The following is a 60,948-nucleotide window of genomic DNA, read 5'->3' as shown; positions in this document are numbered from 1 at the left end:
AAAAGCTGTTGAATATGTTGTGGAAATGCATATGCAATGGCTATTCAGCTTCTTATAAGTATTCAATGTGCACTGAAAGTAGCAGCTGGGTCTTCTCTCCGTTCAGTTTTCCGTTATCTGCCAAGTACAGTTTGAGTTTTTCTGCATGATTTTGGTTTATTTTAGAGATGTTAAGTCATTGGTTGTTTCCTCCGATGTCAGAGATTGATCCAGTTGAACACAGGAATGAACTGCTGTCCAGGGGATACTCGGCCATCTTCACCTGCAACGTATCCGAGACAGATGTAACACAAATCACATGGACGGAAGGCAGATTTATTTTTGGGGGTTTTAATCTTTAAGAATCAGACTGTTTAAAATGACACCTTTTACAGATTGAGGACAGACAGCAGGCTGTCACATGTTCAAATTCACACCTACAGGCAATTTAAGAGTCATCAGTAATCTGACTTAAGGTGCTTTAAAAAAAATGTATATAGGTTTCTAATTTTCTTTTACTATCTTGACAAACATATAACTGTGTGTGTGTGTATATATATATATGTATGTATATTAGTACTAAACATGAAGGACACAGATTACTCAGAGCTAAACAAACAAAAAAAATTATGTTTCAGCTGTCTCCTTTTTAAATGTAAGATCCGTTTAGTTGAAAAACTGATCATTTCTGGCACAAAGCAAAACATTTTATTGTGTATATGAATTTTTTTTGCACTTATGATTTCATGTTTTATACTCTTCATTATTTATTTGTTTTAATATTTTTCATGTTATTTATGTGGTTAAAAGTAAAAAAAAAAAAATGATGTGCATGTTTTATTTAAATTTCTGAATGTTTGGAGAACGTGTCATCAAGTGTAAAATCAATTGATGGAATGTTTTGAGTTGTTTTTCTCTCTCTCCAAATCTTCCTCCGTTTATTATGTTTTCATTCAAATAGGAAACATATTCTTGATATAAAAATGTACCACACATCCCCTCCAGAAGTTGAGTTTGACCCACCATTTAATGCAATGTTTAAGAGATTTCTCCTGACGTCTGAGAAAAGACTATTTTATCTGAAGATCAGATGTTCCTGTTGTTTTGTCCACTCATCTGGAAGTGCAACCAGGGGCGTTTGTTGGATTAAAAAAAGGGGGGGGCTAAGCCCCAATGTACTTCTGACCATGTTTGCGAAATAAAATGTGGGGGGCCCCATATATGCATTGTTTGAGAGAATTTCAGGGTCATAGTGATATTTTATGCTCATTTGTACTCTATCACTGAGATAAAGATGAACTAGTTCAGTGGTAAATATACACTGCAGCCCCCCTAAAATAGGCCTAACGACGCCCCAGAGGTCAACCAGTAACGAGAGCAGCCTGCCGCTCTCGTTCCTGGCCTTGATGACGCCATAACCACTGCGGACACCTTCTTGCACCGCCCCGGCGGTCAATCCCGGCGAGAAGAGATAGATGCTTTACCAGAGGAGGAACGCCGAGCCCCGTGTTGAATCAAGCTGGTAACCTGGACATTTATTTGGGGTCTGCTTATAATCTCTGGTCTGTGAGACCGTGATGTCACTCAGCAGAGTCAATAACTTCTGGTCCGGTACTTTCTGGCCAGAGATTGTGAGAACAAATTTGACTTTGCAAAATCAAACAATATGGCCGCCTGTTAACATCGGCATAAAAACAATTATAAAGTACATCAAAAAATACAACTCACCATTAAGGTGAATCATCGCCATTTTATGCAATAAGAGAATCACCTGTAGCGGTGAGACCAAATTTTAAGTAGGACTCCTGATATATATATGTGTATATATATAAATATATATACACATATATATGTAAAACTAAAGAATAGATTAAGAGGCAGTGAGTGGTTTTTTTTCAATGAAAGAAGTTGCTGTATGTATATATATATATATATATATATATATATATATATATATATACACACACATTCACAACCTGAAACTCTCAAGCAGATTCATTTGATCATTTATTTATCCAACAATGGCATGCAAAAATGTCTCCTGTGATTTATTTAGTTTTCACACCCATACCACACTATGTGTTGTTTTACATCACAGCAGTTGAGTATTGCGTGTGTGCTTCTTATATTCTGTTTATGCCATGAAATGTTATTCCTAATGCAATTAACTTTATCAGAGTTTATTTTAAGAAAGGAGTGAGTTTCAATTCTCAATATTCCAACTGTCTGATTCTCATGTGACTGTTTGTGTCGTTGCTCCTCTAACTCACGACACACAGCTGAGTTCTGAGCTAACTAACCAGGAACTCACCACTTCCTTCCCCTGCGCCTCCTCAGACACGCCAGCGGCCATGTTGAAGTTTCACTCAGTCTTTCTCTGTCTGATGGTCATCATGTTCAACCGAGACCAGGCCGCTCTCCTCTCCCTTCTACTGATCAATATGTGCCACGGCTCTGAAGGTACAGTGGACATTTGTGTGTGTTATGCTAATTCTGTGAATTGAATTATAGATTATAGATTACATAACTTGATTGGTTGTTTCCTCCAATGTTAGTGATTGAACACAGGGATAAGCTGGTGTCCAGAGGAGACTCCGTCATCTTAACCTGCAACAGATCTGAGACGCAAATAACGCAAATCACATGGACCAAAGGCACATTTGTGCATTCGTTTTTGTTCTCAGGGAATCAGACTTTTTCAAATTTCACATCTGACAGACTGAGAATAGACAACAACTCACCTTCAACGATGAATATTTCTAATGTTCAGCATGACGATGCAGGGACCTACAGATGTTGTATATTTGACAAGAGAGGTACATGGACCATTAAGTGGAATTTAAATGTGTCTGGAGAAGCTGAAGGTAGGTAGAGCACAACACAGATATTCATCTCTACACTTCAAAGCTGAAACTGTACTTAATTAATTCACATCTGCAGAAACCAGTCCACTGAGCAACCTTCCCTACATACTCACAGCCGTAATTGGATTTCTTCTAGTCACAGCTGTCGGCCTCTATAGGTGAGTTATACCTTTTCAGTTTACAATTAAGAACACATTTATTTTTTCTTCTCTCCTCTGGTGCAAAGGACTCGCCTGTACTGGGAACTATGGTTGATTGAAATTCCAGACTCACAATTATGATCTTGCCGTGCACTTAACCCTTGAGTTGCCTTCGGGTCATTTTGACCCGATTCAATATTTAACCCTCCTGTCGCCTTCGGGTCAATTTGACCCGATTCAATGTTTAATGTCGGTGTTCTTTCGGGAGTCAACAAACAAACATAAAGTACCTCACACTTAAACTTGGAAAACAATATTAATTCTAATAATTTTCTGGAGATTTTAATAGCTGGGGTCATATTGACCTCAAGGGTAAAATATGTTAGTAAATATAAAGGTAACAGGAGGGTTAAACATTGAATCGGGTCATATTGACCCGAAGGCGACAGGAGGGTGAAACATTGAATCGGGTCAAATTGACCCGAAGGCAACACAAGGGTTAAACCTGGTTCGCTATAAAAAGGTGTTATAATATTCTGCACCATCCAAATGAAAGCAAAAGTAAATGATAATTAATTTCTGGTGCGTTGTTTCCTTCTTGACCTTGGATTACGCAGTTAAAATTGCAGTAGTAGTCGTATTAATTATCATGCAAAAGTTTAAAAAATGTATATGTGCCTTATACCTTATGTGGTATTGTGTAGCTATAGTTTTATGGATATGTTTACTTCACTAAAAGTACCAATCTTAGTATCAAATCTCATATAATAATGTTTCTGAAACAACTTGAAGCTGCACTGGGATCTGATCACTGGTCTCATTTTTATTTTCGGCTTCTAAAAGCTCGACTAAGTTCCCAAACCAGCTCCAGGAACGCGAGACCCTGAGTTATGTCCAGTTTCGTGTTTACTCGGGAGAAGAGGTCAGAATCACTTTCCCATTACTCAAAAAGCATTTCCCTGCAATCGCTCCTTATTTCTTCTCTATTCGCTCGTTTGTTTCTTGGAGTTATAATGTGTTTATTTCCCTGATCCGTCCCTACAGGTGCATGCTCCCCTCCAACCCCACAGTTGTGCAGAATACAGGACGAATCACAAGCATGTCGGTACTTCACGAGGCTCAATTCAATATGTGGCCTTATGAGCATGAAGGTCAGTGCAAAGACGAAAAGGAAACAAAGGCAAAATGTCGATTGTATAAAAAAAATTACTGAAATGTAAACATACTGCTGCTGCAGCTCAGTGGGGAGAGAAGTCGTCCTGCAACCACAAGGTAGACGTGTCCATGAGCAACTCACTGAACCCCTGGGTGCTTCACTGCAGCCCACTGCTCCTCAATAACTAAGAATGGGTCAAATGCAGAGAATACAGTTCATATATGTATTTAACTATATGTAATATGACAATAAAAGTCTTTCTTTTCTTTTCTTTCTATTAATTCAAATTCCTCCAGTCCATCCCATGAGAAGCTTTTCACTAACTTGGTCATTTGATGAGTAATGTTTAACCATGTAAAATAAAATAAAAACATGAGGAAAGAGCTTTGAATGTCTAACCGACACAAATGATTAATAAACCTTGTGGAAAAAAAGAAGAAATGCAAAACGATAAATGAAGCAAAAGGAGACATCTGAGCTTTAAAGCGCTGATGAGTCAGTTCCCCTCAAGCAAAGCAAGCAGAGACAGACTTCCCCTCAAGAACACCGTCCTCTCTGGACAGTGTGTCGATTCACATAATCTGAACAATAAAGGAATGTTCTCCTTGTTCGGCATATGGAGGGCAGTTGGGGTCAGTCCCTTTTCAGGCTCTGTTTTATTCGTTCTCAAAGAAATCTGTGAACGGGTTGTAAATAGAAGGTGATCCAAATGTAGACATTTTCAATTAAAATGATCTTTTTGTCCCCAGAATGGTGTCACTACTGTACCCGGAGAGGCAGAATTATGGGGGAAATAAACTTATTGTACATTGAATTTGAATTGTGCTTTTTACTTTTGGGTTTGGGCGCCTAAGATCTTGATGAATCGTGAGCAGACGCCTGAATCTTTTCAGTGAACAAATTATTTTCATGACTATATATGGTAATTTGATGTTGATACAAAAGTGTCCCAACCGGTCACTGGCGTCAGGGAAGTTGCGAGTATGTGAATAAATTGTGAGCACTATCGAAGAAATTGGACTCTTCATATGATGAAGGGGTCACTTGTCTGAGAAGAAACCTGTAGCACTTTTTTAAAATCACTTTTGTCTTTTGCCTATGATTTATTAAAAAAAATTATAATTTGACTTTTATTAATAATGAACAAAAGACTTTTGCCTATGATTTATTGAAGAAATATATTATTTGACTTTTGTTAATAATGAACAAAAGACTTTTGCCAATGATTTATTTAAAATTGATTGACAATATATAATATATGTTCAAGATTCAAGATTCAAGATGTTTTATTTGTCACATACACACACAGGGTGTGCAGTGAAATGAAAGTGGCAATGCTCAGCAGGAATGTGCAAGGGCAACAAGTACACACTATTTACAAATAAAAAACAACACAATATTTACAGTAAGTGTGTGTGTGTGTGTGTGTGTGTGTGTGTGTGCCTAAGAGGGGCAGTTGTGTGGGTCTATGTGGGGGTCCTGGTGAGGTCGGAGTTCACAATCCTGATGGCCTGAGGAAAGAAACTCCGTCTCAGTCTCTCTGTTCTTGCAGCGTGACTACGGAGGCGCCTGCCTGACCGCAGCAGCTGAAACAGTCTGTTGTTGGGGTGGTGAGGATCCTTCATGATCCTGCCGGCTCTGGTTCTGCACCTCCTGGTGTACAAGTCCTGCAGGGTGGGGAGTGTAGTTCCAATAGTGCGCTCAGCCGAACGCACTACTCTCTGCAGAGCCTTCCTGTCCTGAGCGGAGCAGTTGCCAAACCAGGCTGTGATGCTTCCTGTCAGGACGCTCTCTACAGCTCCAGAGTAGAAGGACTGAAGGATCCTCTGGGAAACTTTAAATTTCCTCAGCTGCCTGAGGTGGTAGAGGCTGCCTTGCCTTTCTCACCAGAGTGTCTGTGTTTGTTGACCATGTCAGATCCTCGGTGATGTGGACTCCCAGGTATTTATACCCGCTCACCCTCTCCACAGTAGTCCCGTTAATCCCCAGTGGTGAGTACGTCCTCTGTTGTTGTACCTTCCTAAAGTCCACAATCAGCTCCTTAGTTTTGGTGACATTCATGATGAGGCTGTTGTCCTGGCACCAGAGTGACAGATCAGCAACTTCCTCCAGGTAGGCCTTCTGTCGTTGTCGGAGATCAGGCCCACCACCACTGTGTCATCCGCAAACTTGATGATGGTATTGAGTTGAACCTGGCCACACAGTCATGTGTGTACAGGAGTACAGTAGGGGCTGAGGACGCAACCCTGGGGATCCTGTGTTCAGGGTGAGGGATTTGAGGTGTGTCTGCCCACCCTGACCACCTGTGGCCTGGCGGTCAGGAAGTCCAGGATCCAAGCACACAGGGGTGTTCAGTCCCAGCTCAATCAGCTTGCCGGCCAGTCTGGAGGGACTATGGTGTTGAAAGCTGAACTATAATCAATGAACAGCAGTCTCACATAGCCCCCTCTGGCTGTCCAGATGAGAGAGTGTGGTGTGCAGTACCTGGGAGACAGCATCATCCGTGGATCTGTTTGGGCGATAAGCAAACTGCAGCGGGTCCATGGAGGAAGGAGGAAGGCGCAGATGTAGTCCTTTATCAGCCTCTCAGCATTTCATGACCACCGAGGTGAGGGCCACCGGTCGGTAGTCATTCATACATGCTGGAGAAGCATTCTTGGGCACAGGGACAATAGTGGATCTCTTGAAGCAGGCGGGGACCACGGACTCAGCCAGGAGAGGTTGAATATTGTGGTGAACACTGGAGCTAGCTGGTTAGCACAGGTCTTCAGTACTCGCCCAGATATGCCATCTGGACCTGCAGCTTTCCTGGTGTTCACCCTCAACAGAGCCCTCCTCACACTGTGCTCGGTCACAGAGAGTGTGTGTTCATCCCCAGCGGTAGAACTCACCTCGGCTACGCTAACGGTGTTGTTGTTAGCCGGCGAGCTAGCGCTGTTGTTGCTAGCCTCAAACCGTGCATAAAATGAGTTCAGGTCGTCCGCTAGGGATGCGTCGGCACTCACCATTGCGCGGGGTCTGCTCTGGTAGTTTGTAATAGTCCGTAGCCCCTGCCATAGGCGCCTGGTGTTATTAACACAACTAGTGTTTCAGTTCAAATGATACACATTACACACATTATCAGTGTGCCAATGTGAAATATTATCAATTCAATTCATTTTATTTCGTCTAGCCCATTATCACAAATTACAAATTTGCCTCAGAGGGCTTTACAATATGTACACATAGACGTCCCTGACCTTTGACCTCACATCAGATCAGGAAAAACTCCCATCAGTGTAATAATGTTTAAAAAACGACTGACTAATCTTAAAAAGTAAAAATCTGAATTGGTATTTTGTCAAAGCTTTTGAATTAATGCCAGAACATATTGAGTCATGTTCTCAATTATAAAAAGCCAGTCCTGCACAGAATCCATCACCTCACAATTCATGCCGGTTAGATTTGTGTCCGACTTGATCCCGACTCGCTCTGACGTGGTGCACACGTGGTCGACGATAACCTGAGCAGATCGAGGCCCAGGGCATGATGGGAAATGCCCGACTGGCTCCAGATCAAAGATCTGATTGGCTCTTTGATTGGACAACAAACACCAGGTTTTGTAGAAAATCTTATTACCTTTGCATTGAAAATGCGGAAGGTTATGTTTTGATCGCCGTGTATATATTTATTTATTTATTTATTTGTATGCGTGTTCCTCGCATCACAAAAAAAGTCTTAAGCCGAATCGCATGAAATTTGGTTGATTGGTTATTATCCTGGGACCATTTGATTAGATTTTGGGATCGATCGGGTCAAAGGTCAAGGTCATGAAAAGGTCAACATCTTCTTTTTACCATAGCGCGGTCAATTTTTATCCAATTGGCATGCAACTAATGCCAAAATGTTCATAATTCAATGCCCAATCTTGTGATATGCGAAGGTATGCGCTCCACCGAGTGCCCATTCTAGTTTCTCTGTGGTTTTGTTTAACGCTTGATGCCTGCTCGTCTCATGTTTCGCAATGAAGGTTAAATCTAGAAACACATCTCGTGTGATTGCTAAAAATAAAGCTTATTTACATAACACGTGAAAACGAGCAACACAGTGTTTCACAGGCAGACATACAAAATAACGAAAGGATATGGCATGCAATCCCAGATACACGCACATCTTTCCTAAATATATATTTACATACACATATAAATAAATCCCTACACGGTCTGCAAACTCAAGTTGCCAACAGATACAAAGATAACAGGATGTTGTGTTTTCTGTGACTTCCTGTATTTCAAGGCTGCTGAAAACTGACTTGACCGCAGTTCTTTTTTCAACGCTCCCTTTTTTCATTTCATGAAACTGTAGGTCAACCTCAATGAGTTTACAGCTGTTTGGGGCGATGGTGGGGTACCCCGAGGTCAATTTTAGTGTTAAAGTAACACTGAACATAGTGTTAACACTTCACAGTTAACGCAACTCTGGTAAGAGTTATCATTTTACTCTACACTACATATATATATTGACACTCTGACTAGTGTTAATCAAAATGAACACTTTTCAGTGTAGAATACACTAAAGATAAGGGACTAATGGTATTAATAGCAATGCAGGAACGGTATTTAAACACTAGTTCAAATAACAGTGGGGGCGCCCCGTGTGGGACTGGAAAGAGTATCATGAAGGAACCATAGGCAGACATCACCATCTTTGTATAGCACAATAAATACATGTTAACAAGTATTAGAATAACTAATATTCATATTTATATTTAATATTTGTTTTTAATATATATATAATTAAATATTAAATAGAAATATTATTTATATTTATAATATTTGTATTATATTATAGTATCTACTTTTTGTGTATATATTTGTTTTGTTTGATTTTTATTTCTTTATTTTAAAGGACCCATATTATGCCCATTTTTCCACAAGTTGATATGGTTCCTTGGGGTCTTAATGAAATGTTTGTAACATATTTTGGTCAAAATACCACAAGAATCATTTCAAACAGCACCCTTTTTACCCTGTCAAAAACACCTCCCCACAGATTAACCTGTTTTGAGTGCCTGTTCCTTTAAATGCTAATGAGCCAGCTCCCCTCCCCCCCCCCTGAGATGCGCTCGCCTAGCTGCTGCCTGCAGATGAAGATAGCGTCGTGCAACCATATCGTTTTGAACCAGAGTCAGACCCTGAACAAGAAGAGGCTCCCGAACAAGTTCGAGAAGTTAGGGCACAACAGGACGTTTCTGAATGTCACTTCTACATTTTTGTTGTTTGTACATTGGCTAAGGTCTCACAGTCTTGTTAGCGGTTTCGAGAGCATAGTGGTGCTAGAGATTCGAGTATGTGAATAGTTTGTGCATGTATGAGTATGTAGCAAATACAGTGTGTTTATGTAAGTTACTGTTTGTGAAAGTGTTTGTGGAAATGCAAGTAACGGGAACGCCATAAAGATATAAATGCTACATGAGTAAAGTTCCATCTGTAAACTAAAGTGTTATCTGACAACAGTAAGTGACCAAGCAGGGGCGGGGGTAACGTTTTTACCTCCATTAATTAGCGTTTAAACCTTGTTTACTTATTAAATCGTTGTATTTGATGACATGACTTATTTGATGACTCATGTCTGTTATATGAACACAACTTTCAAATAAACTTTACCTGCAAAGTTGTGGTGGGGGCGGTCCAAGGCCATGTAGCCAGACCAGGCACGTGCACAGACATTTTGGGGGGCAGGTGCTCAAACCTAAAATAAAGGGCACCCATTGCCAAACACAAAATTCTGACAGAGTTGAAGCATAAGCAGCAATACACTGATGATGCTCTCCTCGACCTGCATCTCCTCTGGGCAGGATTAGACAGCTAGCTTACATTTTCTTTATGAATAAAGTTGAATTATTATATGGCAACAACAGTACAAGTGTTCTGATTGGATAATGGGTCGTCATGCCAGCCACTATCGCCCTCCTCGCTGGTCTGATACAGATCCGTATTGCCCTCTGACCTCATTTTCAAAATGAGCGATATTGATAGACATCAACAGCCAAGAGGAAATTCAGAAGCAGCGAAAATGTGTTCTTGAAAGTGATGAAGAGGAGAAACTATAGAATTGGATCACTTGTGTTGTTACTTTACTGTAAATTAAAACTATTTTAGCTGAACCGTGTTGTCCGTTTTCTACAAGATTAATCGTTGTAAGACTGGAACAGCCCAAACAAAGAGATAACACATAAAACAATGATGCACAAGGATAGCATGACACCGAGAGCTAGCATAGTTAGAATAGTTTAGCTCCTATTTTCTGGCTGTGAATTCTCGTGACATTTATAAACATTCTTTCAAAATTGTCTAAACAGCATTTATACAACACAAAAAAGATTCTCTCTCTCTCTCACACTCAAACATGATGTCAGTAAACAGCTGCAAGGCTTTGAAATCATGGATTTCTGAGTTTGTGGGGTTTTTTTATAGGAAAAGTCGACCAGTTTTCAGCTGCGCTAATGTTGTGGTTGATTTCTCACAAAACAACGTTAGGGGACAAACAGCGTCATGACCTGTGTGTCTGATGCTGCGGGTCAGGGGAGAAGGAGGTGCAGTGTGCACCCGCTTGGTGGCGCGAGGAGACCTGCGCGGAGGAGGAAGTGGAGGAGGAGGAGGGAGGAGCGCCGCGGAGCATGTCGGGGCAAAATTCTCACAAGAACTCAAATAAATGCCCCGTCGGATATCAAATCACATTTGGGAGCAGTTTATGACAGAGAGAGAGAGTAACTTTTATTCTTAAATACTGATGAATGAAAAAAATGTGTCTCCAGCAAAAAGGGCACTTTTCTCATCCAGGGCAAAAGGGCTGGTGCTTGAGCACCACTAGGGCTCTATCTGTGCACGTGCCTGAGCCAGACTCCCTACATGGGCGTGCCTCAAAATCTACGTAGACGTTGGTGGTGATCCCATTTGACGCACTCAAGCATATCGTTTCTGATATAGAGGAACCACAACAAGCCGCGTGAGTTGTTTTTTTCCCCATCGTTTTTGTGTTGGGAGACATGCCAGATACCCAAATTAACGTATAGAAGCACTAAAAAAGTGGAATTTTCATAATATGTCCCCTTTAAATAGTGACGTCCATTTTTGAGTTGGTGGCAGTAATGCACCAAACAGCCTTTTGCCAACCATCAGTAGAACCCAAAGAAGAAGAAGAAGACAAAGCAGAAAAAAAGGAGAAAAAGAAGAAGAATCACACGTCTATGGATGGATCCAGTAAATTCTCCGTCTAACTTGAACACTATGCCATGGAAAAGGTGTTTCATCGGGAGAGCCGCTCTGTGTTTCCTGGTGTCGACCTTCCTGTGCATCGTTGGAGAAGGTAGGCGAAATACTTTCATTTATTTAAAAAAAAACCTAACTTCATCGAACAAGAATAGACACGCCGACAAATGCGACTATGTTTTATGCCGAACTAGTTTCTTCAGAGCGTAATATGATCTTGGTCACCAGGAGTGGTACGGTTCGGCACGTGATCGGTCTACACCAATGAGGTAGCTGCTTTTTGTCAACAGAATGGCAAGATGGCGTCCTCGACTGCGGTCAACTCAGCCGACACTCGGATCTCCTTGGTCAACTCAGCCGACACTTACATTTCTGTGCACCTATAGACTGATGTTGACGGTACACGCATTCGATCGGGAGCGCGCAAGGGTTTTGATAAAGTTAGCGGCAGGATTCACGTGACACAACATCCGGTTTTACAAAGTTAGCGGAAAGAACTACGTGAAACAACATCCGTTTTTCAAAATAAGATGTCGACAAATCATACACTAGCACAGGGATTCCCAAAGTGTGGTTTTTTAATTAGCCCCGAATGTTAATAAAACAAAAACAAAAAGATTTGGCACACAAGTGGTTAACACCTCCAGGTCGCACGTGACGTCATTCACCCAAAACAGCGGAGTCAGACTGGCAGCAGGCGCACGTAACAGCAAGCTTCTGTCTGAGAGTGTTTCTATGTCTACAAATTTCGCTGCTTCACTCCTCTGGGCTAAGCCCAGCGCCGCCGCTCCCATAACGCGCATCGCTCTGCCGTGTTACGCGCTGACACATCCGCGCACACAGGAGAGCACCCACATTAAAACGTTTTACTGTACCAAGGAAGAGTTTATAGAAATAAAACTCAGACTTTTGTATGTTAAAAAATTCCTGTATATAGATTTCCCCAACAGTTTCAGGAAATGAATGATGCAGCTGTGTTCAAGACAGTCCTGACTTCCATTATCCTGGGAATCAGACATATCTACGTTCCCAATTGGGAGATATTTCAGGACCAGGACCCCCACATAGACCCACACAACTGCCCCTCTTAGGCACACACACACACACACACACACTTAGTGTAAATATTGTACTGTAAATATTGTGTTGTTTTTTATTGTAAATAGTGTGTACTTGTTGCCCTTGCACATTCCTGCTGAGCATTGCCACTTTCATTTCACTGCACACCCTGTGTGTGTATGTGACAAATAAAACATCTTGAATCTTGAATCAAAGTAAAAGTCCTAAATGTTTACGAGAAATCGGTCATTTCTTTCATGTTTGAAGTGCTTTATATATGTTTTTCCTCATAATGCCCGGCATTGACTGATGCAGCCGTGTTCAGGACAATCCAGACTTCCATTATCCTGGGAATCAGACATATCTACGGTCCCAATTGGGAGATATTTCAAAGTAAAAGTCCTAAATGTTTAAAGAAATCGGTCATTTCTTTCATGTTTGAAGTGCTTTATATATGTTTTTCCTCATAATGCCCGGCAGTGACTGATGCAGCTGTGTTCAGGACAATCCAGACTTCCATTATCCTGGGAATCAGACATATCTACAGTCCCAATTGAGAGATATTTCAAAGTAAATGTACTAAATGTTTAAAGTAATCGGTCATTTCTTTCATGTTTGAAGTGCTTTATATATGTTTTTCCTCAAAACCCCTGCAGTGCCTGATGCAGCCGTGTTTTTGAAAATTACGATGATAGAACATTAAAGTGACACATTTGAACCGTGAATTATCTAAAGTGCAATTACAGAAAAAATAAAATAAAACTATTTTGCACAAATTAGAATAAATGGAAAATAATAAATGGAAAAAATGTTGCACAGAATTAGGGACACAGACAGCAGTTCCAGTTGGAATGTGATGCTTTCTGAAGTGTTTGTATGTCCATTCCGAGGCACTGGCTGTGGAACCAGCGGGAACAGCTGTCACACTTAGTGCGTTTACATGCATTCGAATAACTGGCTTTGTCGGACTGAAATCGAATTATCCGTTTCATGTAAACACCTTTGTTCGACTATGTGCGGTCCGACTACGATCCGATTAACACCCCTGGATAACTCGATCCGATCCGGTTGATAATTCGACTATCGCGGCATGTAACGGTGAATTGGATTAGGAACTGGAATTTGCGTCTTTGCGCATGCTTGAGATCCCGCCGCCCTCCTCCCCCCTCCCTCCCATGTCGTGACCCGGAAGTCAAAAGAGACGATAAGTTGTCACTGCCGGGAGCCTGGCCGGCAGAAAACAAACAACCAGTTCCGCTGCTAACCATGTTGGTGCCCTAAGCATAACTCCTTCATGATGCCCCTCTGAGATAGGAAAGTGACCCACGGCGATTGTTGTCGACGGGGGGGGCTCATCTGTGTGCGCGGATGTGTCGGCGCGCATTACGGCAGAGCGATGCGACCCGAGAAGTGTTAATGTGGGGGGGGGGGGGGGGGTGCTGAGCGATTAAATATATCTCTTGTTCTGCCTGTTTTGTGATATACATGCCTAAAAGGCGCCTAATATTTCTAGACTGAAATAATATCGGCATTATAATTATTGTAACTATGAGGATTTTTTTAGTTGCCTATTTTGTGGAGCCCCCTCAGGACTTGGTGCCCTACGCGCAGCGCGTAGTGCACGTTATGAGAGCGGCGCTGCAAACAACGCTATGGAGAACACAAGAGCCACCACACATTTCTGGACTGAAGAGCAGACAGAATTTATGCTTAATGTATTGAAGGAGTTGAACATACTAAAGTTCATGGTTCTTTCTCGAAATGTTGATGTTGTTGTTGTTGTTGGTGGTGGTGAAGAGGTCAAGCGGAAATGGCTGTATCACCACGAGTTGTAATGAAAACAGCGCCACCTATCGTATCGGATATGACATGCTTTCGGCCAATGATTCGAATTACTCACTGCCATGTATATTGGGATAATAGCAGATCCCCCAAAAGATAGCATAGTCCGACTAAAGCAAGATTCGAATTATACCATCATGTAAACGCACTGACTGAATCTAAAAAAAAGAGGGGAAATTAATCACCTTTAACTTGACCACGGTTACATGCTGTTTTGTTATTTAAAATGTAACAGTTTGGAGCTTAATATAATAATGTTTTACAATTAAAACATTTTTTTTTTTATTACACCATGTGCTACATTTATTACAATGTTCAACAGTTTGGGGGCCAAAATAATAATGTATACATTTTATTTTAAAATGATCTTACCTTCAAAATAATAGCCTTTTTTTAAAACTTTTTTTTCTTCTCATTTGATCATTTATCAGCACACCATCACATGATGTCAACAATCTTAAAATAATAAACACTATCATGCAGTCAGAAGACTAAAACGGATGATGAACTGGTAGGACTCCGGCCAGAGCTCTTTGTTGCATGTCATTCTCCATGACTTGTTGAACGTAAATCCCTCTTATCTTTCACATAATATGTTCAAATTGCCCAAACAAACAATGATGCGAGTCAAATAATTACTTACCCAGTCAGTGAAAGCAGGCCCTGGACCGGGTGGTTTTTTGGCCGAGCACATCGAACATTTGTACTCCGATTCAAACACTAAGATAAAAATACACTTATTAGATCTTGAGTACGACACAACAAAAATATGGGTAGGTAGCAAAAGTTCTCACTCATCGGATGCTTTCAATATTTTCAGAGCGAACTGTATCCACTGATCTTCCATTTCTTTTATTGTCGTGCCAAATACCATGTTTGGCATGATTGGGAAGGCCTCCATGACTCCGTTTGCCATCTAAACAATGGCACAATATGTGATGTACATGTGAGCGATTGCAGATGCTTTTAAACCAACTAAAATCAAAAATACAGAATTGATAAATATTAATTTGGGAAAAGCTTGGTCTTAGAGAAATATTAATCTCACCATGATTACCACCAACCCACAGCTGTTGCCATCTTGCTGCACTGGATGTTGCAGAACCGCTCCCTTCCATTTGATATCCACCCAGTCAGACTTGCTGTGGCAGATCCTTCGCATTTTGAAGTACTCACTGTGTGAGAATATTTCATGAAAATGTCAGTGTGAATTATATGTACAATACACATGAAATTTGTATGTAATATGCGAAAACGACGTCAATGTCTCTGTAAGTTGTTGGGCTCCCACATTTTGACAACATCTTTCTGGAAGCCTCTGTAACTCGTCAAAGCCTTACATCCAGAAATATTGGACATAACTAAAAGTGCGTGATATAATCTGTGTCTCTGTCTGTCTGTCAGACTGTGCGTTGCAACGCTCTCCAAGGTGCTGTTCCTGCTCCCGGGAACAGCAAGGGAGCTATCCAGCAGTTTGTAAGCTTCATGAACCAACCCAATAACATCCTTGTCTAATCTTTGACTTCAACTGTTTCTTAACATTCAGACTATATAGGCTCTGTTATATAATGTTTTCTGTGCTTAATCAAATATCGATTCACTCATTCGTACCATACAGAGAAAGGCTTCTCTTTTCAACTTCTAATCTGTCTTAGTTTTTTTTATTTCTGCACAGCACATTAGAGGTCACCAACTAACTAAGTTAGACATACTGTTTGGCTGTCGTGCAAAGAGAATTAAACTAATTGAATGCTGCTTCAGTCTCCTGTCTAATTGCACGTGGGTTCTCACTGCATTCTTACAAAGTCCCAGCCACATGCTAAACTTTAACTTTGGGTGACACGATGTAAATGGGTTTAGAACCTCTGTAACAAGATATTCCCTGATTCAGGGAATATGATTCAGGCCTTGGTTTAAGGGGTTATGCAATTCGAACTATACCTGCTTCTGATAGTTGCCTCTATACTTACATTTCTTTTATCACCTGTACCATAATTATTACAATACATGATAGATATAAGGGAATGAAATACATGTATTTAGGTCCCAAAAAAATAAAATTAGAAAAGTACCGGAATCTTTTGGCAGCATTGTTGGAGTCTGCCAGCTCTGTGGATGTGTGGAATGGGGCCATCAAATAAATGCTGCCTTGGGCAGCACTGATGTACTAAAAACACAAGAATGACATGAAATATCAGTCAAAGATTATTCACAAGATCCATAAAACAATAAAAGACCATAATGATGAATATAAATGTAGTTCCTACTAACCAGAAACTTCCAGTGAGTGTTGTGTAGATTCACAAAAGACACGATTCCTTCGTAGTCCTCAAAGTTGATCTATCTCCCAATTGGGACAGTAAATATGCCTTATTCCCAGGATAATGGAAGTCAGGATTGTCTTGAACACGGCTGCATCAGTCACTGCCGGGGGTTTTGAGGAAAAACATATATAAAGCACCTCAAACATGAAAGAAATGACCGATTACTCGTAAACATTTAGGACTTTTACTTTGAAAAATGTCCTAATTGATTGATTGCCAGTGTAGGGGATTTCAGATATGTATGGAACACATCTGAATCATTCATTTCCTGGAACTCTTGGGGAAATCTATATACAGGACTTTTTTAACATACAAAAGTCTGACTTATTTTTATAAACTCTTAAATAAATAAATAATTGTTTTTATGTTAGCATAATTTAAGCTAAATCTCAGAAACGATCTATAGAGATTCAAAGTCAGTTAATTGTTTACTTGTATATGCTAGTGTATGATTTGTTGTCATCTTATTTTGAAAAACGGATGTTGTGTCACGTGAATCCTTACGCTAACTTTATCAAAAACCTCGCGCGCTCCCGATCAAATGCGTTTACCGTCAACATCAGTCTATAGGTGCACAGAAATGTAAGTGTCGGCTGAGTTGACCAAGGAGATCCGAGTGTCGGCTGAGTTGACCGCAGTAGTCTCGGGACGTGGCTGAGAACTTCAAACACTGTGTTGATGTGGAGTTTGACAATATTCCCGAGGATCCTGGCTTCCATCACACGTGCTACCGTAGATTTACGGACAAAAAATCCATGGCAAAGGTGGAAAGACGTCTCGCACGTGAGACAAGAAACGATGGAAGACCACGAGGCCATTCCATCAACTTCTAGCGGCACGAGTCCAACAAAGAAACTGCGATCCAGGTCAGGGCTGCCAATCGCAGGCTCTGGCCCCGTTCTTCCTGCCCTGTGCATAATTTGCCAAAAAAAGGAGAAGTTCGTCAACCGAGCAGGCAAACGACAAAGGGATACTCTGTCAAAGGCTGAAACATTAACAGCAGGTAAACACACACACACTGTGGTTGAGTGACTGAAAGGTACAATTATGTGTGAGATATGTCAACAAACTCATTGAGCTATCCTTTTTGTTTTGTTAAGGCCAATTGCAGAAAGCTGCCGAGTTGAAGGAGGACCAAAGTATTCTTTTGCATATAAAAGACAAAGACTGTGTGGCTCTGGAGGTGCAGTACCACAAAGGCTGTTATAATCAGTACACCAGGTTTTTGATGAGGCCTGAAAAACAACAAGGAGAAGTGTGTGTGCGTGATGTTGTGCCTTTTTTGGTCATCTTTGGTGTTAAATGTGCTGTATGGCATATAGGTTCTAGCCTGTAATGTCTTGTACCACCTGCACCACTCTCTGCTTTTCATGATACTCCTGTGACTCTTAATTGTCACTGTGTTGTTGTGTTGCAGACAGGATATGTTGAGGAAGAGGCTGGCTCATGATTTCCCCCAGCTGGTGTTTCACATCCCCACCAAGCGCAACATCTGCGAGCTGGTTTTTGCAGAGACCCTGTCAACCGGTACACTCGTGGACATGCTACCTTACCCATCAGGTGCAGAAACCACACAGTCTAGTGAGTTGAGCCAGACAGACAGCGAGACTGAAAAAGGGACAACAGAGTGCCAAACAACACAAGAGGATGCAAGGACACTATATACAGCAGCGTTGTTCTTAAAAAGACATCTTAGTGACACTCCTGGCATGTCATGCCCATGGCCTCCAACCTCTGAAAATTTGAATGTCACTGAAGCACAAACTGTTGTTCCCCTTGCGCCAATCTAGTAAACTGGATTATAGGCGCCTCTGAGGAGCCAACACTGGATCATTTTGTCGACATTGCTGATGACTTGCACTTGAAAGTGTTGTCTGTTTGTCAAGACATTGTGTACCTTGCTTCCAAGGGCCGTAAGCAGACACCTAAGTCCTTGACTTTAGGTTTGACTGTTCGACATTTAACAGGATCATCACGCATTGTGTCACTGCTTAACAAACTGGGACATTGTGCATCATGGGACACAGTTTTGAGTTTAGACACTAGCCTTGCCCAACTGACAATAGAAGAAGGCGGAGATCGGAATTCACACATTCTCTGGGTGTGACTCCACACGTGCCTTTTATGGCAAAGGGAAAAAAAAGACATTTTCTGTTGCATGTGAGAAAGGTGAGTACCTAAAGGCTTTTAAAAGTTTAGGTACTCACTTTAACTTGGAGCAGTCAACATTTGCACTTCTTTGCCAGTATGTGTGCCACTTATATGATCAGCCAGCTGCCGATAATGTAAATGAAGCTAGGTACAAGGCTTTCTGTATGGCATCATCAGCCTTGCCAGAAATATCCATTCCCCCAACTACTGATGCCCTCCAACAGCACTGCAAACGGGCAAACTACCAGGCTGCAATAATGAGGTCCTGTCGCAAACAAAAAATAAGTGCTCCATCACCTGCTGGATATGGTTGGCAAATAGAGGATGGGACCTTGCACATCACCTGGATGACCAGAAATCCGGCCCCTGACAGTGTTTTGCATGTCATACACTGCGGCTGCAAAGGTGCCTGTGAGACAGGAAGATGTTCCTGTTTTTCTGCAGGATTGTGTTGCACAGACTTCTGTCGTTGCTGTAATTGTGCCAACACCAAAGACACCGAGCAACTGGAAGACAACTGTCCTGACACTGACAGTGAGGACTGAGCGTCCTTAATATGTTATTTCTTTTGTAGTTTTGTACAGTTTTATATATCAGTCATATTTTTCATAAAGATTGTTTCTATTGTTCATCAGTGTTGTTTTCATTTGTGGAAGAATGAATGAACGAACGAACAAATGGTCATTGGTATAAGTACAATTACTGCCTTTTACTGCCAAAAGACTACATCCTACTTTTACTGCCAAAGACTGTACTTCCTACTGAGGTAGGAAGTACAGTCTTTGCCTTGATTTCTTCAGTGTGTGCTGGGTGTTCACAGTCCATGTTAGATCGTCAGTAAGGTGTATTCCCAGGTATGTCAAACTTGATCTAAATGACTTAACATAAGCATAACATGATCGTATATTTGCCTCATTGTTCTTATTGGACGCGGCTATGTATACAGCACTATTTAGAATCCATTTAGCCCACTTTTAAGGGTGTTTTCCTCTTTATCGGCAACGTTGAATCCAACCACGGGAGCCGCCATCTTGCCATTCTGTTGACAAAAAGCAGCTACCTCATTGGTGTAGACCGATCACGTGTCGAACCGTGCCACCCCTCGTGACCAAGATCCTATTACGCTCTGAAGAAACTAGTTCGGCATAAAACATAGTCGCATCGAGAATCGACGGCAAATTCAGCGACGGACTTTTTTTTGGTAGGTTAGCACAACTCGTTCTTTTTTATGAGCTAACGATTGTGTAGATGCGCGACTGTGGAGCGGGTTGAAACGAAAACAGTGTTCACCTTACGGCCTAAGATTACGTTTGTATTTGACGTATTATAATTACAAATACGTCTCTGATCAACGTATCTTTGCCGTTTGTTGTCTCTCTTTTCTACAATGCTGTTATGAATTGTAAAAAGCGTCCTCTAGTCTTATTTATGTTTATGTTATATGTTGTTTCGCCTGCGTATTCTGACAGCAATAAGCGTTGTAACGGATCATATGAATTGGCGTGAAGACTTACTGCTGGTGACTGTCCTTTATTTTCTTTCTTTAGGTGACAATACATTAATTAAAACTCATACACTATCACCACCTTAACAGAGTTAGTCCCATACGGGTCAAATCAACAATTAAACTTGTTATAAAATGCGCATCTGTCCGTAATCTATATCATAAAGTTTGCATTTTAACCTTAAAAAAAAAGTGCGCTTCCTTTTAACCTTTCAAAATATAAGTCAGATTTGTCTGTTAAGCGGAAGTAGTATAAAACGTCTATTTATTCAAACAAGACAATATAAAAGGCATACATCTAAATCAATAAGGAAAATGCTAAACAGTCAAACAACTCAAAACAATAAACCCTTCATGGGGTTATTTACAGGGCGTGTTTACTTCTCATCAAACAAAAAGGGCAGGTATCTGGAAAAATCTGGGAAATAATTTGGGAATTGTTAATAAAACATGATTTACCCTTCAACTTCCACTGATATGCATGCAAACTAATACATCGCTTCACACACACACACACACACACACACACACACACACACACACACACACACACACAATGACAGAAACACAGACACTCGCATACGTACACACACACAGGCAGAGACACACACATACTCACACACACAGACACACACTCTCATACGCACACACTCTTACACACGCACACACACACACAGAATGACAGACACAGACACACACTCACACACACCGACAGAAATACGTTTCAGTCAAACGTAATTTGGAGAGAAATACGTTTCAGTCAAACTTAACTGCAAATTGCATTTTAGGTCTGGGGGAATGTAATTCTTGTGATACAGGGTTGTGCAGAGAGATGAAGACAGACATGTTTACCAAATGCGCTGCACAGGCAGAAGAATAATTGCATGACTAGTTTTGTGTTGTGGAAAACGCAAAAGATCAAAATAAGACTTTGTTGCTATTCGACTCTATTAAATACGAGGTATGGAAACGCTGCATCCGCTGTTGTTATCCTGCTTTATAACAGTGTCCATGACCATTTATATATTCACTATTCACGCAATTCAAAACATACCCCAAGACAATTTCGTATTGACATGAAAAATTACACTTTTATTTATTTTATTTGCAAAATGAATAGAAAATATAGTCAAGACATTGACAAGGTTAGAAATAATTATTTGTATTTAAAATATTAATTTTGTTCTTCAAACCTCAAACTCAAAGGAAGGCCAGTTGTATAGCTTCTCTCACCAGCATAACTGGGTTCAGCTGTGTAAAGAGGGTTTTCAAGGGTTTCCTACTCCTCCGTTAGTCTTCTCAGGCGATAACACAAAGTACCATGAGAACACTGGAGATGGGTCTCTAGACACCTATGGAGACGTTTCCACCTACAATAGTCATTTACCACATTAACAATGTATAGAGTGTATTTCTGATTCATTTAATGTTATCTTCATTGAAAAAAACAGTGTTATTATATATATATATATATAATCAGAATCAGAATCAGAATCAGAAACAGGTTTATTGCCAAAGAATGAATGTTTTCACAAACAAACGAGGAATTTTTTTTGGTGGAAGGTGCAACATTTGGACATGACAAACAACAATCAACGCAAGGAGGGAGGAGGAGGGAGGAAGAGGGAGGAGGAGGAAGAGGAAGGAGCGGGAAGAAGGAGGAGAGAGGAAGGTGGAAGAAGAGGTGGTAGTCCTGGGGGTGACAGTCAGTCAGTCCCGGGGTCCATTGATGAGCCCGACCGCCGTCGGAAAAGCTATTGGTGTGGCGGGAGGTCGTGGTCATGATGGACGCAGCCTCCTCCCGAGGGAGGGACTCGAACAGGAGTGTCCAGGGTGGGAGGGTCGGCGACAATCTTTCTGGCCCGCTTCAGTGACCTGGAAGTGAACAGGACCTGGAGGAAGGCAGATTGCAACCGATAACCCTCTCGGCCGAGCGGATGATGCTCTGCAGCCTGCGCTTGTCTTTGGCTGTGGCTGCAGGGTGCCAGACGGTGATGGAGGAGCAGATGATGGACTCAACGATGGCCGTGTAGAACTGTACCATCATCTTCCCTGGCAGGTTGAATTTCCTCAGCTGCCTCAGGAAGAACATCCTCTGCTGGGCCTTCTTGGAGATGGAGCCGATGTTCAGCTCCCACTTGAGGTCCTGGGAGATGATGGAGCCCAGGAAGCGGTAGGACTCCACAGCGTCGACGGGGGAGTCACACAGGATGAGAGGGCGGGTGGGGCTGCATTCCTCCTGAAATCCACAACCATCTCCACTGTCTTCAGAGCGTTGAGCTCCAGGTTGTTCTGGCTGCACCAGGTCACCAGGTGGTCAGTCTCCCACCTGTAGGCGGTCTCGTCCCGCCAGAGATGAGTCCAATGAGGGTGGTGTCATCCGCGAACTTTAGGAGCTTGACGGACTGGTGACTGGAGGTGCAGCTGTTGGTGTACAGGGAGAACAGCAGAGGGGAGAGAACACAGCCTTGGGTGGAACCCGTGCTGGTGGTCCGGGAGCCTGAGACGTGTTTCCCCAGCCTCACGTGCTGCTTCCTGTCGGTCAGGAAGTCTGTGATCCACCTGCAGGTGGAGTCGGGCACGTGCAGCTGGGAGAGCTTGTCCTGCAGCAGGGACGGATGATGGAATTGAAGGCAGAGCTGAAGTCCACAAACAGGATCCTGGCGTAGGTTCCTCGGGAGTCCAGATGCTGGAGGATGTAGTGAAGGGCCATGTTGACTGCATCGTCTGCAGACCTGTTGGCTCTGTAGGCGAACTGCAGGGGGTCCAGGAGTGGGTCGGTGATGGTCTTGAGGTGTGACAGGACCAAGCGTTCAAAGGACTTCATGACCACAGAGGTCAGGGCGACGGGCCTGTAGTCATTGAGTCCTGTGATCTTGGGTTTTTGGGGACGGGATGATGGTGGAGGCCTTGAAGCAGGCTGGAACGTGGCATGTCTCCAGGAGGTGTTGAAGATGTCGGTGAACACCGGAGACAGCTGGTCAGCACAGTGCTTCAGGGTGGAGGGGAGACGGAGTCCGGGCCCGCTGCTTTGGGGTTCTGCTTTTAAACAGCCTGTTGACGCTCTCTCCAGGATGACGAGGGCCGTCGCTGAGTTGATGGACGGTGCTCCAGAGGTGTGAGCCCCTGATGGGTTGTGTGTGGGTGTGCTGATGGTCTGTGGCATGTTAGTGGGGGTGTGCGGTATTGTCTCAGGACTGCTCCATTGTCTTTCAAAGCGGCAGTAGAACTCATTTAGCTCATCTGCCAGAAGCACATTGTTCATGGAGTGGGGTGATTTGGGCTTGTAGTTGGTGATCTGCCTGAGCCCTCTCCAGACAGAAGCAGAGTCGTTTGCTGAGAGCTGCTGTTGCAGTTTCTCAGAGTACAGTCGTTTAGCATCTCTCACCGCCTTGCTAAACCTGTATTTGGACTCTGTGTACAGGTCCTTGTCCCCACTCCTGAATGCCTGGTCCTTCTGCAGTCTTAGCTTCCTGAGCTCCGCTGTGAACCAGGGTTTGTCGTTGTTATAACTCACCCTGGAGCTGGATGGAATACAGCTGTCCTCACAGAAGCTGATGTAGGAAGTTACAGCCTCTGTGTACTCATCCAGGCTGTTGGTAGCAGTCCTGAAGACATCCCAGTCAGTACAGTCAAAGCACGCCCGTAGATCCTCCAGAGCCTCACTGGTCCACTTCTTGAACTTCCTCACCACAGGTTTGCAGAGCTTTAGTCTCTGCCTGTATGAGGGAATCAGATGAACCATGACGTGGTCAGAGTTTCCCAGTGCAGCTCGAGGAACGGCGTGATAGGCCCTGCTGATTGTTGTGTAGCAGTGGTCCAGAATGCTCTTCTCTCTGGTAGGGCACTTAATTAACTGTCTATATTTAGGGAGTTCGTGGCTGAGGTATCCTTTGTTAAAATCGCCGCGTACAATAACTAAAGAGTCCGGGATGGTCCGCTCCACACACCGTATCTGTTCGGCGAGGGTCCGCTGTGCCTCGTTCACGTTCCCCTGCGGCGGCATGTAAACTCCGGCCAGGATGAATGAAGCGAACTCACGTGGGGAGTAGAAGGGTTTGCAGTGGATGATAAAAGATTCCAGGTCCGGCGAACAGTGCTGTAGAATCACCGTTACGTCGTTGCACCAGCCGTTGTTGAGGTAAAAGCAGATTCCTCCACCCTTTTTTTTACCGGAGAGCTCCGTGGCCCGGTCCGCTCGGAACAGCTGGAAGCCAGCGAGCTGGAGCGCAGAGTCTGGTATCGAGCCACTAAGCCATGATTCCGTGAAACACAGAACGGAGGATGAGGAGAAGTCTCTGTCTCTCCCCACCAGCAGCTGGAGTTCGTCCAGTTTGTTGCACAGTGAGCGGACGTTGGAGAGAAATATGCCCGGCAGCGCTGTACGAGATCCCCGTTTCCGTAGCCGCACAAGCGCTCGAACGTTTCCCTCTCCGCCGGCGTTTCACCACGTGGGCGAAGGTGAGCACACCTTTTACAAAAATGTCCAGTAACTCCACAGAAGTTAAAAACGTTGGAAGTAAATCCGCTGGAGTTGTTCCCCTGATGTTCAAGAGTTCTTCTCTGGTGAAAGAGCTCTGGGAATCCCAGCAGAAAACAGTATTTAAAACGAAAACAATAAAAAACATCGCGCACCAACACACCGAGGCGACCTTTCGCGGCGCCATCAGGAAAATGTCCATCCCTCTCGCTCTACAGTAATGCCGGTCTATTCTCAAAACCTGTGGGAACAACAAGAATAACACAGTGAAAAACAGCCCAAACCACTTCTGTTTATTGTAGCCTAAACCCTGAACTATGATATAACATATATATTTATATAATGCTATTTGTATTTGCTGTCTTCAGACAGTTCTTTCCGTCGTCACTAGGCCGACGAGGAATCCTTTGCCTATACGTATCTAACTTTTTCGTTGTGTTTTGTGAAATGACATTGAGTTTAGGCCCTTGTGACCCTTTTGTCCCCACAATCACAAAGTCAGGAGTACAGCTGACAAGTTATTACACTAATGTTTGCTCACATTCATTTATTGGACCGTGAAGTCAGTTGACAGATGGTGTGGCATTATGAGCTTTAAAACCTGCTGTGCAAGCCGAGTTCTGTCCTTGAGTTGCATGTGAACATTACACTGTTTACCGAGGACGCCCAAACGACGCTGACATTCCCAAAACATTTTGTGAAAGCTTCAAATTCCCCATCTGCTCTAAACTCACAGCCAAGTTTTGCCAGTTGAAGTTTGTCAGATGCTCTGCTCAGTGAACACTACCATCCAATGTGTGTTGCAACTGGTTTGTGCATCCTGACTTGGGATCTTTCTGATGAATTTTATGCACCTTACAGCTCTGCCGGGGATTGGAGAAAACATTACCCTGGTACAAGGAGGGACGGCCATCTTACCGTGCAAACTCATTGGACGACGTCATCCGGATATCGTCAGCCAGATATCGTGGCGGAAGGAACCTCGGAATGTAAATTTCCTCACAATCTTGCGTAAGACTGAACCAAAATTCATCGACGGACGTGACGAACGATTTGAATTCATTGGGAACTTTAGTGCCGACAATGGAACTCTAAAGTTATCCAACATCACGTTGAAAGACGAAGGCACCTACACGTGCATCATCACGTTGTTCCCAAGCGGGAATGTCAAGACGTCGATCCTTCTCAACGTGCTCGGTATAATGTGTTGTATGACAAAAATATGAGAGGGAGAGAACCTCAATCTTAATGCTTGCATGTTGACTTCTCCTTTTTTTTCACTCTTACTCTTCTAGTCCCTCCGGTCACAAGCCTGAAGGACGATTGTCCCACTGTGGGGGATGAAGAGGTTTCCCTCGTCACCTGCATGGCTGCTGGTGCCAAGCCCCCTGCAGAGGTGCAATGGCTCACTGACACTTTGGGAGAAAAAGCGCGTCAATCAATCAGCGTCAGCGAGCACGCCGACGGTACGACGACCACAGTCAGCTCGCTGTTTGGAGTACCGACCAGAGAAATCGACCGCCGCTCGGTCGAGTGTGTCGTGACCAGTGCAGCCATGTCGAAAGAAGAAAGCCTGCCCTTCACCATACAGATCTACTGTGAGTGCTTCGTAGGAGGAGACGCAGTATAATTATCTCGCTAGTTCTCTCACTGGCTAGCTTGTGAACCAACTAACGCCAGAAGCAGACGTTCCCACGGGGTTGGCTTCACTCCTGGAATGTTTGGCTTGTGGTTCTTTTGTCTGGAACCAAGTTAATTAATCATGAGTTAAGATGTGTTTCTTCAGTCAGTGGAGCGAAGCACACACTGCACTCAAGGGAGTTTTTCACAAGGAAATTGAGGAATGCCCCTTCCTATCAAGCTTTGCAGTTATCAGTGTCCTAAAGGAAACACTTAACCTACCACCAACTATGCCACGGCCCTGCTGATGCCCCGCCCACTCCTCCTCTCTACCTCCATCTGCCTGATGGATCATGAGGTCTGGATCGTGGTCCATGCCTACTGCCAACTATTCATACACTCTGTCATACTCATTGAATGTGTTGTAACTCTGTAATGATTCCTTCTGGTCACATGACATCTGTCCATCATGGAGAGGGGTCCTCCTCTGTTGCTCTCCGAAAGGTTTCTTCCCTTTTTTCCCCCGTGAACAGGTTTTTTGGGGGTTGTCCCTGATCCGATGTGAGGTCTCATCTTGGACATCCGTGTGTCCGTTATATTTAATAATAGTAATAATTCATGGATGTATTAAGTTAACGCCATCGCTTCACGTAGTCAAAGCGTCAGCCTTTATTCTTAAAGCTAATAAGTGGTTTTGAGTTTAGATTATTTTGTTGCAATTCAATTCTATGAAAATTAACAGTGACCAAACAAGAATAAAGACAGTATTGTAAAAAAGAATAATAAAAAACTACTAGCAGGTATCAAGCTCTTTTATGAACCAGCTTCCACCTTCAGTCCGGGAGGCAGACACAGTCACCTCATGTAGAGTAGACTGAAGACTTTCCTCTTTATAGTCTTATAGTTCGGGCTGAATCAGGGTCACCTGGTCCAGACCTAGAGATGCTGCTATAGGCTGAGAGGCTGCTGGGGGACGTTTAGGATACACTGAGCACCTATCTCCTCTTCTTTCTCTACTTATGGATGAATTTACATCTCTCCATCACACATTACTAACTCTGCTTCCTCCCCAGAGTCTATGTGCCTTCTTGTCTCTCAGGTTTCCATGGATCGAGGCTCTATCTGGAACCGGTCCTGCCTACTGCCCCTTGGCCCTTCTGTTTACAGGGATCGTGATTTTCTGGATCGTGGTCCATGCCTACTCCTCATTATTTATCATTCATGGAATGTGTTTATGTAACTCTGTAAACGCTGTTCATTCTGTACACAGGACATCTATTGTTCTGTCCATCCTGGAGAGGGATCCTCCTCTGTTGCTCTCCTGAAGGTTTCTTCTATTTCTTCCTGATCCGACGTGAGGTCCTGGGACAGAGGATGCCGTATGTGTACAGATTGTAAAGCCCTCTGAGGCAAATTTGTGATTCTGGGCTCTACAAAAATTAACTGAATTGAAAGCAGCATGAATGCAGAAGGACAAAGGATAACAACACAGGGTCAGGTGACGGCTCAATGCCAATAGCTGGTTAGCAGCCCATTTCCGTTTCAAACGTAGACAGCTGCCTTCTTGTTTCGCACAATGGAGCTTTAGTTTGGGTGTTTTACTCCACCTGCGGGGCCATGTGAACTCCTTTTACTGTTGGAAATCCCCAACCATCAGCCAAGACAAACAGAACTCTATAAACGTTTGAATGAGGTCATGGAAAGCTGAGCCCATAACAAACCTCATCCGCAGCTTCGTCATGAAAGAACCCTGTATTCAGTTACAATAGTCTATTGACGCATTGCTGTGTGATCAGGGTTTTTTCTGCATAGATAAAATTTGGGCGCGCACCTAAACCGTTTCCCCGAGCGCCTAAGGCAAAAAAAAGTCCGCGATGGAAAAAAAATAAAAACTGTGTTCATCACGTCCATGTCAGCGAATATGTTCTCAATAGTATGTTTCAAGTCGGCTACAGCCGAACCCTCGTTCTGTTTTGATCAATAGTAATCGAGTTCAGTGTTTCCCCGAGGTTTACAGCTTCAGGAGGGCGGGACTCGTGCCATCGTGTTGAGAAACAGATGCCTCTGAAAGTCAGACACCAGTAATATGCTCTTACCAGCTTTAATGATTAGCAGGGGCGTTTGTAAGATTTAAAGAAAGGGGGGGGGGGGGCTAAGCCCCATGGCTGTGTATGTCTGCGCCCGCATTACGCTTCAATGTTTTTGAGGCCCCTGGATATCCATTGTTTCAGTTTATAGATTAGTTGATTCAGAAAGAGATTTTCAATCTATGTTGACACAAGAGACAGAATTTCAGGGTCATAATTATATGTTATGCTCATTTGGACACTATTACTTAGATAAAGATGAACTAGTTCAGTGTCAAATATACCATTGAATGGGGAAAATACAGTGATAATATATATATTAATGCAAAGAATAGAGAGATTTCAAATTTGCTTGTTCACTGGAGACAGTTTCTAACTCTTCGCTTTCATTTGCCTCAAGTAAACTTCAATGTAAGCAGGTAACACTCGTTAACAACTACCGATATATCATAATTATATATATAAAGCCACATTCTGGAACTACCTGGACTTACAGTTCACTCCGTGCATCATTTACTTTGAGCTAAACTCCTGTCTGTACTCCTGGTTGACGTTGATGACGAGAGACGTTACTTGGCAGAGTGAGAAAGCCAGCGCAGCAGCCTCCCCAAGGTCCTAGTGCCCGGGCATTATGATGATATGCTTTTGGATTGTAATTTGAAGGGGAGAAAACATACAAACCAGAACGCACGCACATATGTAGCACGTTAGAGTTATAAATAATGAGTCCATATGAGAAACAATAGTTTCATTTAATGACTTCACAAAAACTGTTAAAGCCAATAATGCCACATTTTTTAGGGGGGCTGAACTACGCCCCTGATGATTAGGGATCTTGTTAATTATAGATATCACTCTCCCCCCCCCCCTTACTTCCTCACGCCAAGTACTTTAATCCGAAATTGCTTTGGAACTAATTAAAAGGTCCAATCAGGAGTCCTGAAAGGAAGCCAACACTGTATCGATGCACATGAGATCCAAATATGGGTGCTTAATATTCTTCTGATAAACTGTTATTAACATTTTTCTCACAGCAATAACACGCCTCGTTCCCTCTCCCCTTCTCTCGCAGTCTCACCCATTGACGTGATCATCAGCGAAACGTCGGAGGGTGCGTTTGAATGTGTGACCGAAGCCAAACCAAAGGCAAACATTACCTGGAGCAGGTACAGTAACTTTAATGAACCGCTTTTAGTGGAAAACTTCAACAAACAATAATTATCTTTGACCTTGAAACATTGTTTGGTTTGTTTTTCTCCAGAGGTGAGAGGGTTGCTCCACTGTTACGAAAAGCTTTTATAATTATTAGTGCTGTGAAAAATAACGCGTTAACTCAGTTAATTAAATTACAGGTTTAACTAGTTTTTTTTTTTAACGCATGCGCAGAATGAGCTTCCAATCCGTCTGTTGGTCGTCTCGAACCAGCAGCATGTCATTCTGTCTCTACGTGTCGCGTTAACACGACTCCGATGTCCGCCTCGCGCGCCGCAGAGCTCGGATGCCGGCGCGCGAAAAAAAGTCACTTGCACCCCCCCCCCCCCCCCCGTCAACAACTCTTCCCTCGGCTCGCGTGGCAGAGCTTCGATGCTGGTGCGCGCACTGGTGAGCAAGTTATGTGCCCCCCTGTGTATAAATGCAGGGCTCTCAAGTGTCACGCAAGTGTTGATCGCGGTCGCCGCAGAGTTCAGATGCTGGTCTGCGCGCATGAAAAGTCACTAGCAGCACCCCCCCCCCCCCCCACGCGGGTCCATTCGGTCATCAATCGGCTGCACCGCGAAAAACAAAGACGTACAGTAAGATCCACGCAAAACAATAACGGGACATTGTGGCAGCTGTCCCCAATCTGGCCTCGGCTGCTGGCTGGTTGGTAATCAGTCAGCTGCTCTGACTGATTGGCAACCAGTCAGCAGCCGATGCTGCTCGTATAAAAGGGCAGCAGAGCTGGAGGGAGAGGGGAAGTGAGCAGAGGCGCAGGCTTGCGGTCTGCTTGGTGTGTGTGTGTGTGTGTTGCAGAAATAAACATGTCGTTCAACGAAACCTCTTGGTGCCTGGCTGATCCTTGGTGCTGGTGGGGGAAACCCACGGGTAGCGGCGTGAGACCTGCTACAGACATGTATTATCTTTAGTTTTCAATGTCAAGAGTGAACTTTGAATCTCAGCCAAAATGGACAATACGTTCTTAATGGGTGAACTCCATCTGCAAATAAAGATCATATGATTAAAAACAAGCTAACAAATGAAGCATGTGGTGAAATACGAAATGACATTTAGCCACAGTTTATTATTAGTCTGCTCTTCACAGTGGGACCATCTCCTCTTACTAATGCAGCCTGTGAGGTTGGGCAATACAATCATCAATTGAAGAAATGGTTAAACATTTTTTCTTGTATATATTTCTCTCATACAATAGCTGTCTGTTAAACATGAAACTACAGCCATCTTAAGAGCAGGAGACGGGTAAAAAACCCTGGTATAGAGCAACATTACATTGGTAGACTATTTTCAGATAAACAAACAAGATGTGGCGTGCTAGCAGGCAACAGGGAAACAACACATCAAGGTCTCAATGAGGAAGAAAAGAAACATTTAGAGGTAAAGATGGAAATGAATTCAACTTTTAGCACAACTCAACATGTTCCTTTCTTCTGGTTGTAAGTCTATATTTAGCCGACTGCTGAGCCTCGTCTGTCTTCTTCAGATCCGACCAGTCGAGGCCTCAGTCTACTGTTAAAGTAGACGGCGCAACGCTACAGTTCCCGAGCATGACCTCTGACCTGAATGGCCTCTACCAGTGTGAAGCATCGAACCTCTATGGAATAAAACGCAACTACGTCTATGTGCATGTGACTTCTGGTGAGGTCAGGTTTGATTTGAAATGTGCGTTTTAGTCTAATGTGTGAGTGTGTTCTTTCCTGTTCTGTGTTCGAGTCTGTTGTGGAAGTTGTTTGAGTCCCCACTGGCCCTCAATGAACAGAGCCCGGGTCCCCCACTGACCCTCATGAACAGAGCCCCGGTCCCCCACTGACCCTCATGAACAGAGCCCGGGTCCCCCACTGACCCTCATGAACAGAACCCCGGTCCCCCACTGACCCTCATGAACAGAGCCTGGGTCCCCCACTGACCCTCACTGACCCTCATGAACAGAGCCTGGGTCCCCCACTGACCCTCACTGACCCTCATGAACAGAGCCCTAGTCCCCCGCTGACCCCCACTGACCCTCATGAACAGAGCCTGGGTCCCCCACTGACCCTCACTGACCCTCATGAACAGAGCCCTGGTCCCCCACTGACCCTCATGAACAGAGCCCTGGTCCCCCACTAACCCTCATGAACAGAGCCCGGGTCCCCCACTGACCCTCATGAACAGAGCCCTGGTCCCCCACTGACCCTCATGAACAGAGCCCAGGTCCCCCACTGACCCTCATGAACAGAGCCCGGGTCCCCCACTGACCCTCATGAACAGAGCCCTGGTCCCCCACTGACCCTCATGAACAGAGCCCGGGTCTCCCACTGACCCTCATGAACAGAGCCCTGGTCCCCCACTGACCCTCATGAACAGAGCCCGGGTCCCCCACTGACCCTCATGAACAGAGCCCGGGTCCCCCACTGACCCTCACTGACCCTCATGAACAGAGCCCTGGTCCCCCACTGACCCTCATGAACAGAGCTCAGGTCCCCCACTGACCCTCATGAACAGATTTATTTGATTTATTTTATCTTATATGTTGACTGTTGATTGTTTTTGATGGTTGTTGTTTTGTTTGTCTGTAATGTGTTCACACCAGCCGCCAAGTAAAATTATTTGTGTGTCTTACACACGTAGCTAATATATGATTGTGATTCTGATGATATTACACATTCCTTTGTTAATGTTTGGTAAAATGTCGACGCATTTAAAAGAATGCATTACAATGTGTAACTATGATCCTTTTAAGTCGACTATGGAGATGTAAAGCTGGACATTGGATCAGGCATCGATCAGTAACCCACCAAACACAGCGATGGATAGGATAAGCTAGATTTAACTAGATATACCTGATATTAAATGTAATTTTTTCTTGTTACTGTATTATTGTTTGTGTCCTGTCTCTTCAGAATCCTGCCAAACATGTTGCATCTTATTTGGACTTCTGCTCCTCCTGATGGCCTTTGTGGTCGTTGCATTGTATTTGTATAAAACCAGGAAATGTCTCAGGTACAAGTACAGTAACACTTAAGTATAATATACAGTAGTGCTAAGTATATAAACATATTTAATATATTAAGGAAATCTTTTCTTGTCTGATAATTGGGGACAGGACGGGGGAGGAGCCACGTGGAGAGAGGTCAAAGGTCCCAACAGCTTCCAGCACACATGAACATTATCAACTTCAGGATGAGGTAGGAGAAAAATGTCTAATATTTAATTTGTTAAAGTGCATTCAGGCTGTTTCATGACCCTTATTATCACAGTTTTGTTTCTGGATACATCATTTAATATAAAGTACAACTATCTCCATTATTTTTGTTTGTTTACTGTGTTAAAGATGGGGTTGTTTTTCCGTTTTGTGCCTTAAATGTTTTTGTAGCAGAAAAGTAGAAACTCTCTGCAGACTCATTTGGAATGGAGTGCATTATTTTAATCATGTGTCTCAACTTGTCTGCCATAGGGTTCTCTTTGATGTGCGTGGAAGCCACAAACCAGAAGACGGATTGCAGGGAGTGGCTTTAACTGTTTGTGGCTGCTTTGTCGTTTACTGCCAAGGTTCATGTTTTCCCACCAACAACATCGACATATGATGATAACAAGAGGATTATGAATAATGTTTTCATGCACACAAGAAACTAGCTGACTGACTGAGATATTATTCATGAGAAATATGGAATGAAAACCTGAGAGTATTGGACAAAGAACACGTGCAAGTAGACAAAACACCGCTCAATGAAGCGCCACATTTCTTGCTTTTATTTATTGTAGTACTTCTAAATTGGTGACTCTTTTTGTATTTATTTATATTTATTTTACTTCTCTGCCATCAAAACTTTTTTGAGCAATTAAATATATCTCTTGTTCTTTACCTTACGTGTCATTTAGCTGACGCTTTTATCCAAAGTGACTTACACTCCTGTTACATTCATACACTGTAGACGCAGCTATAGGGAGCAATTCAGGGTTAAGTGTCTTGCTCAAGGACACATCGACTAAGGCGGGGATTGAACCTGAAGACGGACCTGCTAACCACTGACCCATAGTCACCCATAGTTGTTCTGCCTGTTTTGTGATATACATGCCTTAAATATATCTCTTGTTCTTTACATTACGTGTCATTTAGCTGACGCTTTTATCCAAAGTTACTTACACTCCTGTTACATTCATACACTGTAGACGCAGCTATAGGGAGCAATTCAGGGTTAAGTGTCTTGCTCAAGGACACATCGACTATGGTGGGGATTGAACCTGAAGACGGACCTGCTAACCACTGACCCATAGTCACCCATAGTTGTTCTGCCTGTTTTGTGATATACATGCCTTAAATATATCTCTTGTTCTTTACATTACGTGTCATTTAGCTGACGCTTTTATCCAAAGTGACTTACACTCCTGTTACATTCATACACTGTAGACGCAGCTATAGGGAGCAATTCAGGGTTAAGTGTCTTGCTCAAGGACACATCGACTAAGGCGGGGATTGAACCTGAAGACGGACCTGCTAACCACTGACCCATAGTCACCCATAGTTGTTCTGCCTGTTTTGTGATATACATGCCTAAAAGGTGCCGAATATTTCTAGACTGAAATAATATCGGCATTATAATTATTATAACGATGATGATTTTTTTAGTTGCCTATTTTGTGGTGCCCCCTCAGGACTTGGTGCCCTACGCACAGTGCGTAGTGCGCGTTATGGGAGCGGTGGCACTGCTTGCAGGGATCAGTACCTCCAATAAGGTTAAGAACCACTGATCTAGTTAGTAAGTAGAACATATTTTGGAGAAGGGGAACCATCAACACGGATTTGAAATCCCCATAAAAAGTTACAAATCGCTCTTTTGTGTTACTATTGTAGTTGTTAGTTCAAGGAAACTTTTTCAGTTTGCTTTTTTACCATGTCTTTTTTTTTAGGCGCAGTGTCCAGCTTGTTCATTACGTCATTTGCACTGTAATAAAAGCAAAATAAACATGACAGAAGCCTTCAATATTTCTATAGTTACATACGATGTTGAGTTAAACAGTGCTAGCACAGTACACACACACACCGTTATCAGGACGGCTGAACAAATATATATACGGTCGCAGTAAAAACAAAGTAGGACCATGTGGATGGACGTTGCAGCGGTCACAACAGTCCCATGGAAACGAAAACATGCCATGTGATAGGAAATAATGACTTTACTTCGCTCTTACTCTGTGTGAGTCTTGTGAATCTGACTTTAAACTTGAACAAATATAATTTATACACAGTTCAGCTTTCATTACACAACCTATTAAAGGATAGATGAAGTTTTTTTTCAAGTTTGTCTTAACACAATCCTCCCATATACCCATCCATGCATACATTGAAAGACTTCGTGGTCACTCACTTATCTCACTTATCTCTTTTAACTCCTGCACCTGTCTACATCGTTATCTCTACCGTGTTTACTTGCTAGCAGCTTCCTCTTTTTCTCTCTCGCCACATCGTAACCGCCACCTGTCACACGGCAGAGCAACAGCAGGATGTGAATTGCACAACCAGTAAAGATAGTAGTGTGTCTTCGGGGGTGTTTTCATTTTGGAGCATGGCCCATACTTGAAATAAATACACTGACTGAATGATTAGATTAGCTTAGATTAAATATTCCTTTATTTGTCCCACAGGGGGGAAATTTCAGGATCACAGCACCGGATCGAGTCATATGCCCAACCGAGTCCTTCTCTGTTTTCCGTGCAGACAGAACGGAAGAGTCTGGTAAATCTAAGGGTGGAGGGGTTTGCTTCATGACTAACAACAAGTGGTGCAACCCCAAGGACATTAAGACTCTTTCTCGTTCCTGCTCGCCGAACCTGGAACATCTGACGATCTCATGCCGTCCATTCTACCTTCCCCGGGAGTTCAGCTCGGTCATCACCACAGCCGTCTACATACCACCACAAGCGGACACCGACGTAGCACTATCGGACCTACATGATGTGTTATGTCGGCATCAGAACAAGTATCCCGACGCGGCTGTGGTGGTGGCTGGGACTTTAATAGGCAAACCTAAAAAGTCATGCCGAACTTTCACCTGCACATAACGTGGGCTACCAGAGGAAAGAACGTTGGACCACTGCTATCGCCATTCAAGAGAGGCTACAAGGCTGTCTCTCTCCCTCCGTTCGGCAAATCGGACCATGCCGCCATTTTCCTGCTACCGGAGTACCAACAAAGGATAGCACGGGAAGCGGTAGTGACGAGGGACGTAAAGCGGTGGTCTGACCAATCAGAGGCTGAGCTACAGGACGCTCTGCGTGTCGTCGACTGGGACATGATCCAATCCAGTTCCAGTGACGTCAGCGAGTTTGCGGACGTAGCAATGAGCCACATAGCAACGCTTAGCGGACACCATCGTCCCCACGGTAAAAGTTAGGGTCTTTCCTAACCAAAAGCCGTGGGTTGATAGATCCATCCGTGAAGCTGTGAACGCCTGCATTGCTGCCTATAACTCCGGTCTTGTATCCGGCAACATGGACGAGTACAAGGCAGCGGTCTATGGACTGAGGAGGCGGTGAAGGAGGCCAAGAGGAGGTACCGAGACAGAGTGGAATCACAGATGGAGCAGCGCGACACCAGGCGCCTATGGCAGGGGCTACGGACTATCACAGACTACCAGAGCAGACCCGCGCAATGGTGAGTGCCGACGCATCCCTAGCGGACGACCTGAACTCATTTTATGCACGGTTTGAGGCTAGCAACAACAGCGCTTAGCTCGCCGGCTAACAACAACACCGTTAAGCGTAGCCGAGGTGAGTTCTACCGCTGGGGATGAACACACACTCTCTGTGACCGAGCACAGTGTGAGGAGGGCTCTGTTGAGGGTGAACACCAGGAAAGCTGCAGGTCCAGATGGCATATCTGGGCGAGTACTGAAGACCTGTGCTAACCAGCTAGCTCCAGTGTTCACCACAATATTCAACCTCTCCTGGCTGAGTCCGTGGTCCCCGCCTGCTTCAAGAGATCCACTATTGTCCCTGTGCCCAAGAATGCTTCTCCAGCATGTATGAATGACTACCGACCGGTGGCCCTCACCTCGGTGGTCATGAAATGCTTTGAGAGGCTGATAAAGGACTACATCTGCGCCTTCCTCCCTTCCTCCATGGACCCGCTGCAGTTTGCTTATCGCCCAAACAGATCCACGGATGATGCTGTCTCCCAGGTACTGCACACCACACTCTCTCATCTGGACAGCCAGAGGGGGCTATGTGAGACTGCTGTTCATTGATTATAGTTCAGCTTTCAACACCATAGTCCCTCCAGACTGGCCGGCAAGCTGATTGAGCTGGGACTGAACACCCCTGTGTGCTTGGATCCTGGACTTCCTGACCGCCAGGCCACAGGTGGTCAGGGTGGGCAGACACACCTCCAACTCCCTCACCCTGAACACAGGATCCCCCCAGGGTTGCGTCCTCAGCCCCTACTGTACTCCCTGTACACACATGACTGTGTGGCCAGGTTCAGCTCCAACACCATCATCAAGTTTGCGGATGACACAGTGGTGGTGGGCCTGATCTCCGACAACGACGAGAAGGCCTACCTGGAGGAAGTTGCTGATCTGTCACTCTGGTGCCAGGACAACAGCCTCATCATGAATGTCACCAAAACTAAGGAGCTGATTGTGGACTTCAGGAGGGTACAACAACAGAGGACGTACTCACCACTGGGGATTAACGGGACTACTGTGGAGAGGGTGAGCGGGTATAAATACCTGGGAGTCCACATCACCGAGGATCTGACATGGTCAACGAACACAGACACTCTGGTGAGAAAGGCAAGGCAGCGCCTCTACCACCTCAGGCAGCTGAGGAAATTTAAAGTTTCCCAGAGGATCCTTCAGTCCTTCTACTCTGGAGCTGTAGAGAGCGTCCTGACAGGAAGCATCACAGCCTGGTTTGGCAACTGCTCCGCTCAGGACAGGAAGGCTCTGCAGAGAGTAGTGCGTTCGGCTGAACGCACTATTGGAACCACACTCCCACCCTGCAGGACTTGTACACCAGGAGGTGCAGAACCAGAGCCGGCAGGATCATGAAGGATCCTCACCACCCCAACAACAGACTGTTTCAGCTGCTGCGGTCAGGCAGGCGCCTCCGTAGTCACGCTGCAAGAACAGAGAGACTGAGACGGAGTTTCTTTCCTCAGGCCATCAGGACTGTGAACTCCGACCTCACCAGGACCCCCACATAGACCCACACAACTGCCCCTCTTAGGCACACACACACACACACACACACACACACACTTAGTATAAATATTGTACTGTAAATATTGTGTTGTTTTTTATTGTAAATAGTGTGTACTTGTTGCCCTTGCACATTCCTGCTGAGCATTGCCACTTTCATTTCACTGCACACCCTGTGTGTGTATGTGACAAATAAAACATCTTGAATCTTGAATCTTGAATCCCTTTACTCTTTAAAGGGTGCTCAGTACCCTGAGTACCCTTGACTGACATTACATTTCAAATTTGAATGACTAAACACAAACATAGTCCATATCCCTTTTTGATTATATCCTAAACCAGTGAGCCTATAATCTTCTACTTACATATTGCCCCCCCCCCCCCCCCCCAATGTTGTTGCATCATCAAAGAGTCGTATCCCACACTATAATGGAATATACAAGTGCTACTTCAATGTACCATTCAGTATTGTCGTGGAAGAAGCTGCCCGAGTTTAGTTGTCCAGCAGTTACTCCTCTGTTACACAAAGCCTGCTGTGTCAGCGTTAATTTGCAATGGTTGAATTAAACTAATGATTTTTATGAATGAGAAGGCATCACATTGTGACTGTATTGTGAAAGGTGTTGCTCATACATAGACATACGGAGAGGTCTCATGCTGCTCTAGTTCCCCTCAGCTCTACAGGTGATAATCATTAAAAAAAAGAAATATGGATTTATGTGAACAAATAACTTTACAAGGTGAGAACATTTCAGGTTGTTTTGTTGACCCCTTCGTCACATACAGTGAACTTGTATGTAAAAAGAATATACATATACAATCACAGAGGTGGGAAAACATACAAATGCAGGAAGTGAAGTGACTTGAAATGAGAGGAGTGGTGAGTAACACAAAATGAAACAGGAAATACTGACAAATGACAAAATAAGAGAATTCAGAGACAGACATGACAGATACAAAACAAGGAGGGAAGACCACAAAGGCAGAAAGTCAACACAGGACACAAGAGGCAGATAAATTAATAAAATAAAACAGAAAACAAAATAAACCAATGTATTGCTATGATGTAGCCCACCATGAACTATGCTGTACTATATGAGTGTGAGAGACCTTGCATTTTGTCTTTTTCATGATTAAAAATGTTTTTTTTAAAGTCCACTGACAACATTATTTCAAGTATAATCCTAAAATGTAATGTATAATGGACTTTGCATCTTCATTTTGGCAGAAACTGTACATCTTGAAAATGCAAAGTGAGAATTTGAATTTGAGATGTCAAGTCGGCTTATAATAAATGAAAATGACACGACAGTTTGGATCTTTGTTTCGACAATGGCAGCTTTCTCTCAGGTTTTGTTTGGTGCACCGGTTCTGGCCGGTTTATCTGAAGCAGGTGGGGCCCGAGTCCAAACAGCTGCACTCATGAGCCAGACCACAACATGCACAAGCAGACACAACAGAGTGTGCAATATGCACATAATTGCTATGGGTGCACATTTACTCATCTCACCCACAACCCCATTAAAAGTCTGGCTTGTGTGTGTAAACTCGCTGTATTTCTAATAAAGCGCTGATGACAGGTCATAATGGTTCTCTTTGGAGGGTTACTTTGATATTTTGGCCCTAAACTATAATCAGTTCCTCCTTGAATCAAAGTTTGAAAGAAATTCCCTAAAGACATTCAGAGGTATTGTGAGATAGACGGACGTACAACCTTAAAAGAAAAAAAGACTAAAGTGATGAAAGAGATTGACAGTAACTTGGACACAGAACGTTAAAAAAAACTTTAGAAAAGATGATTAAAAATAAATCTGACTTTATACACATGTATCCACTTCCAGTGCTCCCTTCCCTTTTAGCTGTGTGTGCTGCTCGTGATCAGTGAGTGTTTGTAATGGCGGCGGCTGATTGTTGCCACGTTGTTGACCAACATCAATTTCAAAACAGTTTTCATACACATCTTCTTCTTTCTCTTGCTGTTAAGAAGAAGAAAAAAGTTAATATTTTGTTTTAATAAATTGCACACTTTGGCCTACAGTATAACTGTATAGCTCAGGTTGATCTCAGTATCTCTGCAGAACATATTGTTATCGGATTTCTCTGTGAACCTCTTGAATGACAAGCTGATGATGATTATATTCACCATGGTTGCAGTGGGCGAGTGATCCCTGAAAGAGAGGGACATGTTTGTTCAACTCGAGCAGTTTAATGCGTCTTTATGAACACATAACCACGTGGATGCCTGGATGGAACTTACTCTGCACGTTGTTTGCGGACTCTATGCAGAACGATCGACGTCAATATAAAGACCAGGTAACACGCACAAGGAACGACAGTTGCCACGACGACCGCGAGCGTCGTCGTCATCTTCTTGCGTTCTGGGGCGGAAAAAAAACACTTCAACAAAAACAGAAATAAACTCACCGTGAGTTAAAATAAGCTCAAAGTCTTCGAGATGTGTGAGATCATTGTTTCATAAAGGAAGTCGAGGCCTCTCAAAATTGTCAAAACTGTGTGTGTTACATGGCAGAATCCAAGCTTTGAGAAGGTGTTTGTTCCACCGACATTATGCACGAGCTAAAACACACCTGTGAGGTTTCAGTGACGTAAGTAATCATGGTGTGGCCATACCTGTGTGGCTCTTTGATGGGAGTGCATGTTTCATGTGTGTGTTTTCTCGTGTGTGTTGTTCATGCAGGTATTGAAAGTGTATCCAAAGAGTCTGGATGAACACCATGATGCTTTTAAAGAGTATTTATTTTGACGTTAACATTCCTGGTTGCTGCTACAGCCCAGCTGATGGCCATCATTCCGACCACGAGAGATAACAGCTCTTACAGCTTCCTGTTCACAGTCTCATTTCCGGTTTTAGACTTTTCAGAATAAGAGCCTAAACAGGAAACTAGCCACGATCTCAAGAGAAACGCACCTCTCCCATAATAAAACCAATCTCATTCATATCATCCACGTCCTATAGTTATGATTATGAATGATAACAATAAACCTCATAACATTAACATCACAGTTACAAATATAATACAGTGATCATACTTTCCTATGCTTTTACAATACATTAATCAACATATTCCTCATATCCACTATGTACATTATCTTTCAATAGGCCTATGCATTATTTAAAACCAAAAGACTTCCTTATTTACATGTGCAAGTGTACATAAAATCCACTACAACCTAACAGCATCATAAACAGAATCACAGATACATACGGCTCGGTTGTCTTTCGTTACCTCTCTTCTGTTTTCCTTGGATTACTTGTGTTTCATCCAATTTATTTTACTGATTAGCTCACCTGTAATTCTCAGCTTCCACTTATGTTCCTGATTTCCTCGGTTGGTGTTGATATCACAGGTGTAACTTCCTGTATGAAACTTCTGGACTCTCTCAATAACCAGTGCGTCCATTCGGCTTCCCGCCACGTGTATGTTGAGGCGGCGAGCTTCCTCACCGACGTGTAAGGGAACACCTGGCATGAAGCCGAACAGGATGACCTCGTTCATTTTCCACGTCAGCTGAACGAACGTGTCGTTTGACTCGTTCTCGCAGTGCAGGGTCACTTTACTGCCAACCAGCTCTGAGACGATGTTTCCTTCTGTGTTGGAAACATTTTAAATGAATTTTTTAGCTATAACCACGTTGAGACTATTACACTTCTTAATACCGTTAAATGAAATGGTTTCAGGATAAATGTTTCTTTGTTTTCCTGCCATGGTTCAGATGAGAAGATTGATGCCACTCTAATATTATGTGTTAAATATGGAGCACCCGCTTTGCGTAGCGTAGCGTAGCGACAGGAAACGAGGTGAACTGCTACCCGAACTCTGTCTGAAGATGACTGGAACAAAATACTCCTTAAACTCACATCCTGGTTGTTTAATTAATGAATAAAAGTGTCACGTTTACTGCAAATCTTCTCATCTAAGTCTCTGCATGAAAGACAATACACTCCTTCCCTAAATTATCAAACTATTAGCTCATATTATTGTCAGAGGAAGAAGAATTTTACCTGCGGTTGAAACAATCCAGAACATGCAACATGTCACAGAAAACATCCAGTGGATGCCCAAATAATTACAAAAAGCAACCATCCCACCTAGACACAGAGATCATTTTATTGTGAACATCGTGTTTATCTGCATATAGGTATATAATGTGGTTTATTCAGAACAAATAATATGAATGTAAACTTGGTATTGATAATTGGTATTTTGCCTAATATTACATTTTGTATATTGTTTATCCAGAAAAGGCCAATTAAAAATCCTCTTTCATGTGTCCAAGCATAAATAAGCAGATATAACCATAAATCACAGAATACATTTTAAAAAACACAACAATATGTCATAAAATCAACGATACAAACATTAGATATTTTAATCATGAATAAGAGTGCTGATAAGAAACATAAAGAGTATCAGATCACTTACTTACTGGTAGTGAGTATGCCTCTGTTGTTTAGTTGCACTCTAAGTTCCTTCAGTCTAAACTACAGCTCTCAAAAAGGTGCAAATATGCAAGTATGCATATGATGAAGTGTAGATGGTACGTATGGGAAGTGTGAAGATTAAACCTGGCCAGCTCTCCCACACAGTCACAAAAAAATGGTTTCCACACAGGAAGTGATTCTTCTGCTGATGCTCTGTGGCCGTGTGTGTATCGAGCTAAAGCGTGTCAATGAGGATGCAGAGCGTGTTGAGAGCTTTGGATCAATGAGGTTGTTGAAGACGGTATATTGCAGAAATGTAACTCTCCATGTGTTGTTCTGCTCTATATGACCCCCGTCGTGTGAGAGGAGAGGCCTTGGATCAAATTTGTATATTTTATTTGAATTTTGCAAATGCACAAAAACAGAAAAACCCAGCTCAGCTGCACTCAGTGGGCCTGATGGCATTGTTTACCACAACAACCCCTTAACACGTCTGACTCACATTCAATTCACATGAAATGTACTTTAGAACCATTAAAACACACACACACACACACACACACACACACAAATGATCAAGTACACTGTAAAATCCGATAAGTAAACCTTACTTTAAAAAAGCATGCAAACCGATTGCCTTAAAAAAAATCAAGTAAAGTGAACTCCTTAAAAGCAAGTAAAGTTAAATATGTATTGTAAGTAGGGCTGTCAGCGTTAACGCGTTAATCTATGCGATTAATTTGGCCGCGTTAACGCACTAAAATATTTTAACGCAATTAACGCACTTTTTTTTAAATTTTTTTTTTTTAACCGCGGCAGTACGGTTTGACACTGTTTCCGTTTTTAAAACAATCATTTCTCCGCGAAAATAAGGAGCAGAAATCAGTTTAACTCGTGGATGAATCAGTCGGGTTTCCTCCTGCTCCTCCTTCCTCCCGTCTCCCCCTCTGATACACAGAGGAACGGAGGGGCGACGTGTCGGGTGACGCGGCGCGGAAAGAACTCGTCACACGAAACCTTCACCGTGATTGGTCAAACCAATGAACACTCAGTAAATCACAAAGGACCTCCCACCTCACAGGTAAGGCTCATTTAGCAGCCTGTCAGTCAGACAACCAGAGGACACGGCGCGAGGACAATGAGGCTCATTTCAGAGCTGAGATTGTTCTGGAATGTTTGATGTATAACACGTGGGGGTGTGTCACATGCAAAAGACTTTAAACGGTGTATTTAATTTATTTTGTAAAATGTATAAAATGCCCCCAGCCTCCAGAGGGTTAACGTGACATATGTGAATGTCAGTCAGTTACCAAGGCCACTGGTTCTGCTGCTGTTCAATGTTAAAGATGACAGGACCAATGGGGTCTCAATATACTTTTTTTTTTTTTTACTAATCTGATGTTTCACTGAAGAAACAATTTATCATAAACGATATTAAATACCTCGCTGGCACTGTATATGTAGGAGCCTCTTTGAAAACACAGCTCTGTGTGAAGTTTTGTCTTTAAAAAGAATGAACTTTTAACGTTTAACTTTTAATTGCGATTAATTAATCGCAATTTCAAAATGTGCGATTAATTAGTTAATTTTTTTTAATCGATTGACAGCCCTAATTGTAAGTTGTATTAACTCATGCTTATAAGTGTAGTATACTTACACTTGAGTTTCAGTAACTAAACCAAATGAGTAAGGAGTACTTAAAACGTTACTCAAGCTGTACTTTTGACTAGTATCGCCTACTTAAAATTACTATTTCAAACAACTCAATTATTTAAGTTGGGCTAACTAATGTTACATGTTCTGAAACTTAAAATATATCAGTAATGTTTACTTGAACAGAAGTGTCATTTACTTGTTAAAACCATGCAAACCGATTGCCTTAAAAAAAATCAAGTAAAGTGAACTCCTTAAAAGCAAGTAAAGTTAAATATGTATTGTAAGTTGTATTAACTCATGCTTATAAGTGTAGTATACTTACACTTGAGTTTCAGTAACTAAACCAAATGAGTAAGGAGTACTTAAAACGTTACTCAAGCTGTACTTTTGACTAGTATCGCCTACTTAAAATTACTATTTCAAACAACTCAATTATTTAAGTTGGGCTAACTAATGTTACATGTTCTGAAACTTAAAATATATCAGTAATGTTTACTTGAACAGAAGTGTCAATTACTTGTTAAAACCATGCAAACCGATTGCCTTAAAAAAACTAAGTTTACTTTACTTGTGTAAATTAAGTGCTTCAAACATCCTTTATACAATAATGAAAAACAGGTTATATTCTATTCAAAAATCACATTTACAGTTACAAATATATTAAAGTAGAGACAAAGTTCAATTGTATGATTTGTTTTTAATTTTCTTCCCTTCTAACAAACCATTAGCAACAATTACAACAAAACATACTGCATTGTGGTTTGAATAAACCCATTTAGTAAAAAAACATATTTACGGTAGCACTTTATAATAAGTACACACTATTTCATGATGAATTCAGTTTTTATTAATCCTTTACCAATGCTAAATAGTGTGTACTTATTATAAAGTGCTACCATATTTACAATAACAATTTAAAACACTAAATGTTATTTATTATGTAACACTGCCTACATAAATGGCAGCTGCATTAATTCTGCAATAACAACAAGCAGTTTATCGGACAAATTTGGTAGGGAACAAACAAGCTACCAAGTGCAAAATGCGAAAGTGCAAAATGTAAAAACGTAAACGTGACCAATTAAGTAATTGGTCACGTTTTAACTCAACAGCAGATTTTTAAGAGTCTGCAGCTTTGGTGGGAGTTTGTCCTTGCCCAAGCCAAGCATCACTCTTTGAATGAAGTTGAATGTGTTCTTCATGGCTTTAGGGTAGTTCAAGTGCAAGGCCTACGATAGCCCAAACAAGAGGCAAAGTGTGTGAGGTAGGTTCTGGAGATCATCCATCACAATACCTCCCTCAACAATAATGGCAGTCGACACTGGGTCCAGGTGGAGTTGATTTGGAGACAGAGGCACATCTTCAGCGATGACAGTCAGAACCCCAACAGGTACTTGTGCCCAGGCATCACCACTGTCACGATCCTGTGGAAGACCAAACAACAACAACATTACAACAAGGAAATGTAAATTGTCACTGTGTCCACACAGCTCCACACAAACACACACACAGATGCGCGCACACACATACACACCATTCTAGTAAACATAATATCTTAGATACACCTTTGGAGAGAACATTTCTTCAAATTGAAGGTTGAAATTTGGTGGTCAAAGGTCACTGTGACCTTACAATACATAAAACTCTGGCCATAACTCAAGAATGAATATGCTAATTATGACAATTTCACACAAATGTTGAGGATAAGATGCAATTATAAGAACTTACAAAGCAGGTGTGGTAGAAGTGACTTGGGTCATCACCAAGCAGAACAGGGAGGCCTCGGAGTACGAGGGTTCGCATTGCTGTCACATCTGATGTCTGGAAGTGGATAATTTGAAAAAAGTTCATTGTTATGCAACATTAAAATCTGACAGTACGAAGCTGTTCGTCAATGTGACAATGAAACAAGTATCATAGGAATGTTTGTTTGACAGTACAGACTTACCCAAAAATCAATTTGCTGCAATAACTCAGCCAATGTCTCTCCAACGCTTCCTTTCTTGGACTTGAAGATTGCTACAAAGCGGGATGTGAAGCGGTCCAGAGCATCAAAGAAGTTATTATGCAGGTTTGTGGTGGAGATCCGGTTGAACTCGGCAAACACCTAGAACACAGCAAAAAAACATACAGCGACTAAATCAGCTTGGACCATTGTAGAAATAAAAAAAATAAAAAAAATCTGCAAACAAGAGCTACATTATTACACTGTTCATTTGTAGGTAAAAAACTAAGTTGATATGGGTAGTTGGGATTATTCCCTCATATTTGCAGCTCCATGCAAGTGTAATACATCCAACCAGTTTAGTTAAATTAACATGAGAATGACTTTGAACACTCTTTTCAACCACCTGGCAGTACTATTTTTGTTGTCTTACTTACTTGGCTCTCTGTAAAAAGACCCGGCCACCGCTCCTTCAATGTTGTCACCGGAGGTCCGGCCTCCACGATCTCCCGTCTCCGCAGTGAGAAGGTCTGGTCCATCTTTGATGCAATTACAGTTGCACTGGGGTCCCGCTTCTTCATTTCTTCAACCAGGAGCTTTCTCACAGCCTCAAGGCTATCTTCATCATGACCATCAGGGAGGTCTGGTAGGTAATTTAACTCGTACCTTTTTGGTCTTTTGAGGCCTTTTGATGCCATGTCCGGGGCACCTTGTTTGCCTCCATTAACACCAACCTCTATACATCCTGCTTTTCTCATTTTAGTGCGATAGTTCCCCATTTTGAATTTCAAGCTATTCTTCCAGCCAGAACATCCATCTGGTGAGCCTGGTTCCCTTAGGCAGGGATGTTTGCTTATGAGTGCTAATGCTCATATATGAAGTCTAAATGAAACGTATATTTAAAGTGTGATCAGTGCATTGACAATACAGAGGTTTATATTATTCTTTATTTTCTGCTACGTATGTCTTCCACTTGCTATTTGAGGCCTGGCTAGTGCCCACACACCACGTGCCCACCACGCCCAAAGAATACCAACCAATCAGAGCCGAGCAGTCTCCAGCTCATCAGCTTGTGATTTGACTATCATGCAATGTGCATCGCTGATCAATTACAGCATTGCCTGTTTCTCTTATCAAATGTTTTCAGTCATATTTTAGTGTCCCGTTCATGTGTAAAAGTAGATAGTTTTCTCCCGCCAGTTCTGGACTGTTATTGGCATGAAGAAAGGATCAATAACTTTTTTCCACATGACCAAATTCGAGATAATACCAAATAAATCTTAAATCAAATTAATTTAAGATCAGTTTCTTTTGTTGTTTCTGTGATCTGCATTTTTAACCTCGTTCAAACCAACATTTGATCGAAGAGAGAACAAAGGGGGTCCAGGAATAAAACAAAATACCTTGTGCAATACTGCCCCCTAGTGGTGATTTATTTATTACCCTCTCAACCTTTCATCAGTACTCAAAAACCCATCTTGACTCGATCCAAATAAACCCTGTTTTCTATAACCGGCCTTTCAAACAACAACAACCCTAAATACACTGAAGGATTTTAGGATGTTTAGTCCCGATGGAGCATGCATCATTTTAAACCTTTTATTGATTCTTAGGGTGAAATTCATAATTTTCTCAAAAATATAATATATATATATATAATGTTCCCTACCTGCAACATTAATGATGCTTAAACATGAATGCATCATTCTTATGATCCTGTAATATAATATACCTTATTTAAAAATGGGCCATTTTACTTTTGGTACTGTAAGTACATCTTGGTGCTAATTTGTGTACTTTTACTTATATCGTTTTTTTTTTTTTTTTACTTTCCCTTGTAAAAGATTATTTCTAATATGTAATATTGCAAGTATTAACTAAAAGATCTACATCTGCAAGAAGCTTAACAAATAACTAGATTATGTGGACACCTGTTTTTGGATAGTGTCTGTGTGTGTGTGTGTCTCTGTGTGTGTGTCTCTGTGTGTGTCTGTGTGTCTGTGTGCATGTGTGTGTGTGTGTGTGTCTCTGTGTGTGTGTGCATGTGTGTCTGTGTGTGTGTCTCTGTGTGTGTGTCTCTGTGTGTGTGTCTCTGTGTGTTTGTGTGTGTGTCTCTGTGTGTGTGTGTGTGTGTGTGTGTGTGCGTGTGTGTGTGTGCATGTCTGTCTGTGTGTGTGTCTCTGTACGTTTGTGTGTGTCTCTGTGTGTGTGTGTGCATGTATGTCTGTGTGTGTGTGTGTGTGCATGTGTGTGTGTGTCTCTGTGTGTGTCTGTGCATGTGTGTCTGTGTGTGTGTGTGCATGTGTGTCTGTGTGTGCATGTGTGTGTGTGTCTCTGTGTGCGTGTGCATGTGTGTCTGTGTCAGTTATTGAAACAAACAGCATTGTGAACATTAAATATTTAACGTTTTAAGTGCGTAACTATAGCAACAACACAGCGCTACTCTCCGTGTGTGCCAGCGCTGAGCAGAGAAACACTGAGACGACACTTCTTGACCACGTGCAACTTTTTATTGCGTTGGTAGACACTGCCACACATCTATCAGCAAAGAAGACTACAAGTTAGTAAACATGTTGTTTTTTTGTTCTTTCCAAAAGATTAATCATGTCTTCTTACACACATACAGGCAACGCAACAGTCTTAAAATACAAAAAATCATACATTACCAGTCATATCGATGCACACAAGGACCAGCGTCATACTTCAACTGTAAAACTGTTAAATGCTTAAATGTGTTCAACAATTTAGTTTTTTAAATTCAGATTCCGCAGCATTGTTGGTCGTCAAAGGGGCGGCTGGAGGTCACAGCGGGGTCACAGCTGCCCTCGCTCTGAATCTCCCTCCAGCCATTTGTTCATACCACCAAAAAACCAACACTGTGAGGTGAGTGCACGTGCGTCTGTGCACGCGTGCACGTAAAGGCACATGCATGAGCCTCAGTCTGCGCTGTGTGGCCGTGTTCATTTCCACAAACATGCAACTTTATGCCCTCATATCTCCTTAGCGTCGTGAAATTAGCAGGTTTATACTTTAAAAACCTATTATTTAACCATCTGCGCTGCATAATAGAGACCTGTATGTCAGGTGTGGGTGTTTGGGCGTAGTCAGTGTGCTGAGGGGAGGAATAGAAAATGAAACTTTAAAAAAAATATCAAATAGAACATCAAATTTACATCGGTCCCAGAGCAATATAAGTACTTGCTACAATCTTACAACAAGTTGAGAATTTACAATCACAAATAAAGCCCAGGAAATCATACAGCGGCAGCTGTTTCAATAAACAAAGCCCGAGAGTGTGAGAGGGGGTTGTGTGAGAGGCAAACTTTAAGGCTTTAACGTGCTTTGTATTCAAATTCTTGCTAATTATTCGCAAAAGGAATTCATCTTTACTCGGATAAATGCATAATACCGCAGCGTGGGAATTTTGTCTCCTTCCGTTTGTGAGATTAAATCGATTCTGTAATCACAATCAAAAACGTGTGTGATTCCTCCAGCTGGTGAAATCATTGAAAACAGCTGCTCTACACATTATGAACGTCATCAGACATGAGTTGGGGCGTTATGTACAGCGTGGAGTCCCCCCCTAGTTTGTTTGTTTCTCTTTGAATTTAATGAATAACATGAATATTGTTATTTTCCCGCGGGGTAGAGACCTGCTATGGTCACATGAAATCAAGTAGAGAGATTTTTTTAATTTTTTTCACAGCCAGGTCAAGGATGCTTGTTTTCATTGATGAGCACAGTTTCTTTTATTGTCTGGCCTCCAACAATACTTTGTGCTGATGGTGCACGATCTTTATCGCCCGGACGCCTGTTTGCACAGCACGAAAAAAAAGAGGATTTGGCCTGAGGTCGCTGCTATAGTTCATTCTCTGATAGAGCAAAATGAGCCTCGGCCAAAGTACACAGTTCTACTTAAAGGCGACAAAAAACGCATCTAAAATGAAGAGATGTACAATCACATTGAAAAAGACATTCGACATGTGGTCTTTTGTTGTTTTTGTTTCTTTCTGGCTGTGCTGCCTGGTTTACAAACATGAAAGAGGAGAGATATGCTCTGAAATGTATGCACGTCTCTCTCCACTTCCGATTTAAATGGATGCATAGATGAGGTGTGATGAGAGTTGAAGGCCTTGCACGGTGGTCTAAGCCTCTGAATGTGCAAAAGAAGAAGAAGAAAAAAAAAGCTATGCTCTTCTCAAAGAGCTGTATACCTCTAAATGTACCGGCACTTAATCGTGTGATTCGTGTATGCGAGAGCACGCTCGCCCACTGCCTAACGACAGCGGGAATACTGATTTGAAGACACGTGAGTGCAACTCTTTCTCCTCAAACCCTGCGTACAAATGTCTAATCCTCCATTGTATATGATTAAAACTCTTTCAATAGAAAAATATGTTTTTTTAAAAAGTTGAACGTGGATTTTCATCAAGTAAAAACATTCCCCCCCCTGCATGTATCTTTTCTCTACATTTTTTAAACATAAGAACACGCTTAATAATAAAAAAATTACTCCTCCTCTTTAGCCTCTACTTTATATTTAATTGGATCACAAACACGCAGATTGTTGCCTCTTTGTAGAATTGTGACCTGTGTCCTAAACGTGTCGATCTACCCCTGTTGATTTGGTTTTCAACCTGTTCAAGAGTGTGCGTTGTCTTGAGTTAGGTGTGTGTGTGTGTGTGTGTGTGTGTGTGTGTGTGTGTGCGGTGTGCTCTCTCTTAGTGTGTGCAGGTGTACATATGCTCTCTCTCTCTCTCCGGTTCATACGTTGAGGTCGTCTGACCTGGCCCTGCTGCTGCCTTTGCTCAGTCGGCTCAGCGGTCTGGTGTCTTCTATCGTATCCGCGGCCTCCATCCTCGCCCCCGCCCCGCTCGCCGCCTCCTCTACCTCCAGATCCTCACCCCCGACCTTCTCCGCCCTCGCCGCTTCCGCCTCCGCCGGCTGCACCTCCTCGGCCTCCTCGTGTAAAGTCACCCCCGTTGTCTCGGTGGTCTGGGCGTAGGAGGGCAGAGTCTCGTCGTACACCTTAGAGATGTCCCCCAGAGGCAGCGCCTCCTCCACCTTCTCTTCCAGCCCCGGGAAGGGTGGGGCCCCTCTGCCGGCCTCGATGCCCACATCGGCGAGCGTGTAGAGCTGAGTCACGGGCGCTTTCTCCTCCTCCAGCAGCCTGTAACCTTTCGCTCGTTGCAGGGAGGGCAAAGCCAGGGGGGTCAAGCTCTTCCCTTGCGGGGGTGGCGGCGGCGGCGGCGGGGGGGCCGAGCCCTCGCCTTGAGCCGGGGCCGGCTCGCGAAAGACGAAGCTAATCTTCTTCAGGCCCAGGTGACTGATCTCCACAAAGTTGAGGAAGAGTGAGACGCAGGCCACGGCCAACATGAAGATGATGAAGATGGTCTTCTCCGTGGGGCGAGACACGAAGCAGTCCACCGTGTTGGGGCAGGGCCAGCGGCTGCACTTGTACAGCGGCAGGATGCGAAAGCCGTACAGGAAGTACTGTCCCACCAAGAAACCCACCTCGAACAGTGTTTTGAAGATGATGTGGCAGATGTAGGTCCTCAGCAGGGTGCCCTCCAGACGGAACTTCTTGCTCCCCTTGGTGCCGGTCTCCTTCGTGGTGCGGACGCTCCCCTGGTCGGGCGCCAGGGGGAGACGCTCCTCGCTCAGCTCCTGCTGCCGGCTGAGCTCGGCCTCCTCGCGCTCCTTGCGTTTCTCCTCCATGTGAACATGGTGGACGGCGTGGCCCACGTACACCAGAGACGGCGTGGACACGAAGATGATCTGCAGCACCCACAGGCGGATGTGGGAGATGGGGAAGGCCTCGTCGTAGCACACGTTCTCGCAGCCCGGCTGCTGCGTGTTGCAAACGTAGTCGGACTGCTCGTCGCCCCAAACGAACTCCGCCGCCGTGCCCAGGATGAGGATACGGAAGATGAAGAGCACCGTGAGCCACACCCGGCCGATCACCGTCGAGTGCTCGTTGACTTCCTCTAAAATGTTACCCAGAAAGCTCCAGTCACCCATGATCGGTCCGTGGCGCTGTGGAATGAAGGGTGGGGTAGGAAGGGGACGCAGAGGGGGCAGATAGACGGGGAGGGAGGGGTAGGCAGGACAGACAGGGGGAGGAGATTAGAGAAGGCCCAAAGTAAGAGATGGAGGAAAATTTAACTTGTTAAAAAAAATCTAATTGAAGCCATAATGTCACGGCGCCACACGCATTCCTATTAGAAAACCTGAAGAATCGTAAACTTGTGGCGTTGGAGTCCATTATAGATAAAAAATGTTCTGTCAATATATTCATTTAAACGTTTTTTAGCAAGGTATTGATTGTGTCGATTGAACGGCCGCTTGTTCTAGACGTCAACGAGATAAAAACTATGTCGAGCAAAGCAACAACAAAAAATCTGGCTCTCGCACTTAAACATTTTTTTGAAATAAAAAAATTACCAATTAAAAATTAAGAAAGAGAGATTAAAAAAAAAAAAAAAATAGTCCCCTTCTTCTGTAATGGTTAAATGTAATCAAATGGGCAACTTGCCACAGCTGCTGCGGCTCCGGCAAAGTTGAGTCCTGTCCCGTTCTCTTGGCACCCGGCAGGGAAAAGTGAACTTAGTTCTGCCCTCTTTCCCACCTAAAGCCCCGTCCTTGTCGCCCCACTGAGCAGATGTGAATGAATCGGCTCTGATGGTTGGTTTTTTAGTTTGCTGCAATATTTAAGCTTGGAGCCAGACGGCCCTTTATTTGCCGGGGCGACGTGTGAGAGACAATAGGATCAACAGAGCCAGAGCGGGGGGGGGGGGGGGGGGTATGGGAGCAGGCCTCAGGCTCCCCCACAACCAACATGGACGCCGTGCGGCCGGGTCACCGAGTCCACGGCGGAGCAGCAAGCCGTGCGTGCAATGTCCTCACACACATGTGTGTGTGTGTAGAAGCAGAAGATACGGAAGATGAAACCACAGCAGCAGCTCATGGGCCTCCAGCTGCACCGCCACATGAAGGAGAGTGTGTGTCATTGTTGTTTGTGCAGCTATTTCGTCGCAGGTTGATTTCAATAATAAAGATAAATGCTCTAATGTTCAACCGTGACAATTATTTTCTGATTTTGTTTATTTCACAATTTCTTTTATTTTATTCCATTTTCCCCATTTTGCCTTGGTTTTTTCAACACATCAGAAATGTGTATAAATAATTTGTCTGAGTGCCATTGTGTACGTACAATGTGTACATATTTTCCTCTGCATGTTTTGATATATTCAGATTGCCATATATACGCCATAATATTACCAAATAAGTCAAATAATAACTATTTAATAACTTAATTTAGTTTGTCTGTTTTTTTATTTTTTTATTTTATTTTATATTTGTATCTTACTATTCTATTTGTTTTGCCTTGTCTCTGTAGAGCACTTTGTAAACTTTTTTTTAAAGGCGCTACATCAATAAAGTTATTATTATTATTTGAATCATTCTCAATCACATATCCGTTTATATCGGCGACATAACTCATAGATCACTGACAAAAACCTCTAAATAATACTAAAGTATGAAGGAGTAACACTTCTTCTTTATAGTCTTTATTCCATTCTTTTCCAGACTTTCGATATAAAGTTAGCTCAATCTCCGCTTCTCCTAAACACTCATTTCTACATTTTCCATGTTAATATATTTTAATTGTCCAACCTCAATAGCCAAAAGAAAAATACCACTTCTTAACTGTGCAACCAAATACAACATTTAGTTTAAAGTACACATTGTAATTAGTAGTTTTTCTTCTGAAAATCTCCTTTATTTAAATGTGATTTAAACTTGATTGTGATCTTTCACTGATTCAAAATGTCATCAAATGTCCACTTGTGTGTGCGTGTGCATGCGGTTGTGTGTGTGTGTGTGTGTGTGTGTGTATGATCATATCTGTGTCACTTAGCTGGAATGTGAAGAATGTGAGCCATCGATTGAAAGCACACGCTGAAATGTCTCTATTATGGAGGTTAGTCCAACTTTGCCGGTTCACAGAAGAAAAAAACAAAATATCTATTTATATAAGAAAAATTATAAAAATATGATCCAATTATTTTTGGGTTTCCTCATGGCCCTTCTTGGCCAGATGCGTGGTTCATTTTTACTTTATTTCTATTCATTTTTAGGTTTTCTTATTATTATGCACTCTTACTTTTGAAGGTTGTATTTCTGTAAAAATATCTAAATAAAATATCAAGTATTAAAAAAAAACATTGTTCAAATGTTTTTTATTATTTTATTCTAATTTGTTTTAAATTGTGTCAACAATTGCTTTAATTCATTACATTTAGTTTTCTGGAAGTTGTGCTTATTCTCATGATTTAACATTCAGTCTCATACTAACAATGGCAATGCCATATTTATCTTATTATAAGCATCATGATATACTGTAATTTAAACAAAAATATGTATTCATGTAAGAACAAATATTAAAACATTATTCAAATGTTTTTAAATTTCATTCTAATTGGTTTTAAGTTGTGTTTAAAATTGCTTTAATTCATTACATTTAGTTTTCTGTAAGTTGTGTTTGTTTAACATTCAGTCTCTTACTAACTAATTGAAATAAAAAACTATGGTAATGGTACTTTCTCCCCATTTAAAACAGAATAAGCATAACTGTCTATCAGCCTTATTGAAATCAAATCACTGCTAGATATCATATTTTTTGGAGCTTGTGTGTTAAACTGGGCAATTTTCATTTTTAACCGAACGTTGTTGATGATTTTAAGAAACAAGACTTTATTAACGTTAAACAAAAGTTTTCTCCATGTCAATATTTCTTTATATTAGACTATCAGCCTATCTTCAAATGGGGAACAGGAAGTTATGATATACATTGGAATACACACTGTGATAGAATCCAGATTATTACAACAATGTGATTTCTTTATGCCAACGTTTAATACTTTCATCATGAACCACATTAAGTTGATTTGAAGAAATCTTTTGTTTGCCTTTTGCCTCAAATTGTTGAAAATCTCTCCCAGGAAAACACTGATGCATAAAATTAAAAGGAAGGAACAGAACCGTTATGCAGCAGTCTGAACCAGACGGTGTGTTTACAGTCACACGACTCATTTCCCTTTGCACAAGTTATTTTCCAGGTTTCCGCGATTGTTTCATATTCCCAGGACCCAATACAAACTGAACAATGCAGTTTTCTATGAAGACTGATTTGCCTTCGATGTGGACACGGAAAAAAACGCATATATAATCCCCAAAAACGTTAAATGTTAGATTAAAAACAAAATTTAATATGAAGTTCTTTGTACAGAATTGTTGTTTCGTCCGACTGGAAAATGTGTGAAACTGCACCATTGACAAAACAGTTACACTCTTTAAAATAATAAATGAAGAAAATAAAGCACCTTTTAATTATTCAACATATTTTAATCAATTCCTCATTTAGTCAAAATTCATCTTTTATTGTCAATTTACCATTTGTGGAAACATACAGAAGATCGAAAGTACGTTTCTCTATTGTCCAACATAAAGTGATTGTAGTAATAATAATAATAATAATATTAATAATAATAATAATAATAATAATAATAATAATAATAATAATAATAGCAATAAAGTGCAAGTCTGTAGACAATGGAGGTGACCTCATACAGGTCACATGTATCAATGGTCAGAATCAACAACCATTAATGAATAGTCAACCATCACTCCTTTTATGGGCATATCTCCACTCTGCCCATCTTATTACAGCCAATCCTCGCTGTCTCTCAACCAATAGCGTTCTCTGTCCTCGGTGACATCACTGGGCGGGTGAACTGGAAGGTCCACCTCTTGACGTCTGATCTATTGCTCAGTGGTATGGAGGACTCAAAATGACTTAAGTATAAATAAATAAATAAATGAATGCATGAATAAATACAAGAATAAATGAATAAATGCTTAAATAAATGTATAAATAAATAAATGAATGCTTAAATAAATGTATAAATACAAGAATAAATGTATAAATACAGAAATAAATACAGCAATTAATAAATATAAGTTATAACTCAACAGGACATCATTAAATAAATGTATTTCTACATTTCTGTATTTCTTCATTTATTTATATCTCTATTTATGTGTCCACACGTATTTCTTCATTTATTTATGTGTGACATTTACGTGTCCGTATATTCAAATGAGCTGGGCGGTCCGAACCTCATTGTTGAACAGGATTGGTCAAGTCAGGGAGCAAGACAGAAGCAATCGATCCCTAGCACATGGATCTGTATGTCTGTACATTCTAAATACTACTGTTGAGTCACGGAATGTAATTTAAGGATGTTTTCAGCCGAGAAGTTAGTAGTTTAAGCATCAAATCTGTGGTCGGTTTATCGAGATTCAGCCTAATAAGGATATGTGACGGAGATTTGAGGTCCTGCTCGCGGGACCAGTGAGCTCCGGGCGCTCAGCGCGCTGTGTGACCGCCGAGAGCAGCCTGACCTCGGCAGGCCTTTTTGAAATGCTCCGCTGGCTCTGACGTCTCCGTAGCGGCTAAACATGAGATATAATTAGGTTTTTGAGGATCTAAAGAGCACAACGAGTTTATTATTTACTAAAAGATAACGTTACGTCAATTTGACTGAGGGTTAAGATTCATAACTTCATATTGTAGCGACCCTGGGTCAGGAAAGCTACGAGACGTATATTTATTATCGTTTATTCGTAGCCTACGCCAAACAACAGTGAACACCGCAACACATTCTACTCCACTGTAAAGTATTTTACAGTGAATAATTGGAGTAAATTCATGCGCAAGAACAGTTGATGTGGTGACGTCACAAGACCAGAAAGACCGTCCTGCGTCCTCGAGATTCTGGACTCCCAAAACCAGACTCACAAGACCAGACTCCCAAGACCAGACTCCAAAAGAACACGAGTCTGTACTCAGTGTTCTTGGAATTGATAAACGGCTGAAGTCAAAAAGCTGTCTAGGCTAACTTCTGCTAACGGTGAGCTGAGCGAGTCAACTTCAGCTTCATGTGCCAGGCAGAAGTAGTAGAGCACAACACACCAGGTGCATCACACTCCTGTGACCAATCATGCTTTAGACAGAGGTTCGGACCGCCCAGCTCATTTGAATATACGGACACGTAAATGTCACACATAAATAAATGAAGAAATACGTGTGGACACATAAATAGAGAAATAAATAAATGAAGAAATACAGAAATGCAGAAATATATTTATTTAATGATGTCTTGTTGATTTATAACATATTTATTCATTCCTGTATTTATTTATTTATTTATACATTTATTTAAGCATTTATTTATTTATTTATACATTTATTTATACATTTATTTAAGCATTTATTTATTCATTTATACATTTATTTAAGCATTTATTTATTTATTCTTGTATTTATTCATGCATTCATTTATTTATTTATTTATACTTAAGTCATTTTAAGTCCTCCATACAGTGGCAGATGTGGCCTCCACACTGAGCTTCACTGATCTTTTCACAAATGGATGATGTAATCACGTAAAGCGTGAGGCACCTCATTGTTAAATTTACCCAAATGTGTTCCAGTTTCTCTCTGAATGATATCCAGTAAACATCGGTGTGTATGTCAGTTGATTAGGTATCTAAGAACCAGTCTCCGTATATCTTCTCATATAAACACGTCCTCAACAAAAAAGCCCAAATACTCGCTCTCCTCGGGGCCCTGGATGGCACATGGGCTCCGCCCGATGGGTCGGAGGGTAGAAGCCATGTCCAGAGCTCAGTGGAGGCATCGGGGTGCCTCCACCGAGCTGGGGGAGCAGGGGACTCCCTTTAAAGAGCAGTGTGTTGGTATAGTGGACGCTTGCACGCTAAGCCCTACGGCGGGGCCCCGTGAATGCCAACGGGATTTCACATAAAGACATGATGTCATGATGCAGGGTGCGGACTCTATTGAGCAGGTGCGGTGAGGCGCGAGGCCAGATTAGACCTTTCCGAAGCAGCAGGGCACCGACTGGCCGTTAAAGGGTACCTGTAGTGCAAAACAACAACGTGCTACATCCATTCGGCGCATCAAATAAATCATATTTACCCCGCCGCTATTGTCAACAAGTCACGCATAGCCCGAGGATTTACATTTCTTTGTCAACATTCCGAGTCCGTGGGCGCAGCCATTTTGCTAGTTATTTACTCCAGCTCAAAGCTAACTATGACGTAGAGTCGTTGAAAGGAATTCAGCCAATCCGGAGCCACTTCTACACGCTGCTTCTTGGGATAGATCGGTGGCCTCAAGAATTACACAATCTATATCAGGGGTGCTCAATACGCCGATCGCGGCGACCTGCCAGTCGATCGCGGCGTAGTATTGGTAGATCGCATGACATAAAAAAATTGGCCCGCCTGTCACTTTCTCTATAGCGCCACATTACAGCAGAAGCACGCTCATTTCTGTCTCTACGTGTTGCGTTGACAGTCCTCTGCCCGCCGTCCACGTGCGCATGGAGCTCCCGACACCGGTTTGCGCGCATCGACGGACGGAGCAAAGAAAAGTCACTAGCACCCCGAACATGTCGGCCGAACATTGCATCAATGAAAGACATCTCCAGCGCTGGCTTATGCGCTGATGTAGCTATCAAGCTCACGCTTTTGTGTGAAGCAGATGAGGTCTAATGACACTATATCAGGGCTCTCAAGTCTCACGCATTGAGCGTGAGACTCACGATTTCGGTCTTATCTCACGCACTCCGCCACACATCTAATTCCTCACGCTGAAAAACCTCTCGGCTATTTAATGCTTGAATGCAGGGGTGCTCAATCGCCGATCGATTGTTGAGTAGAAATAGTCACTAGCAACCCCCCGTCGACAACTCTTTTCGCTCGATGTCGGCGCGCAACAGTCAGCTGTATCGGGTGCTGATGGAAATCTCACGCTTGCCTGTCTTCAAAACTTGAGAGCCCTGCTATATCATCGGACATAAGTTCGTTTTTACAACAAATGCACTCTATGTCTGTTTTTGTGGCACACATTTCACAACTGCACCAACGTCCGCCGACTTGCGTGCACGACCCGCACGGTGAAGCATCTGGACCGCGGTCCTTCGCATCAACTTCATCTGAATCATCGCTATCATCGCTGTCACAATTCACTAAATGGGGATAGTCTGCTTTTAAAGGTTCAAACAAGTATCCAGTTGCTGAATCAGACAATTTCACTTCTCATCATATCATCATCATCAGCATTTTTTTGTTGTTTGGCGCCGTATTTTATTATATACATTATCATCGCACTGGCTGCTGGCTCTGTGTCAATCTCAACGATCTCCACACACACCACCCGATATATTCTCCAGTGTGCACTGTCTGTCGTCGGTTTGAGGACTTTGAACAGCCTAAACTACGTATTGTTATTGAATACTGGACCGTCAGTGCATGAATAACCTTTAGAAACACATTATCTTTTGATCTGGCTACATATTGTTTTGCACTACAGGTACCCTTTAATCAGAATGCTAACACGCTAACAAACATATCGTGCGCCGCGATCTGCCGACGGCGCGATGGCACCACGCGCTTCCTGCTCGCGGGGCCTTTGAGAGTCAGGAAGTAGCTGACATCTTATCGGTGGAACGACCTCATCGATGTGATGCACATTTTAAGACGCGTGTTCCCCGATTCACAATATGCTTTTTGTGATTCTGTCCCGCGGTTTTCAAACAATGAACATCTCTGGGGGGAAACAACTTTCAGGTCGAGTATGCAGGTCTTGCACTGAAAATGACCTTTTCTTTTACTCATATGCCATATAATGAGCTGCAAAGATGTCCTATTGTGAACAGATGCACACTTCTTGAATCATACTGAAGGCAGAAGGCCGTCTCCGATCGTTTGAGGGTTCTGGTGCTTCCGGTTTGGCCACGTTGTGTCTGTGTTGCTGCACACGGTTGGTCTGTCTCGTTGCATCTGAGCTCATCTCAGGACAACAGTGGGCACCGGCAACAAGGACGGCAAGGGGGGGGCAATTATAAACTGCAAGCATGCAAACTTTATTCATATGGCACCTTTTGAATGAGAAGTTACATGTATGGTATATTTGCATTCAGTTGCAGTTAATAGTGTTTAACGTGGGCTTTTTGTCTCAGGCTCCGCCCCTCTGATCAACGGATGAAACTTTAATGAAAGGCGGGGAATCCCTCTGACTTTAGTGATCTCAGTCTTTTCATCTAATGCTTACAACTAGTTTATATTACCTCTCATTTGAAAAGGTTTCGAAATAATTGCTTAAATAGTTTCTCAATTTGATTTGTAAACAGGCACAACTCTGCCGGTTATGAGTCCTCTATTGAGTAGAGCATCCCCCCCTATCATCTTCAATGGATGTTTCAAGTCAAATTTAAAGAGCGTAATGCATGGACACTGCTGTATTTTACGACTTTAGCATTTGTACATCCTCAAATAAGCGTTCTCTTACATGAAAGCATAATACTGATATGACTGAAAATGTTCTCAGAGCTTAGAAATGCCATGAAAAAAACAAAACTAATAATAGTGCACCTCTCAATATGGACCCTACCATTGTAAATAGTTGCGCCTCATAATAAGCGAGTGCAATCAAGGAACAGCAATCTGCTTTAATGTTGTTCAGAGGACGAAAAAAACACGTTTCCATTGTTACACCTTGTGCTCGGCCGGTTTTGAGTTCTGCATTTGTTTGGAGTCCAAGTAAAAGCACTAAAATCCCAGTGGGCAAAAAAGTTCTGCAATCAAAACCTTACTCCAGTAAAATTATGTGATTATCATCTCTAGCATCAAAAGTGGAAAGACTGATCTCCAAGATATAACTTTAATAAAACCATAAAGTGCATGTGTATTGAATTTTTTACAGTTTAAAAATCGAGATGACCACACAACGTTTTGAAGAACAGCCCCATGTCTCAAAGCTCATGATGTGTCCTGCTTTTTCCTCACTCACTATTTTAATTGTCAGTTTGACATTCACAGAAAGGAAGCATTGACAGCGGCTCTAAAGAGATGGTATCAGCGATGTCCTTCACAGATACGGCGTGACCTGGGGGCAGCGTTGTCC

At 42.6% G+C, this 60,948-nt stretch overlaps 4 protein-coding genes and 1 long non-coding RNA gene across 11 annotated transcripts; 3 read left to right on the top strand and 2 right to left on the bottom strand.

The window, feature by feature from the left end:
- The first annotated feature begins 2,303 nt into the window (after window positions 1–2,303).
- On the top strand, window positions 2,304–4,405 carry LOC130204902 (uncharacterized). Of its 2 annotated transcripts, XM_056431903.1 has the most exons (5): window positions 2,304–2,439; window positions 2,535–2,843; window positions 2,920–3,001; window positions 3,827–3,905; window positions 4,028–4,405. In XM_056431903.1, the coding sequence occupies exons 1-5, from the start codon at window positions 2,331–2,333 to the stop codon at window positions 4,124–4,126; spliced, it is 678 nt and encodes a 225-aa protein (XP_056287878.1). In that variant the 5' UTR covers window positions 2,304–2,330; the 3' UTR covers window positions 4,127–4,405. The 2 variants fall into 2 exon arrangements, with proteins under 2 accessions (XP_056287878.1, XP_056287884.1); XM_056431909.1 differs by lacking the exon at window positions 2,535–2,843.
- Window positions 4,406–11,084: 6,679 nt separating this feature from the next.
- si:ch211-214p13.3 (nectin-4) lies at window positions 11,085–34,632 on the top strand. 2 transcript variants are annotated; one of them, XM_056425556.1, is made up of 8 exons: window positions 11,085–11,486; window positions 25,611–25,738; window positions 26,045–26,347; window positions 29,529–29,622; window positions 31,155–31,309; window positions 32,551–32,650; window positions 32,754–32,835; window positions 33,105–34,632. In XM_056425556.1, exons 1-8 carry the CDS (start codon window positions 11,413–11,415, stop codon window positions 33,114–33,116), a joined length of 948 nt encoding a protein of 315 aa, XP_056281531.1. In that variant the 5' UTR covers window positions 11,085–11,412; the 3' UTR covers window positions 33,117–34,632. The 2 variants fall into 2 exon arrangements, with proteins under 2 accessions (XP_056281531.1, XP_056281541.1); XM_056425566.1 differs by lacking the exons at window positions 32,754–32,835; window positions 33,105–34,632 and having other exon boundaries at window positions 31,155–31,333; window positions 32,551–32,638.
- On the top strand, window positions 17,213–19,394 carry LOC130200988 (uncharacterized). Of its 2 annotated transcripts, none has more exons than XR_008833113.1 (3): window positions 17,213–17,617; window positions 17,715–17,869; window positions 18,032–19,394. It is a non-coding gene; the product is annotated as an uncharacterized LOC130200988 (long non-coding RNA). The 2 variants fall into 2 exon arrangements; XR_008833111.1 differs by having other exon boundaries at window positions 17,715–17,875.
- A 4,825-nt stretch (window positions 34,633–39,457) lies between the features above and the next one.
- LOC130208190 (uncharacterized) lies at window positions 39,458–42,369 on the bottom strand. Of its 2 annotated transcripts, XM_056437170.1 has the most exons (6): window positions 42,294–42,369; window positions 41,873–41,959; window positions 41,159–41,458; window positions 40,106–40,226; window positions 39,992–40,016; window positions 39,458–39,824 (listed from the first exon to the last, which is right to left on the bottom strand). In XM_056437170.1, the coding sequence occupies exons 2-6, from the start codon at window positions 41,952–41,954 to the stop codon at window positions 39,666–39,668; spliced, it is 687 nt and encodes a 228-aa protein (XP_056293145.1). In that variant the 5' UTR covers window positions 41,955–41,959; window positions 42,294–42,369; the 3' UTR covers window positions 39,458–39,665. The 2 variants fall into 2 exon arrangements, with proteins under 2 accessions (XP_056293145.1, XP_056293155.1); XM_056437180.1 differs by having other exon boundaries at window positions 39,742–40,016.
- Window positions 42,370–50,657: 8,288 nt separating this feature from the next.
- On the bottom strand, window positions 50,658–51,920 carry LOC130208171 (gap junction alpha-8 protein-like). 3 transcript variants are annotated; one of them, XM_056437150.1, is made up of 2 exons: window positions 50,844–51,914; window positions 50,658–50,792 (listed from the first exon to the last, which is right to left on the bottom strand). In XM_056437150.1, exons 1-2 carry the CDS (start codon window positions 51,912–51,914, stop codon window positions 50,658–50,660), a joined length of 1,206 nt encoding a protein of 401 aa, XP_056293125.1. The 3 variants fall into 3 exon arrangements, with proteins under 3 accessions (XP_056293125.1, XP_056293132.1, XP_056293136.1); XM_056437157.1 differs by having other exon boundaries at window positions 50,658–50,909; window positions 50,988–51,914; XM_056437161.1 differs by having other exon boundaries at window positions 50,658–51,920.
- Window positions 51,921–60,948: the final 9,028 nt, after the last annotated feature.

The sequence above is a fragment of the Pseudoliparis swirei genome, chromosome 2 (genome assembly GCF_029220125.1).
Source record: "Pseudoliparis swirei isolate HS2019 ecotype Mariana Trench chromosome 2, NWPU_hadal_v1, whole genome shotgun sequence".
Taxonomy (NCBI): domain Eukaryota; kingdom Metazoa; phylum Chordata; class Actinopteri; order Perciformes; family Liparidae; genus Pseudoliparis; species Pseudoliparis swirei.
The sequence above is the reverse complement of the archived record's forward strand: the minus strand, read 5'-3'. Positions and strand labels throughout refer to the sequence as shown.

Bases quoted from the DNA above. Each gene is read 5' to 3' on its own strand.
- LOC130208190 (XM_056437170.1), bottom strand. From the start codon at position 41,954: ATGGTTGCTTTTTGTAATTATTTGGGCATCCACTGGATGTTTTCTGTG. The intron at 40,017-40,105 runs GTAAGTTCCATC...CCTCTCTTTCAG, and splicing joins GTCCGCAAACAACGTGCAGA to GGATCACTCGCCCACTGCAA. The intron at 39,825-39,991 runs GTGAATATAATC...TCTTCTTAACAG, and splicing joins ACTCGCCCACTGCAACCATG to CAAGAGAAAGAAGAAGATGT.
- LOC130208171 (XM_056437161.1), bottom strand. From the start codon at position 51,914: ATGGGTGACTGGAGCTTTCTGGGTAACATTTTAGAGGAAGTCAACGAG.
- si:ch211-214p13.3 (XM_056425556.1), top strand. From the start codon at position 11,413: ATGGAAAAGGTGTTTCATCGGGAGAGCCGCTCTGTGTTTCCTGGTGTC. The intron at 25,739-26,044 runs GTAAATTTCCTC...TTACTCTTCTAG, and splicing joins GGCGGAAGGAACCTCGGAAT to TCCCTCCGGTCACAAGCCTG. The intron at 26,348-29,528 runs GTGAGTGCTTCG...CTTCTCTCGCAG, and splicing joins CTTCACCATACAGATCTACT to TCTCACCCATTGACGTGATC.
- LOC130204902 (XM_056431903.1), top strand. From the start codon at position 2,331: ATGTTGAAGTTTCACTCAGTCTTTCTCTGTCTGATGGTCATCATGTTC. The intron at 2,440-2,534 runs GTACAGTGGACA...CTCCAATGTTAG, and splicing joins TATGTGCCACGGCTCTGAAG to TGATTGAACACAGGGATAAG. The intron at 2,844-2,919 runs GTAGGTAGAGCA...TCACATCTGCAG, and splicing joins TGTGTCTGGAGAAGCTGAAG to AAACCAGTCCACTGAGCAAC.